The following is a 68,650-nucleotide window of genomic DNA, read 5'->3' as shown; positions in this document are numbered from 1 at the left end:
TGTCACCAAGAGGCCCATTCTACTTTTGAAGAGATTCAATAGTTAGACAGTCTTCCTTATCAAAGAAAAATTGGACTCCCTGTTACTTCTTGGTCCTAGTTTGGCCCTTTGCAGCTGGATACAATCAAGATAGTCTTTGTATTACAGAGCTGCAGGCAGCCATCGTGTTCACTCCTTCTGCCCTCCATTTTTCTCTGTGTCACCTAAACAGTTCTTTCAGTTTTGGTAGGCCCGGTTTCTTAGCCCTTCTCTACCCTGTTCCCCTTTCTCAAGAAACACCCCCTTTGGTCAGCACACAGGATGTAGCCTGACTTATGAATTATTATCATCCTCCCCAGCCACCCCCACCTGGAATACAAGGCCAGCAGGATAAGGGGGAACAGGGAGGAGAAAGTGAGAAAAGAGAGCTGTTTCTTCCTCCCCAGTGTAACTGGGGATGTATTTCCCCAGGAAACAATGTTATTAGGGATGGTTGGGACCCTGGGCTAGTCCTGAACTAGATGTACCATTGTCAGCTTCGTTCTGGGTCAAACGGTCTTTCTGGACCCATTTAATACTTTTTCTCTGGGAAAAATGTGTTTGGGTTCCAAACAGCCAAGTTATATATAAACCCTTTAGATAACCAGCTTACGGATTGGGAACTGCTTCTATAGAAGTATTTAGGTAACACCGAGTGGGAGAGTGAAGGGATGAGAACAGAGTGGGCTTGCTCAGAGAAGTTTCCAAGAGGTTTTTGGAGCAAAGATGGTGAAAGTGGTAAGGCACACAGGCGTTAGTCAGACGAACCTCAGACAAACCTCAGTTTAAATCTCAGCTCTGCACTTAATGTTTGTTGAGACCTGCTGGCTTGATCTAACTTCCCTTCGGGCTCCTTTCTCTAAGGAGGACGGTAGTTTTTACCTGACAGAGTTGGAGGGGGCATGAAAGAGAGATTGCCTGTTGCCTTCAGCACGGTGCCTGGCACAGGAACACTGATGGGGGATGTGTATTGTCATGTTTTCAGAATGGGGGTCTTCCCCCTCCACTGAGGTGACAGGCTAAAGTCCCTGAAGCCAGCCGGCCCTGTTCCCGTCTGTGGAAGGGAGTCCAAGCTGATAACGGTGAAGACAGTCCTCTGCTATCCTAAAGAGACATTCCAAAGGATGGCTTCGAAGAGGGGACTCCAGAGAGGAGTTAGGGGGACAAGGGCATAGGGGGTCTGAGTGTCACCAAAGCCCCATCATGCTTTGGCACACGCTGCTTCTGCAGGCTGTGTGTCTCTCTGGGCCTCACACAGCTCTGCTGACTCTATGCGTCAGAATGACACCGTGTGCGAACCTTCTACCGGTCTCAGTGGGACTCAAGATTCCCCTCCCTCTGTCAGGCTCCATTACTCAGCTTTTCACAGTTCCAGGCCTTATCACTTAGCCGTCTGCCCTCTGGCCTCTTCCTTTTGTTTACCAACTTGGCTGGCTTTCTCCTCTGGGAACAAAGGAGGTGTTCAGTTCTGGGTAGTGCCTGGCTCCCACTACCCCACCCCCACTCCCTTCCCTTTCCAGGAGCATCGCCCCTCCCTGTCTCAGGCAGACCCCTGGCTTCTGAGAGGCCCCTTCCCACAGTTCCAGGGAGAGGAGAGACTGAACTCATTGCTGGCACCCCCTTTTTCTCAGCCTCTGGCCCCCAATCTTGTCCTCAGCAAGGCCCCTAAAGCTTCACTTGTCTGGGCGGGAGGCAGCTCCTCTCCCCATTGTCTGGCCAGGATTTGGAAGCTCTGGTTTCCATAGCAACCCTTGGGCATTTAATTAAGGGAGGAGGCCTTCATCTCTTCTAGTCCAGGCAGTTCCAAATCTCTACCCGAAAAGGATACCCTGAGGGGGTGAGGAGAAGCATTGTCCTCCAGCACAGCACAATTCTGGCTTCTCAGCATAGCCTATTATAGCTTTCCCAGCCCGCCCCCTCCCACCTGCCACCCCTGTCCCCACCCCAACCAGAGCGGACTGGGGAGACCTCGTGAACCAGCAAGGGCAAACCCCACGTCCCAGGATAGCGGGGGTTCTGAGGGGCAGTGGGCACCCTCCCCTGTGTACACTGTTGCTTTGTTTCCTGGTTGGGGCTGGGGTGGCTGATACTTCGACATTGACCCTTCTATCCAAATGCTTTACGTGGAATGGGTTCAGGGGCTCTTTGAAGGGAAGTGAATCGAAAATGTATAGAAGTTCATTACAAGCATTTTTTGGGGTACTGGGTACACAGCTTCTATCAGATCCACAAAAGGGATCTGTGAGCTCCAAATGGTCCCTAGCGCCACCATTTGCCGGCTGTGAGACCTTGGGCAAATTACTTAACCTCTCTGTGCCTCCTGGTCCTCATCTGTAAAAGGGGTTAGTATCTCAAGCTTGGTGGCATCCGCTGAGCGCTGACTAAGGGGCTGTTGTTAAGAGTGTTTGTTACTGTGAGAGACAGTGAAATGGTAGACCCCCACAGCTTTTCCGCTCCATACTGATAGCCCTCAAGGTGCCAGGTCCTTAACCTGGGAGGCATGAACCTCCCCCCCAGCCACAGCGGGCCGCGTTCCCTCTCTGCCCCACCCCGGGCTGCTGGAAAGTGCTCTCAGGACTCTTATCGGAAGCTGGCAGCTCTCCTGAACTCGTCATGGGGTGGAATTTCCATGCTCGGGTCAATGAGATCCCAGTTCCTGAAATTCCTGCCTCTGGTTTCTCTGCCGTGGCTCTGACCACTTTTCCCCATTTCTGGTTAGTTTAGTGTGTGTGTGTGTGTGTTTCCTTTTCACTGTATTTTTAGACTTAGGAAAAAATAAACACAGTTCACACACTAACACCTTCCTGATGGTTGGGTTCCTCGCAGGCCTGAGGGTGGGGGCCTTTGTTTCCCCTGACCGGTCTTCAACTCTACCTCCCGCCGCTACCTCCTTACCTTCAGTTGAAAATTCCCAGACTTACCCCACCCATCTTTCATCACTCTGCCTCTCCCACCCCTTCAGCACCGATCAAAGCAGATTGTAACGCAATTCTGAACTGTACGTGCCTCTGGGTATTTTATCCTGGTTATATTTTTATCTTGCTTCCCTCCTGGAAACTTCCCCCACTGTTGCATTTTTTTCTCCCTTCGGAAGAGGCAACTCTATCCAGGCAGCTCTTGGCTAGTCCCACTGATTCAAAGAAGGAGCTGGGGCATTAGAGGAGCTGGGGACCGGCACCCCTATTCCCCCGGTTATTTTGAGGCTTCATCCTCAGGAAAACCGATTTTACCTAGGACAGCTGCAGAGAGATCTCAGCACAATAATTCGAGGAGAGCCCCCAGCGCAGTGCCCTGCAGTGGCAGAGGCCTCGATGGTGAAGCTCTTACTCCCCCAACAGAGGGCCCCCCCCCAGGACGCAGGGCAGTTTCATAGCCCTGTTTCCCTCAATTCAGTTCACCCGGCAGCCAGAGTCACCTGGATGGACTCTAGGCCGCCGCCAGTGTCAGAAGGCACAGGTGACACAGGGAAGGTGTGAAGGAAAGATGTGGGAAGGGCTGAGAACTTGCCTGGGGAGACAGAGAAAGGGACTCACTCAGTCTGCACAAAACCGGAAGAGGGAAGGACAGGCTTCCTAAGAACAGCCTTCAGGATTCTCTGGCAACTCTTCTGACTCCTTCGGGGAAGAGGAAATGGAAGGGTTGGAGAGACTGAGGCTGGCCCGCAAAGAATGTCCTAGCTGTGGATGAAACCTCTGGCTCAGGAAATCCGAAGTCCTTGCTGGGGAAGCTGAGGCTCCCAGAGGTCAAGGCTTAAGGAAGGTCACGAGTTAGACTGCGCTGCGCCCTGGATGGGACCTCAAACCACGCAGCGCTGAGGCCAGGCTCCCGTAAGCCCCTGCCCCGGAGGCTGGCGGGGCCCTGCGAGCAGGTGGAAGGCGGGCTGCGTGGAGACTCCCAGTTCACTTAAGACTTGCACCCCATAGGGAGGCCTGGAAAGAACATGAGGTAAGGCCAGTAATGCCTTGCAATACTAAAGAAAGCTCGGGGAGAGGTCGGGTAACCTACCCGAGGTCCCATGACTAGTGACTCTGATGACTAGTGACTGTGAGGGTCCGGACTTGGATCCAGGCAGGCCAGGGGCTCCAGCCCGCACTCCTACCTGTGCTGCCTCTGGAGGTGTGGGAGTCAGGCTGGGAATGTGGCCTGGCTGTCTCCGGAGCCAGCACGCTGACGATCCCCTTCTCCCCTCGGAGCACTGAGGACTGAGCGAGATGATGCAGGTGGAGCACAGGACACAGAGAGAAGCCAACAGGGCTGGTTTCATTGTGTCTGGCTGCCTCCAATTCAGCCTTCTCATCATTTGCTTGGCGCCTGGGCATCTACCCTTGGCTTTCGTCAGCCTGGAAGTAAGGCCCTGTCTTCAGCGGGACATAGGATTGCGGGCAGACAGGTGACTGCCTGACCATCAGACCCTCCAGTCTTCCTCTCTCCCTGCTGGACCCTGCTGTCCGGAGTGCAATCTCTGGTGTGTCTTTGAAGACTGACTGTAGGTACAACCAGAAGGGCTCTCAGAGAGCAAGTCCAAGTTCGAATTCTGTAGATGACAATACTAGGGCTCAAAGGGAGAGTCTTGATTCAGTCATTCCTTCAGGTCTGCAAATACTTCCTGAGCACCGGCTATGGTCCCAGCACTGTTCAAGGCCCCAGGGAAAGGCAGGAACCACACGGAAAAGGCTCAGCAGCACTTCCTCCACCCCCCCACCGCCCCCCGTCAGAATAGAGAAGAAAGACAAGCAATTAAAAAAAAAGAAAATCAGTCGACAAAGAACATAAACCAGAAAATATTGTAGTGACAAATGCCAGAGAACATGAAAGCGAATGATTGCATGGCAACTTTAGCCTAAGTGACCTCTCTGGGTAGGTGGCACTAAACATGAGATCTAGGGGATGAAAAGGTACCAACTGGGACCTTCAAGAAGGGCATTCCTGGCACAGGGAGAGCAGTAAAAGGCCTGAACCTAATTTCCAAAGTAAATGCTTTGGCACATTTTAATTTCAATATAAATGTAGACGTATATGTGTGTCTGTGCGCTATCTATGTGTATATATACATAAATGGGTATGTATATAAGCGTGAGTGTGTATATGTTTTGGGTTGTGATTAACATGTTATTACTGGCTGTGACTTGTCGGCAGAAAGTTGGAAAGCCATTGTTGGAGGAATCAAACCAAATTCAGTATGGCTGGAGCATAGTGGAAGGGAGGAAGACTGCAGGGGAGGAGGCCAGCTGGGGGCAAGGGCAGGTCAAGGGCAGGTCATGCATGGCTCCAGAAGCCAGGATAAGAACTTGGATTTCATTCAAGGTGAACCTGACCCCACGCGAAGGCTTAACCCGAGGATGGCCATGATCTATGTAGTTTCTTGGTTTTGTTTTGAATCTAGCCATTCAGAGATAGAACAGTCTCCTTGGAGCTCCTGCCAAAACACATTTGCCTCACTTTTGCAGATAAGATATATGGGGAGAGGTAGAGGGGAGTTACACTTATGTCCATCTTTGCCTGATCAAGAGGGACCAGATCAAGGAACCCAGGTGAGGCTCCCCAGGGAGGTGGTAAAAAGGCAGAGAGAAGCAGAGGAGGCCAAGGGAATTGCTGCGTGGGAGGATGGACTTGGGAGTAGGTCTGGCTTAGAGTCCCCGCCCTTGTCCAGCTCACTCTCATGTTTCTGAGGTCTTTTCCTCCCTGAGGATTCTAGCCCCCAAACCCGGCACGAGGCCTCTCTACTACTCACCCAGCAAGTGGCCACCTCGGTCCTGCCCCAGCCCTGGCGATGGTGAGAGAAGGCGGACAGGCCTGCAGCTGTGGTCTCACCAGTCTCCCACTCCAAGTGCCTGCTCTGGTTATAGCTGTGCTTCCTCTGGCTACCTTCTGCTCCTCCGTTCCTCCAGCCAGATTGGAACCAGACAGAACACAGACTTTTTCCCACTTCCCCGACTGCCCCACCCTCTGCCATTCCCATACCTTCCTCCTAAATCTCAGTCCAGCTCACAGAGCTTTGTGTGTGTGTCTTTTCTCCTCCCATGTACATATTCACTCACACACACGCATACATGCATTCCCAGGTCCTCTTTCCAGACTTCTATCTCTTGCTTCCAAGCTACCCCATTCCCCTAGAATATTCCCTATACCCTGGCCCCACCTTTTTTTTTTTTTAATAAATTTTTATTTCCTTATTAGAGAGAGAGAATGCGTGGCAGAGGGAGAAGCAGGCTTCCTGCCAAGTAGGGAGCCGGATGGGGCTTGATCCCAGGACGCCGGGATCATAACCTGAGCCAAAGGGAGACACTTAACCAACTGAGCCACCCAGGAACCCACCTGCCCCCTTTAGCATCTCGTTCTTGTTTTACCTTCTAGCTCAGTTCTACTTCCTCTAGAAAGTTTTCTTGGGAAATTCTCCTCTTTCCTTTTGTTTCTCCTTCTAGTCTCTCACCAGACTCCTGTAACAATACCCAGCTCCCAGGAAGAGGAGTGCAGAAAAGCATGAGAAGGGGAAAAGCCCCAGGAATGGGCCTGGCACTCACACCTTGGCTTTGGTTTTCTCCCGGGGAACATAAACAATTTCCCAGAATGTCACCATCAAACCAGGCCATTCTCTGACCATGCTGGGTCAAAAACAAGACTTCCCTGTAGTCACACCCAAACTCAGACAAAAACAAGAACATTGTCCAAGCCACAAATATGACCAAACACCCCCCATCCCAGCCCATGGCAGTGGCTGCTTTTTCTTCCACCCATCCCACTTTTGGCCCAGTCGTACTCCTCCCACCTTCTCATAAGATGTATTAAATTTCCCAATCACAGAATTCCCCAGCTTTCTGATAACAGAGCAAAGCCTCGCTTCTTTGACCTCTCCCTAAAACAACAAATAAAAGTCCAAATCCCAGGTCCTTTCTATCCCCCCTTTCCCCAGATGCCCACAGCTCCACCACTGAGCATGTTCCCATTGTTGAAATGAATCCCTACACCCAGCTTTGCTCCACCAACACAGTTGCTGGTCTTTGGCTGGAGGGCATTGAGAATCAGGAGCCACATATAGGTATACGCTTTATGTAATTTTTTTTTTAAAGATTTTATTTATTTATTTGACAGACAGAGATCACAAGTAGGCAGAGAGGCAGTCAGAGAGAGAGAGGGGGGAGGAAGCAGGCTCCCTGCTGAGCAGAGAGCCCGATGCGGGGCTCCATCCCAGGACCCTGAGATCATGACTGGAGCTGAAGGCAGAGGCTTTAACCCTCTGAGCCACCCAGGCGCCCCTATATAATGTTTTTAAACTACAGACTTCTCTATTTTGGTTTTAAGTGCATTCTATGGTATTTTATTTATTTAATTTTTTAAAAATTAAATAAATGGTATTTTATTTATTTAATTTTTTAAAAAGTTTAATTTATTTAAGTAATCTCTACACCCAATGTGGGGCTTGAACTCATGACCCCACAGTCAAGTTCTGACTGAGCCAGCCCCCATTTTATGATATTTTAGCACCAGATTTCCTTTCCTAATCCTGTTCTCAGGCAAAGCGCCCCACCCCCTACCCTGACTCATCCTTCCGGTCAATTGGATGGATTCTTCAGTCCTTGGGCAGGCTTAGCATTTTCCTGCATCCTTACTCTTTCCTCACCAGTCTTACATCAGAATCAAGACCCTGGGGGCATCCGGGTGGCTCATTCAGTTAAATGTCTGACTCGATTAAGACTTTTGTTTTCAGGGGCGCCTGGGTGGCTCAGTGGGTTGAGCCGCTGCCTTCGGCTCAGGTCATGATCTCAGGGTCCTGGGATCGAGTCCCACATCGGGCTCTCTGCTCGGCGAGAAGCCTGCTTCCCTCTCTCTCTCTGCCTGCCTCTCCGTCTACTTGTGATCTCTGTCAAATAAATAAATAAAATCTTTAAAAAAAAAAAAAAAAGACTTTTGTTTTCAGCTCATGTCATGATCTTGGTGTCCTGGGACAAATCTTCGCATCAGGTTCCATGCTCAGCTCAGAGTTCGCTCGTCCCTCTCTCTCTCTCTCTCAAATAAATAAATAAATAAATAAAATATTTTTAGAAAGAATTGAGACCCTCTTCTATCACCCCTGATAATGTAACCAGATCTGAACCCTCCCTCCTCATCACTCCTACCGCACTTGGTGTTAATTACCCAAAGCGGTCTTGCTTTCTTCTGCATCACATCTATAAACTCTCTGAAGGCAAGCACTGAGTCTTTAAAACTTGGTTAGCGCTCCAGGGGCTGCTCCAGCTAAAATGCCCAAAGGTCAGGGGCTCCCCAGTGCTTGGAGCCAGAGATCCTTGAGATCATGAGAAGTTTTGGCTAAAGGAACAGGGCACCAGCACCAGAGTCCTATGAGGGGAACTCTGGTCCCCTTAAGAAAGAGAAAGGGCATCGTCCCGCCACACTCATAGGGGATGTAGGTGGAAGGTTGGGAGCATAGGGAGCTCTTTGTAAGAATCCCTTGGGCAGAGAAAGACTGGGCTTGTGTACCCTCTGGTAAGAGTCTGAGTGAATTTGAATTTGCCATCACCCTGAACACCTTTGTGTATTATGTCACTGTCCCAGATAAGGAATTTATCAGAGTAATCAGAGCCAAAAAAAGATAGGGCAGTCCTGAGCTTTGAACCTGTGGTACACACACACACACACATACACACACACACACACACACACACACACATCCCCCATACCATGCTATCCTATCCAGGCTAGTGGTTTTTAAACCATGTCCCCTGTAGTTTGGGGAGGGGACACTGACTGAGCCCCACTCCAAGTCCCTCATTCTCATTCAACCAGAGCCATTTGGTTTTTTATCTTTGAGCCCCACTCCAAGTCCCTCGTTCCCTGATTCAACCAGAGATGTTTAGTTTTTCATCTTTTTTTTTGCGTGTGTTTTGGGATGCTACATAAGACTTAATGTGTAAAGGAGCTTTACTACATGTAAACAACACCATGAAGATGTAATCAGCAAAATCCCAAATCTGGAGGACACTGTAGAATAAACAACTTGCTTTTTTCAACAAATGAATCACAAGGGGAAAAAAGGGAGATGGAACCTATGAAATAGAAGACATTTAAGAGCCATATCAACCAGATTCAACATGTGTGCCTCGTTTTAGATTAAATCAATGTATGACCCAGTTGGGAAAATAGTAACACCGACTGGATATTTGATGATACTAAGGAGTGAGTTATTTATTTTTAGTTGTGATCATGGTATCACAGTTATGTTAACACATTGGTTTTGGAGATGAGTACTGACATATCTATGGATTAAACGATATAATGTCTAATGAGTGTTTGGAAGTCAGCCAGTACAGGTGTAATGGGGGGGAGGTAGGTGGGGGGAATAAATGGAGCAAGATTATGATGGTAATTATTGAAGTTGGATAACAGGTGCATAGGGATTCATTGTGTTATTCTTTCTCCCCTTTCTTTATAAAAAATATTTTATTTATTTATTTGACAGGGAGACACAGTGAGAGAGGGAACACAAGCCGGGGAAGTGGGAGAGGAAGAAGCAGGCTTCCCACCGAGCAGGGACCCCAATGCGGGACTCAATCCCAGGACCCTGGGATCATGACCTGAGCCGAAGGCAGACGCTTAATGACTGAGCCAGGCAGGCGCCCCTTCTTTCTCCCTTTTTAAATGTTTGAATATTTCCACACACACACAAAGCCTTCTAAAAAAAATAAGATAAAGGAGACTATATGAATAAGATTTGGGATTATAACCTAATTTTTTAAAGTAACAGATTTATCAAGATATGATTTACATACCATATAATTGGCCAATTTGAACTGTACAATTCAGTGGTTTTTAGTATTTTCACAGAATTGTGCAACCATCACCTAATCAAATTTAGATTTTCATCACCCCCCCAAAGACACCTTGAATCCAGTAGCAGTCACTCCCCATTCTCATGATCCTGATAGCCCCAGGCAGCCACTCACCTATCTGCTGTTTCTTCAGCCCATCTACTCGGAATATTTCACACAAATGGAATCAGACAATATGCGGTCTTCTGTGCCCGGCTTCTTCCACTTTAGGATAAGGTTTTCAAGTATAACCTCTTTCTTGATAGTAAAGAGCCACCTTGTAAGTTTATTACTCTGGCTATGGATTTTTAAATAAAGAGACTTGGAAAAGGTTTAAACAAACTTAGGGAAGGGAGTCTAACAAGAAAGAAAGAAAGAGAGAGAAAGGAAGGAAGGAAGAGAAAGAAAAGCTAAGAACCCCATTCTCCAACCCAAACCCTTCACTTACATGCAAAGTATGGGCCCAGAGAAGGAAGTGACTTAGGCAAACATCCTAACAGCTTGTTAAGGGCAGAGCAGGGTCCAAAACCCACACCGGCTGAACTTTGACTCCGTTCTCTCTTCAAGTTGCCACGCTGCCTTCTGAACTCACACACAGACATACACACACATATCTTTTCCCACCACAACTCATAACCATGTGACCCACTAACTGTCTTGCAAATCAACCATGATGGGGGCTGCTTTGTCTCTTAGCTCAGGCTTCCTGCTGCCCTGCCCTGAGACACAGCCACCCAGGCAGGAATCAGTGTTAGCACAGGCTCCCAGAATTCCTGTCTCAGAGGAGCTCCAGAATAGCAATCTTGTTAGAAGCCAGAGGAAGCTGTTTGGGTGGCAGGGAACAGTTTTCACTTCCATGGAATGTTTCTTCGGAGTGGCTGGTGGAGAGGGTGTATGGGGGGAGGCTGGTAGAGAACATGGGGGAGAAAGAGGGCTAAAGTCTTTGGGGTTTGGGGCCCAATGGGGGCTTAACCGAGTTAAGTGTTAAGAGGATGTGGGCTCCGGAACTGAGTCCAGATGAGACTGAGGATGAGGAAGAGGAGGAAAAGGTCAGGCTGAGGGAAAGGACACCAGGTTGAGGCAGTCTGTAATCTTACAGCTGTTCCTGGAACTCTCCCAAAGCGTACTTATGGGCAGTTCAGAGCGGCTGTCAGCCTGCTGGAAAAGGGCAAGAAGAGGACAAACTCTACAGCCAGAATATCATCTGAGGGCTGAGAATGAGGCCTTGGAGATGAAGTGGGGGGAAAAACTTCCAGAGAGCCTGGGAGTGGAGGCTATGGTGGCCCCTGGATGAGTCTTACTACTCTGAGGTTCCCTTAGGAAGCGGCGTCTCAGGAGATGAGCAGAGGACCATGCGACACTTAGTCCCGGAACCCTCAACCAAGTAGTTTGGACTGGATGCCACAGGATTTGACAAGAGGCACACAGGTTAGGCTGTATTCTCAAGATACCCTCCATTCTCCAGTCTATAGTGCGCATTAGAAAGCTCACTCTTAGAGGTCTGTCCCTTTGGGTCTGGGAAAAGTTTATAAACATCCTTTATTTATTCATTGATTTATTTTTCAAGATTTTATTTATTCATCTGAGACAGAGAGAGAGAGAGAGAGAGAGAGAGCATGAGCAGGGAGGAGAGGCAGAGGGAGAGGGAGAAGCAGACTGCTCGCTGAGCTGGGAGCCCGACTTGGGCCTCTATCCCAGGAAATGGAGATCATGACCTGAGCCAAAAGCAGATGCTTAACCATCTGAGCCACCCAGGTGCCCCTATTTATTTATTTTTATTCTTATTTTAATTTTTAAAGATTTTTAAAATTTACTCATTTGAGAGAGAGAGCATAAGCAGGGGGAGAGAGAGAGGGAGAAGCAAACTCCCTGCTGAGCTGGGTGCCTAAGGTGAAGTTTGATCCCAGGACCTGGAGATCATGACCTATGCTGGAGGCTGATGCTCAACCACCTGGCCACCCAGGTGTCCCTAAACATCCTTTACATCAGGGGAAGTATGCCTGGGTAGGACAGCAATGAAGGTAGAGAGAGCTCAGATGGGACAAGACCCAGAGCAGGCTCCAGAGGTGCTAAGCTAAAAAAGGAGAAGGGACCTAATGATAAACTCTGGGGTGCTCTCATTTTTGCCCAAGATCAGCTTTACTCCAATCCCTAATTCCTAGAGGCCTTATTTAGACTCTTTTTGTTCCTGAATAATCAGTGGGCTATTCAAGCTGTGTATATTCCACAGTTCTGACTAGGGGAGAGGCTCCTTAACATGCCAGGGCTCTGAGGGGCAGGGCTGGTAGGCAGTTATGTAGCTCCTTTCAACCTTGGGTTGCTCTCCAGCCTACTGATCCCAGAGTCCCAGGCCCAGTCTTCCAGTTTGGACTGTAACCAGATGACACACAGAGTGTGTCGGCATGAGTACGTATCAACCTGGAACTGGACCTGTGCCTGATTCATCCAGGAAGCGGACCCTGGGCGGCAGAACAAACACCCTTAAGCAGCTCCTGCTTGGCATGGGGTGAGAAGTGATCTGGCCCAAGAGGGACTTTGTTTGCTTTGTTCTCCTCTTCTATGTCATCCCCAGTTGCCAGACACCCTCATTCCTTTCTCTCTGCCCATCTCTGGGTCAGGAACTGTATGGGTTTTTTTCTAGATGATGCAAGAAGATCTATCTATCTATCTATCTATCTATCCATCCATCCATCTACCTATCTATCCATTACCTATCTGTCGGTCTATTTAGGTGAAGGCGATTCCAGACTTGGGCGTTGAAAGGGGTACAACAGGAGCTGATAAAGGGGTCCGGCAGGAGTCTCTGGGAGAGGAAGCCAGAAGTAGTTTGGTTGGGTATTAGACGGAACAAAGAGGTTAGAGATCTGTGGGGTCACCGTCCCACCCCCCAGCCCGGCTGCCACCTGTCTGTAGTTGAGGCAGATCCTGCTTTTCTCTTGGGACAGAGCCAGCTTGACCTCATTTTCTGCCTTCAGGGCCAGTTTGCTTTTGACACTAATTGATGGACACTTAGGACCATTAATTTTGCTTCACGTCCCCCTCCCCCCTTCCTAATACAAATGCAAACAGCGTGGGAATCCCCTTGCAGAGGAAGCAAAGATACAGCTTTAAGAGAAAGGGAAGGGAGGAAAAGGGCACTGACTCAGATTCTCCTACCATTGGCTGCCGGAGGGGATCCCACCTCAGGGATTGGTCCTGACAGAGTCCGCCTCCTCTTGTGATTGGCTTGGCCGGGGCGATATAAGGCGGCCGTGCCAGCCTCCCTTTCATTTGAAGGGAGGTGAGGATCCCGGCTGAGTTTTTGTGCCGAGACGCACCTGGCGCAACCTTCTCCTCTCTGACTCTGAGTCCACGTCCCGCGGAGGCTACAGCCATGAAGGAGAGACGGGCCCCCCAGCCAGTCGTGGCCAGATGTAAGCTCGTTCTGGTGGGGGACGTGCAGTGCGGGAAGACGGCGATGTTACAGGTGTTAGCCAAGGACTGTTATCCCGAGGTGAGCGGCCCGCCCGCTGGCCAGCTTTTCTCCTTGCCTGCCTGTCTTCCCTGTGGCTAGATTCCCACTTGCCGGGGGTGAGGGGGACCTAGCTCCCCCTCAGCTTACCGCACGCCACCCTGCCCCATCCTCAGCAGCCCGGCTGGAGGACCGCCCTGCCTCAGCCTCCCCTGAGACCTGTTCCACTTCTGCCGCCCCGCTGGCTCCTCCTCACCTCTTCACCCATAGGCCCCGATCAGATGCCCTCCTCCCTCCCTTTATCCCGGGGTCTGCTCTCGGGAGAGGGAACTGGAGGCATTTGAGAGTCTGGGGTTTCTTCTTGACGTAATACCTGCCGGTGTCCTCATCCCCTCAGAGGTTCCCTCCGGGAGCCCGTCTCCAGGCGGGTTTCTGCTGTCCTGCTGGTCCGAGAGGCTTGTGGGAGAAGATAAAGAGCTAGCATTTGCTTGGGGCTCTAAAATCCGGAGACACACAAATCTGGAGAGGAGAGAAATCTGTGTGTTTGCCTCCCTGACCATCTAGGATTGGGGTGGGGGAGCGGGAAGGGAGGGGGCTTGTCCCCCTTTGGAAGTCATTCAGATTTCTTTTTTCCATGGAGCAAAGTGCCTGTGCCTCTACACTGCCCTCCTTCCTGTCCCATGTGTCTCTCCTGCTGCAAGTAGCCCCCTCCCCTCCCTTTCCTTCCCCTGCCCCTCATCTCCTGCCACTTTAGTATCTCATAGGATGAGTGGCTTCCTGTGTAGCCAGCACCAAACAGAGGGTTATGAAAGTAGGGGAGCCCAGGGTGTGATGAGCTCCTCTCTTTTCACAGACATATGTGCCCACCGTGTTTGAGAATTACACAGCCTGCTTGGAGACAGAGGAACAAAGGGTGGAGCTCAGTCTCTGGGACACCTCAGGTAAGACTGCTGGCCCCAGATGCCCCCTTCCCACCCCCACTGGTCTGTTATAGTTGCTGTCTTTAAGAAATTGTTTCCCTCTTTGCTGGGGAGGACTGTGTATGATGCTGGCTGGGAAACTGACAGAAGGGGACCTGAAGATTCCCTTGGTTGGCATGTCCAGGGGCGCAGAGTGAATGAGCCCCAGAAGCCACTTCTCTGGGTCTAGCTCCTTCTTTCAGAGGGCTGGGATGGTGAGGTGAATGGACCCATGAATATAACTGGGGGGCAGTCAGGCGGGGCTTCTCCGTTTCCAGCCCCTGCCCTCCGTGTCCTCCCACCCACGCCTTTACTGCCCCATAGCCAAGCCAGATAAGAGGCAGGAGTCCGTGCTGCTGGAGGCAGTGGTGGTTGAGGCTGGGAGACAAGCCTGCTTTGGGGAAATACTGCTCCTCACTCAGTTCTCTCTCCTGCATTCCATCTTGGGCCACTGCTGTCCGCCTGCCGCAGCTCGGTTCCACTTGTCATACCGCTGCGGCTCAGGGATGAAGCGATGCATCATCGATGTTTTGGAGGGTGGGGGAGATGGCTTTAATGTGGGGCACAGTCTCGTTGTAGATAGTGCAGGGAGGGGGGTGACTGTGATAGTCACCCCCTCCACCCCCACCCTACCATACTGGGCTGAGGTAGAAGATGCTGGGTCTTTCTGGAATGTAGAAAGCAATATTTTTCCTCTCAACCCTAAACCCTCAGTGCTAGGCTGTCCTTTGCTTTGATTTTGATCCCTTCTTATTATCTCTTTTGCCCCAGTTCTTTTTTAATAGACTGGGCTCCGAGTCATAATTAAGGACTAAAAGCCCAGAGTAACAGAAAGAAAAGAAAAATCCACCCTCCAAAAATGCACATTCAGGCTGAGTTCAAAGAGGATCTGTGTAAATCACTAGGGGTTTCCTGTTACATATAATAAATATGCCATCCTATTTCTCTAAGAGCTGTTGTTCCCATGGTCTAATTTTTGAGGTCTGAAAAGATTGGGGGTAGGGGGGTAGATAAACAGAAAACGAGCCTTCCCCTTGCTTCCCCCCTCCCCCAAACAAAGCAAAACAGAAATTCCTCCACCTGGTATGCCTTCCTCTGATGCAGTTCCAGGGGTTGGGAGGCAGGGTTCTGGTTATCCTGGACTGTGCTATGCTGGCTGGATCCGACCGGAATGCAGCTCGGTTGCAGAACGTATGGGGTTTCGGCTGCCCTACCCTGCCCACCTCCTGAGTCTTCCCAGAATCTTACTGCAGCTCATCTCTTTTTACTACCACTGCCCCAGAGTGCCCCCGCCCTGCCCCCACGTCAGAATGCAGCCCTTGAATCCCAGTCCAGATAATGGAAAGTCAGCAAAGTGGTGTCTGTTCCTGGTGTCGCATCCCCACCCCCCAATTTCGGAAGGGATGCAGCCTATCAGTCATCCTCCAACTCCTTTCAAATTAGGTGCCCACAAGGAAGGAAGAAGTGATGGCAGTGTGTGGGATGGGGCTTCCCAAAATCGGGGCCAGGGTCGAGCCTGTTCCCGTTATTCACTTGCTGGTCTTAGGGGAGGGGGATTGCCTGGAGCCAGAATGGAGGCCTCCTCCCCTCCCCTCCCCCTTCCCAAGTGCTGCAGTGCTCCCTTTGCTCAGTGCTGGCGAGCTAAGACCCCACCTCAGACAGGGGATGGGGGCGGATTGCTGAAGGAGCAGATAGTTATTGCAACTCCTCTTTACTCTTTCTTTCTTTCTTTCTTTTTTTTTTTTTTACAACCAAACCCCCACCCCAGCTTAGATTCCCCCCAGTTTCCATGGCGATTGTGGTGCAGGGAGAGGGGCTGCTTGCTATTCTGAGCACGGATTGTCTGGGTTCCAAATCTGCTACTGTTCCTTCCCCAGGGCGGGGGGGCAGGCTGAGCCCCTAGCGTTCTCCCATGCTGGGCCACCTGGGTCTGCAGCGCCTGCTGCCCTCCCGGTGAAGGACCCTTCCTCGAGCCTCCAGATCCCTAGCTATGGGTGCTGCTCTCTTTGAAACTGCCTCCCTGAGATCTTGGGGGATAGGGGCTGCAGTGTTTCACAGGCGGAAGGAGTAAGGCACTGAATCCATGCTGTTCCTTCTCCCCTTTCAGCCTCCTAGAGTTCTGACCCCATGGCAAAGAAGCCAGGCAGCCAGTTATGTAACAGGCAGGTTTGTTTCTTCGTTGGAGAGACCCTGGAGCAGAAACAGGGAGCAGAGGTTGGGCAGCAGGCAGACTCTAGAAAAGACACCTGACCCAAGCCCTGGTCTCTCTGCAGGGGTGAGAGTATCCCCCTCTGGGACTCATAAAACTGGCAGACCTGAAATTAAGCCCACTGTAGGAGACAGGGCCAGAATATAGTCTATGCCCCCATTTTTGTTTCCCCTTTTCCCTTTTTAAGGACTAAGGAAGATGATATTTCTGTACTGCTTTCTGGCAGGTGGTCAGGTCCCAACATTTTAAGCTGCAGCCTCTTCCCTGGGGAGGTGGGTGGAGCCAGCTAACCTGGGGTTCAAGAACAGGATTCCCAGGGCTCATTGGGCTTAGGAAGGGCAAATGCCACAGCTCACCATCAGCTCTTTCTCCCACATACCAGGATCTCCATACTATGACAACGTCCGTCCACTCTGCTACAGTGACTCGGATGCGGTGTTACTATGCTTTGATATCAGCCGCCCGGAGACAGTGGATAGTGCACTCAAGAAGGTGAGTCTGGGCAACTGGGCAGCCTCCAGCTCAGCTGGAGAACAGAAAGGAATCTCGGGGACATTGCTGTCCAGTCCCCTCTTCTGTAGCAGGAAGAAACTGAGGCCAGGGAAGGAAGTGATTTGCCTGATTAGCTCCAGCTCTGGGGCTAGAACCCAGACTCCCTCCCTCTCTGCCCCCCTGCCCTTGCCATAGCCCGTACTGCTCTGCCAGAGGCCCAGCAAGGGAGGGTGGTGTTGAAGACGCTGAAAGTGAAGGATCGAGAGTCAGAACCTTTCTGTGATGGAGTTTGAGGCTTAGATGGTGTTTGCAGGGAGCTTCTGTTGCCTTTGATCCCAAGCCCACCAAGACTGGGCAAGCCATGCAGGTAGGAAATGCCTGGTCTGGGGGGCAAAGTCTGCCCATCCTGAAGAGTCTCCCACCCTGTGGAAGTAGTTTTCCAGAAGACTTTGGGATTATCTCCTTTCCTTGGGAAGAGACTGGTTGGCTTCCTCCCTGTTGCTCCTGGCTTTCTGGACCCGTGAAGCCCTTTCACTGGGTGGAGGGGGCAGAGCTACGCCACACATGCTTGGTAGAGAGTGGGAGGAGATTTTGCCCCCGTGCTTCCTTTGGTGAACTGGGCTGTTGAATGAGGGGCAGGCTCTCGGGGTCAGCACTCCTGTGGCCCCAGAGTCCTCACCGGCGGGAAGATGATGTAATTAGTGCATTGGTGATGCTGTGTGACTCAGGGAGGGCTGGGCTGGTGATATGCTGGATGGCAGGTCTGATGTTGCCCGCTGGGCTTCTCCAGGTAGCTGTCAGCCACTGACTCTTCTTCCTTCTTCCTCCCCCCACTCCCCTCTCACATGGCTCTTCAGTGGAGGACGGAAATCCTAGATTATTGTCCTAGCACCCGTGTTTTGCTTATTGGCTGCAAGACAGACCTGCGAACAGACCTGAGCACACTGATGGAGCTGTCCCACCAGAAACAGGCACCTATCTCCTATGAGCAGGTATGTGTGTGTGTGTGTGTGCGCATACATGTACACACGCACGTGTTGGGGTGGGATGGGGTGCGGAAGTCTACAAACAAAGGACTTGAAATGTGGCCCTTGCTCAAGCTCTCACTTTGGCAAGGAAGAACTGGTGTTCTGGGGAGCCATCGCTAATCAGCAGACCAGTCATCTTGCTAGAGGTGGTAGACAACTCTTTAACCCTGATTCATTCCATAGGTTGGCAGATGAGCCATTCCTGTGCGCTAGTCTTTCTCAGATTGTTTTTTTTTTTTTTTTAAAGATTTTATTTATTTATCAGAGAGAGAGAGGGAGAGCGAGCACAGGCAGACAGAATGGCAGGCAGAGGCAGAGGGAGAAGCAGGCTCCCTGCAGAGCAAGGAGCCCGATGTGGGACTCGATCCCAGGACGCTGGGATCATGACCTGAGCCGAAGGCAGCTGCTTAACCAACTGAGCCACCCAGGCGTCCCTCTCAGATTGTTTTTTGCTGACTGCCTGCCTTAGAATCACCAGACGTGCTTGTTAGAATTCCTGACTCCATACCTATCAAGTCACTCTAGGAGAAAGATACAGAAATTGCGTTTCTCATGAAATTCCTGGGTAATTTCTTTCACACGTGGGAGTGTAAGGCTCATTTCTTTTAAACCAGTGGTTGCCGTTAGAATCATCTGGGGAGCTCTTAAAAATATGAATGCCTACCCACAGAAATTCTGATTTACTTGGTCTGGCATCAGGATTGTTCTAGAAGCGTTACAGGTGATAGTGAGGTGCACGTAGGCTTCCCCTTAAGGAAATCAGCAGAGGGCGGTGGTGGGAGACTGGCCCTTGTCTCATCGGGAGGAGCCTGGGGCGTACCATTAAGACAGAAGGCTGTGTCTCGGAACCATGTGGGACAACAGCCTTGATGACCTCACCCCCTCCACAGGGCTGTGCAATAGCCAAGCAGCTGGGTGCAGAAATCTACCTGGAAGGCTCAGCTTTCACCTCAGAAAAGAGTATCCACAGCATTTTCCGGACGGCATCCATGGTGTGTCTGAACAAGCCCAGCCCGGTGCCCCCCAAGAGCCCTGTCCGAAGCCTCTCCAAGCGACTGCTTCACCTCCCCAGTCGTTCCGAACTCATCTCGTCTACCTTCAAGAAGGAAAAGGCCAAAAGCTGTTCCATTATGTGAAGTGGGGGTCGGAGAAGGGAGGCAACCTCCCACTTCCTCCCTTGGTTTGCAGAGGCACGGGGGAGAGGGAGGATGGGACAATTTAGGACACTGGACATGCGTTTTTCAGATGGCCACGGTGAGGGCTTGGAAGGAGACAGGAACAGGACAAGGAAAGAGCCAGGCCCGGCTTGAGGACCTGACACTGAGAAAGAACCATCACACCCCAAGCCAGGCACTAGGTTGTGGTGGGGGTGGCTGCCCCAGTGTACCCCCTGCTCCAGAGGAAGGAAAGGTGTGGGGGTGTGGGGGGCATGCTGGCCTCATGGGCTTGGGAGCCTCTAGGAGCCTCACCTTCAGCATCATGCCTCTTCTACACAGCGCTTCCATGTGGGCCAGGGGACGGGAGGGGTCCCCGAGCCCTTCCCTTCCCCTCTGAGGAAGCTGCACAGGAGTGGAGTGGGGAAGCCAAGAGGTGGCTCCCTTGGGAGCTGAGCCCTGGTGCTTCATAATGGAAAACCAGAAGGGCAGGAGCTGGTCAGAGCCAATGAGAAGGAAACCTCATCTTTGCATAGCCCATGCCTCATGGAGAGGTGACATCATACATTCATATGCTTCTCACCTAAGTCCCCAGGGTCCAAGGGAGAAGCCCCAGACCCCCTTCTCTTGCAGTGTGGGGGTGGTGGCGCTGCAGGGGGCAGGGCTGGGTGGGGGTCACCAGACTTCTTCTGCCCTTAGGGCAGTACAGCTGGCATTTGTTTTATAGACTCTTGTCTTTGGAATCGGGGGGAGGGGGGAGTGTTTCAATCTGTTCTATGTTCCGTGTTTAAAGAAGAAAAACCTATTTATTAATGAAAAATATAACACATACAAAGCAGTTGGCTCTGTTTTCTTCGTTTCTTTCTCCGTTCTCCTTGTTTGTTCTTTGCTTACAAGGAAGAAGCTATCCTGGGGCCCTTTCTGTGGGTCACAGAGTGGCTGCCTCTACTGTTCCCCAGTGTCTCCAACAAGGATTTCCCTTTCCTCCTCCTCGCTGTCTCACCCAAACCCTGCCCAAGTCCAATAAGCCAGTAAAGAGCTCTTTAGCCCCAGGCTGGGGTTTCTCAACCTGGGAACGAATGACATTTTAAGATTTATTTATTTATTTATTTATTTATTTATTTATTTGACAGACAGAGATCACAGGCAGGCAGAGAGGCAGGCAGAGAGAGGAAGGGAAGCAGGCTCCCTGCTGAGCAGAGAGCCTGATGTGGGGCTCGATCCCAGGACCCTGGGATCATGACCCGAGCCGAAGGCAGTGGCTTAACCCGCTGAGCCACCCAGGCACCCCACGAATGACATTTTAGCCTAGGTCATGCCTTTGATGCTGGGGCCTGTCTTGTGCATTGGAGAATGTTTAGCATCATCCCTGGTCTCCACCTGCTAGATGTCGGTAGCAACCCCCTGCCCCTCCCCCCCAATCACAATGTCTCCAGATACTGTTAAATATCCTCTGGGGGCAATATCACTCCTGGTTGAGAAACACTGCCTTAGAGAATCTAGAGGAGAGAGACAAGGTTTGGTGAAATCCTCAGTAGAGGATCCAACTGAAATTCCAACCCCTGCAGAACATGGGACGGACTGAAGCCGTGGTTCAGGGATAGTTCCTAGGGTTCCCGTTTCCTACGAGTTGAAGGAGTGGTAACGTCTTTTGCTTTCTTGACCTCCCGGTTCCATTGCCTGTTGATGGCCGCTCAGGAGCCTTAACATCCTTTCAGTTGCTTACAGCTCTTTTTTCCAAGTTTCACAGTGCGCTGGAAATAAAAAGTTACTATGTATTGAGCTCCTACCACGTGCTCAGCACTGCTGAGAGCTTTATCTGGATTATCACACTTAACTTTATAAATGATAATAGCTAACATTTCTTAAATGTTTATTATGGGTCAAGGGCACTTATGAGTTCTTTCTATGTTACTTAATTCTGTGCTAACCCTACGGTGTACTATTTACCTCCTTTTATGGATAAGGAAACTGAAGTTCAGAGAAGTTAGTTAATATGTCCAAGGTCACACGGTTAGAAAGTGATCGAACCCAGATACAAATCCAGCAGCTGGACTCCAGAATATGCACTTTTTTTTTTTTTAACTGTTATACTAGTCTGTGAGGCAAGAAATACTCCTATTTTATAAAAGAGGAAAGAAAGAGAAAAGTCAGAGATGCTGTATAACTTGCACAAGCTCGTACTCCTAGTAAGTAGTGGAGTCAGGATTCCAACTGGGTCTCAATGTTAACTATACTCCCATGGGCTCCGTATTGTTAGCCGTGTTGTACCTAAACAGGAGATTCTACTTATGGGCCAAACTCCAAACTCCCATCTCCAAAGACGCGTGTATGAAAGAACTACCTGGGTGGCTCAGTGGGTTAAAGCCACTGTCTTCAGCTCAGGTCATGATCTCAGAGTTCTGGGATCGAGCCCCACATCGGGCTCTCTGCTCAGTGGGGAGCCTGCTTCCCCCTCTCTCTCTGCCTGCCTCTCTGCCTACTTGAGATCTCTGTCAAATAAATAAATAGAATCTTAAAAAAAAAAAAAAGAACTACCAGGGTAGGACAAAGCATGTGAGTATCCTTGAAGCACAATGCTTACTTGTGTCATGAGAAAGCTGTGCACAAACACTAGGGGAACTCTGCCACTATGAACTTGAACAAACCTCACCACCTTTCTAGTTTCTCAGTTTACTTATCTGTAAAGAGTAGTAGTAGCCTGGAAACGGGAAGAGCATGGATTCCAAAGCGAAATGAACTTGGAGTTGAATCCTGGCTTCATTCTTGTAACTATGTTGCTGCTGAAGGCATAATTCAATAGTAAAATGATGATAATACCCGCATCATACTGTTATGAGAAATAAGTAAGATAAATAATAAAAGTATCCAGCATAGAGTTGGGCACTTGGAAGATTCTCGGTAAATACTACAGCTGCCGCTCTTAAGGTCTACACCTTCGGTCTGATCGTTCAAGTTCCATTCTATGAGCGAAGAGCCCTCCAGTGTTCACTGCATGAGTTACATCGAGTAGATCTCAGATATCCTTTCCCCTCAGATCTTCCTCTGGGGTAAAAGTGGGCAAATCAATGGCAGTAGAGTTCTAAGAGCTGAAGCCTGCCTCTCCCAGGGTTACTTTGGGCCATTGTGTGTGGTGTTTCAGGGGTTTAGGATTATTTAGGATTATTTGAGGCTCTATTTGATGAGAACTGAACATACATTTAGAGAGAAAAGCCAGACCTACAGCCCCATGGTATTGAAACCAAAATGCCGATGATGGGAAAATGGGAAGGGAGAGGACAGTAGACACTTCCCTGTATCTATCTAAACCATCCCAGAAGTTGCAAGGTTTGGCTTCTTTGTGGGCAGTGGGGCTGGTGAACTATGAACCATAAGACCAAAGAGAAACTACAATTTGGGATAGAGAAAGCTCCGTGGATGACTGAAGAGGGGGGACTAGGAGGAAAAAAGAAGCAAAACTAGGAAGGTAGTCCAACAACTGGGTAGATTTCAAAGGGCAAGAAAACAAGGAAGCCAGGATCCTACTTGGAAAGTCGAGAAAACAGGTGCCACAGCCCAGGTGATACCGTCCTTCTAGGAGGGCCCTGCAATCCATGTATGGGTTCATCTGGAGTTGGCATAATAATTGCGGGTTGTTCCTGCCGGGCCAACGTTGCTAAAACCTCCTCTTGAATCGGGGATAGTCCCACACAATGAATTGTCTCATCCTCATTGTGAAACACTAGGTTACTCCTGTAACCTAACCTTTAGTTTGTCTACCCGTAAAATGGGGCTAATCTACCTCACCTTTTTTTTTTTTTTTGTCTTCCTGAGCTTTTTTGTAAAAACACTCTTCCACACACGGTACACCATTTGTTGTTACTGTAGTTGTTACTGAAGATTAAGCGCTATTGATAGCTCAGGAAGCCCTTAAATTCCTTCGTCGTAAGCCACAGGTCATGACTTTCTGGGAAGACCAGCACATTCCAAGGAAGACTGCGCGGCGAGAGAATCTTTGGCTGGAAGCAAACCCAGAGGTAACTCTCACTCCCGCAAATTCAGATGTTTGGAGAACCACATTGTCCAGGAGACCCCTCGGCCCGGGGCCGGCCCTCACGCGGTGCATTGTGGTATTAGTAGTTCTCAGGCGCCCGATGTTGGCCCACGCTGCCCAGCACCGGGAACTCGCCTTCCCAGCTTGCCTCGCGGCCGGAGAATGCATCTCGGCGACCAGGAAACGGGAAAGATGGCGACTGCTCGGAGACGTTGAGGCCGCGTTGGGCGGTTCAGACTCAGAGTGGTGAGTCCCGAGCGATGGAGGCGGTCCCCATGAGCTTGCAGAGAGGGCGAGAGTGGGGGCACGGCGGTGGCCCCTGCCTCCGGGACGAGGCTGGGAAGAACGCTTCAGGGTAGAGGCACGAGCCCGGAGAACTCTGGCGAGCTGGAGCGAAGGGGCGCGGGCCCCAGGGCGGAGTGTTGGCTCCTGGGGACACAGGCCAGGTCCCTGGACGAAGTTAACGGGCCAGACTTTTGCCCGTGAGCACACAGCACCTGTGATACCCTCTATTCGAGCTTATTCCTTCATGTTTCGAGTAGCCCTTGCTCCAGCCAAACTGGGACTTTGGCTTTTCTCCCAGAATCAGTCATGCTTTCCCGCCTCTGCGCTTCCTGTATTATTTATTCTTTTGCTGGGAATGACTTTTCCGCACCCTCAATTACACATCTTCAAATTCTACCTATACTTAAATGCTCAAGAGCCACTTCCTCCACAGATCTTTCCAAATCCTCTTTTGCAAATGAAAAGAAACTTCTTTGAATTTCTATAATACTTCATCTGAGCCTTCATCTTGGTAAGTGCCTCATACCCTCTATTGTTCTGTAACCTACCTTTGGACAGGATCTTCCTGATTCCCTTTTGTAATTCAACATAATATCTAGCACGGTGCCTTGCATATAGTAGATGCTTGATAAATATTTAATTGGATGAGAAAGAGGATCTGCCCCTACCCTACAAGAACTGAGGAACTCAGAGACCCGGAGGTTTGCAAGGAAGGTTGCTGGGAATCGATGATCAGGGTAAGCCTGGTTGTCAGGCCCCTGTGATAAGTATAACCTATAATAAAAGTTGTCCATATTTACTGTTTCCTTATTCTCACTTCTCATTCTCTTCTAAACCCACTCCACTCAGGCTTCTGTTTTTCTCCAGGCTGTCAAAACAGCTCTTGTCCAGGTCACCAGCCATCTCCATTTTTCCAACTGCAATGGTCACTCCTCTATCTCCTAGTCTTTTTCCACTTGGAAAAGTTGCCACTCCCTCCTTGAAACACACTTTTGGCATCTGTGGTGTCATACTTACTTTTTCCCCCCTTTCTTACTGGCTGTTGCTTCTTCCCAGTCTTTTTCTCCGGCTCCTCCTTTGCCTGACCTCTAAATGTTACAGTGTTCCAGAGTTTAATCCTGGTTCTCTTCTGTTTCATTCTTAACTATACTGCCTACCTAGGTAATATGATTTAGTGTCCCATGGCTTTAAAAGCCATCTATACATTGATAACTCAAATTTTTGTCTCCAGGTTCTCCTGAGTTCTAGAATTGCATTTTCAAAATGAAACTTTTGGTTTCTTCCTAAGTCTGTTCCTTCTCCTGTCATTTCTGGTCACTAATGGCACCATTTAAGGTCAAACCTTAAATTTGGAGTTATCTTTGTATCTCCTCTTTCCCTTTCTCCCTTCATCAGTTAAGTCCTGTGAGCTTGGCCAACAAGTTTATCCTGAAGCTCTCTACTTCTTTCCATCTCCATTGCCACTTTCTTAGAAGAAGCTACTGTCATCTCTTGCCTAGACTATAAATGGCATTCTCAGTGGTCCTTTTTCTACTCTTGCCTCCCTATTCTATATTTTCTTGCAAGTCACCAAATTCTTTAAAAATGTAAAATTAGATCACATCACTTCCTGTTAACAACCTTTAAGGTTCCTGTTGCTGTAAGGTTGAAATCCACTTTCCTTTCCCCTGGTCTAAAACACATTTCCATGATCTGACTCCTGACTATCTCCCTGAACTCAGCTTGAATCAGTCTTCAGTACCCCCTAATCCCCCCAGTCACTGTCACTCAGCCACACCAGTCTTTTTTTAATTGGCAAACATGCTGAGCTAGTTCTTGCCCCAGTGTCTTAGTACTTGCTGTCCCTTCTACCCAACAAGATCTTTTTCCTGATCTTTGCAGTCTCTTTCCCATCATTCAAGTCTCAGCTTACATGTCATCTAAAAAGTTCTTTCTTGAGCCCTCATTCTTGCCCTTCTCTGTCATATCCACCCTGTTTTATCCTGTTTATTAGTTCTCATTACTATTTGAAATTCTCTTACTCTGCTTGTAATCTGCTTCATTGGAATTTAAGTATTATGAGATCAGAGACTTTTTACTGCCATATCTCCAGTAGGTAGAACAATTTCTGGTACCTACCAGGTGTTCAGTGAATATTTGTTGAAAGAGTGAGTGATGTCGAGGATGCTTTATAGAGAAGATACCTTTCTTCTGGATTGTTCTCTTAGGGTTCTAAATAGAAGAGATATAAGTATAACTGCATGATGTACTAATACAGAACATTGAGTCATTTCTTAGACAGGTGTGAGGCAAAATGGGTTGTCTTCACCTTTTGAAAGTGCTACTTGTTCATTTATCTTTTCTTTACACATTACCCTTTCTTAAAGATATATGGCAGGATATTATATGAGGAAAGGAGATCAGAAGCGAATGCCTGGGGAGCTGCTATTCCAACTAAACTATTTGGGCATAAAATAATTTCTGAGAAATGTATTCTTAGTCTTAGGGATGATGGTGATGGTGATGGGGTAGAGGTAGATTCAGACTTAGTGTCATTTTAGCTCCTGGCTGAAGCAGATTTTGTAGTCTGAAGGACAGTTGACGGTGCAACATGGTGTTCAGTGTCCTGCAGGCAGCAGGGGCAAGAACAAATTCTGCACAGAACAAATTCATGGGACAGGGTAGTGGTCAAGGCTGTGAGAATCTGAGTAGGGAGTGCCAGTCAGGCCGTCTGTGACCTTTACTTTTTGGTACCTTTCTTTTTTTCTTTCTTTTTTTTTTTTTTTTTTTTAAAGATTTTATTTATCCATTTGACAGAGAGAAATCACAAGTAGGCAGAGAGGCAGGCAGAGAGAGAGGAGGAAGCAGGCTCCCCGCTGAGCAGAAAGCCCGACGCGGGGCTTGAACCCAGGACCCGAGCCGAAGGCAGCGGCCCAACCCACTGAGCCACCCAGGCGCCCCATCTTTTTTTCTTTCTATTCTGAAATAATTACAGATTCACAGTGAGTTGCAAAAAAAAAAAAAAATGTACATAGAGGTTCTGTGTGCCCTCCACAAAGTTTTTCCCATTACATAATGAAAAGTACATTTCTTTTGATCTGGCTGAAAGTGAGTTTGTTTCTCCACTTAAATTTAGGTTTTCTTTGAGGTCCTCGTTATAATCCCAAATCTTAAAGTTAAACTTTTTTTTCCCCTCTTTTGAGCTTTCTTTGTGAACTCAAGAGAACTTATCTACCTGAGCTTCCATTTCCTCATCTATTATGTAGGCATTCTTAGGATTCTTGGGTGGCTCAGCTGTTAAGCGTCTGCCTTGGGCTCAGGTCATGATATCAGGGTCCTGGGATCGAGTCCTGCATTGGGCTCCTTACTCAGTGGGGAACCTGCTTCTCCCTCTCCCTCTGCCTGCCACTCCTCTTGCTTGTGTTCTCTCTCTCTCTGTCTCTCTCTGTCAAATAAATAATAAATAAAACCTTTTTAAAAAAGTAGGCATTCCAGTATATCTATCTCATAGGGTCATTTTGAGATTAAGTAGATTATATATAAACAGTTTAGAGTGATACCTAATACATAATAAGTATTCCTCTTATCCATGACAGATGGCAGGAGAGCTAGCTGACAAAAAGGACCGGGATGCATCACCTTCCAAGGAGGAAAGGAAGCGATCTCGGACTCCTGACAGAGAGCGAGATAGAGACCGGGACAGGAAATCTTCCCCATCTAAAGACAGGAAGCGGCATCGTTCAAGGGATAGGCGTCGGGGAGGCAGCCGTTCTCGCTCGCGTTCCCGCTCCAAGTCTACAGAAAGGTAAAGTAACTTTGTATGTCTTATATGGGAAGGGAGAGTACATTTCAAACTTCCTCATTCTTGGTTGCTCTCATGCCTCCAGTATTAGGACTTTCATATATTTCTCTACAGTCTTTCATATATTTCTCTATACCTAGTAACCCAGTAGCTCTTTTTTTTTAAAGATTTTATTTATTTATTTGACAGACAGATCACAAGTAGGCAGAGAGGCAGGCAGAGAGAGGGGCAGGGAAGCAGGCTCCCTGCCGAGCAGAGAGCCCAATAGGGGCTTGATCCCAGGACCCCAGGATCATGACCCAAGCTAAAGGCAGAGGCTCTAACCCACTGAGCCACCCAGGAGCCCCAACCCAGTAGCTCTTAAAAATTAAGAGGGATTTATAAATAAACTTCTTTGGAAAATAGCCACATTCTTTCCTTTACATATTATATATAGCTGTTTTCATGCTAAGCAAAATTGAATAGTTTTGATAGAGACTTTATGGTCCACAAAGTCTAAAATATGTATTGTATGGTCCCATACAGAAAAAGTTTGCTGGGGTGCCTGGGTGGCTCAGTGGGTTAAACCTCTGCCTTCAGGTCAGGTCATGATCTCAGGGTCCTGGGATGGAGCTCTGCATCGGTCTCTCTGCTCAGCAGGGAGCCTGCTTCCCCACCCTCTCTCTCTACCTGCCTCTCTGCCTACTTGTAATCTGTCTGTCAAAAAAAAAAAAAAATTTGCTGATCCCCACTTCAGATTGGTTTAAATTACTTTGGGGGGTACCTGGGTGGCTCAGTGGGTTAAAGCCTCTGCCTTTGGCTCAGGTCATGATCCCAGGGTCTTGGGATCGAGCCCCACATCTGGCTCTCTGCTCGGCGGGGAGCCTGCTTCCTCCTCTCTCTCTCTGCCTGCTTCTCTACCTACTTGTGATTTGTCTGTCAAATAAATAAATAAAATCTTTTTAAAAAAATTACTTTGGTAAATAGGACTGTACTGTATCAAGTAAAAACATCCCCAAATAAAATAATGTGGGTTAAAAAAAGGAAAAATTAAGAGGGAACTTGTAAGATGAAGGTCCAGATGATCAAGGATGTTCCCTCTCTTTGCATAGGCCATGGCCCATTGTTGCCATTAATGCTTAGTAGTACAGCTCTGATCTAGAAAACTTTTCTTTTCTTTTCTTTCTTTCTTTTTTTTTTTTTTTTTTTTAAGATTTTATTTATTTGACAGAGAGAGAGACAGTGAGAGAGGGGACACAAGCAAGGGGAGTGGGAGAGAGAAACAGGCTTCCCGCTGAGCAGGGAGCCCGATGCAGGGCTCAGCCCCAGGACCGTGAGATTATGACCTGAGCCAAAGGAAAATGCCTAATGACTGAGCCACCCAGGCGCCCCTAGAAGACTTTCATAGAATTCCCTTATAGCTTCCCCTGGACACATATACCCCAATTTGTAAAATATTACTTTGTGGAGAAAAGAGCATGAGAACCTCTTTAGTGCTGCAGTGAAGCTGGATACTCTGCTAATACTACATGATTTCTTAAATTTGTTGTCTTTAGAGAGCGAAGGCATAAAGAACGAGAACGGGATAAAGAGCGTGATCGGAATAAGAAGGACCGAGACCGGGACAAGGATGGGCACAGACGGGACAAGGACCGTAAGCGATCCAGGTACCTGAGAGAATGGGAGTGGGCTTTAGGAAAATAGTCCCATCTCTTACCGTCTGCCTCTAAGCTGGCTCGGTGTCATAGGAAAGTAAATAGTTCTTAGTGGCTCCTACTGGCAGTGATTGCAGAGCTGTCTTTTTTAGAAGGCGTGTATCCTTAGATGCTATAACCAGTTTCTTGGGTCACAGTCATTTAGGGTCAACTTGTTCTTAAAGGTTAGAAATTAGTTTGGGAGGGTTACCAGCCTGTAAAACATTCTCTTAGCTCAGTTGGACCATTTGGGTTTCTACCCAAGATAGACAACATGTATCTGTTGGGATAGCTTAATGCCCCAGTATCTTGATCTCTTTGCCCTGGAAACTTTGTATGCAAAGTTTTTATTAGGCTCTGAGTGTGTAGGTTAGAATTCAGGGCAAAGGATGTAATTCCATAACAAATAAGGGGGTTGTTAAGATCTCTTGTAGATTGGGCTTGTACCAGTTTGTGGGGGAAGGATCACGGGGACTGCTAGGAAGGGAGAATGGGGACACAGAGCAGGTACAGAACAGTATCTGGGAAAGGTACATGGGTTGGGGGGACCTTGTAGACTAAATTCATTCTGTATTATAAAGTTAAGTAGGATTTTTTTTTTCAATGTGCACCTGCTATTTGGAAGAGATGTTTTTACCCTTGGTACTGAAGACCCACTTGGGAGAAGAGATTAGTTTAGGAAAAGGAGAATCAGATAGAATAGGGCCAAAACAGGGCCATCATGAGGTTTCAGAACAGACAGTGACCATGCCTGTGAAGGAAGCTTCAGGGTGTGATGGATGGCCATGGGCCAGTCTTGTGGAATCATGGAAAAACTTCCATCCTTTCCGGGGCTCAGCCTGACCCTCATTGAGGGGGCAGGGTTAAGAGAGTGATATGGACCTTTCCTGTTCCTTTTCCTTAAAGCTTATCTCCTGGCCGAGGAAAAGATTTTAAATCTCGGAAAGATAGAGACTCTAAGAAGGATGAAGAGGATGAACACGGTGATAAGAAGCCTAAGGTAAAGGAAAGGAAAGATTTCTCTCTTCTTCCTCTTCAGTTCAAGTTCTCCATTACCAATCTCCAAAGGGAGAGAGCCTTTATTGACTGAAGTACTGTGTTTTATCTTCAGGCACAGCCGTTATCCCTGGAGGAACTTCTGGCCAAGAAAAAGGCTGAGGAAGAAGCTGAGGCTAAGGTGAGAATGTGGGAGTCTCTGTGAGTTGGCAGGGCTGCGCTTACAGAACATTGCAGACTGAGGGACAGAAACAACAGAAATAAATTTTCTCTCCATTCTGGAGGCTAGAAGCTGAGATGGATGTCTGTAGGGTTGTTTCTTCTGCGACCTCTCTCCTTAGCTTATAGGTGGATGTCTTCTCTGTTCTCACATGATCTTCCCTCTGTGTGGGCATGCCCCCACTGTCTCCGTGTGTCTAAATTTTCTCTTAAAAGGACACCCGTCAGTTGGTTTAGAGTCCACCAGAAGAGCCTCATTTTACCTTAAACAGTCTTTAAAGGCTCTGTCTCTAAATACAGTCATACTCTGAGGTCTTGGGTGTTAGGGCTTTGACATACAAATTTTGAGGGGGACATAGTTCAGGCCATAGCAGGGTCCTCCACCTATCCATGTTTTCTTTACCTGGTGTAATGCCTGAGCAAATACTGTCGGGCTCCCTGCCATCTCCTCATCAGTGGTGTGATTATATCCCACTTCTGTGTCCTTTATATACAGTTCCAATCTGTTTTGTAGCCCAAGTTCCTCTCGAAAGCAGAACGAGAGGCTGAAGCCCTAAAGCGACGGCAGCAGGAGGTGGAAGAGCGGCAGAGGATGCTCGAGGAAGAGCGGAAGAAAAGGAAACAGTTCCAAGACTTGGGCAGGAAAATGTTGGGTTCGTTTCCCTCCCCTGTACAGCCCCAAGGCAGGGTAGAATTGGGATGGGATTGTTGTTGTCACTCAGTCACTCAGGAGGGCAGGAAACCAGTTTGGTCTGGAGTTTGGAAGAGGGTGGGGTGGGGGAGTTGATGAGAAGACTTTGTGTTAGGTCTCCATTTCCCTTGTGTCCCAGAGCTGCCCCTTCTCATTAGCTGTCCGCATCCTCTCTGCACCCTCTCTTTTCTTGCACCGAGCTCTTCTGCAGCTTTGCTTTCCTTGGTCTGCAGAAGACCCTCAGGAACGGGAGCGTCGGGAACGCAGGGAGAGGATGGAGCGGGAGACCAATGGAAATGAGGATGAGGAAGGGCGGCAGAAGATCCGGGAGGAGAAGGATAAGAGCAAGGAGCTGCATGCCATTAAGGTGCAGGCCTTGGTTCCATGTTCGGTTCCCCCACCCACCACGGAAATTTGGCTCGGCTCTCAAGCCCTTCTGATCTCCACATGTGAGCCTGGCTGGGTCTCGAGCTTCGCTTTTTGTCCTTGGGCAGGAGCGTTATCTGGGCGGCATCAAGAAGCGGCGCCGCACGAGGCATCTCAATGACCGCAAGTTTGTCTTTGAGTGGGATGCCTCTGAGGACACTTCCATTGACTACAACCCCCTGTGAGTGGCTCTGGGCTTGAGTGCTAAGTCTTGTAAACTAGTCTTTTCAGCTGGTCCTGGAGAGAACTGGCGGCTACGGATAGAGAAGTAAGATTTGGGGCCGGGGATGTTGGCCGGCGTATAGGCAGCCAGCTCTCTGGGTGAGGAAAGCCCCTGGCTGGGAAGGTTGGACAGATCAGGACATACTGGTAGTTCGCCCTTCCCTGCTGCTGTCACCGCTTCTGCTTTTCTCCCTCCGCCTCCACCTCAGGTACAAGGAGCGGCACCAGGTGCAGTTGCTGGGGCGCGGCTTCATCGCAGGCATCGACCTGAAGCAGCAGAAGCGAGAGCAGTCGCGTTTCTATGGAGATCTCATGGAGAAGAGGCGGACGCTGGAAGAAAAGGAGCAGGAGGAGTGAGCGGCGGGGCTGGGGTGGTTGGCCAGAGCCCAGCGCCTGCAAAAAGGAGCTGCAGGGTACTGATCCCACTTGCCCCTCACGTCCCACTCCAGGGCCAGACTCCGCAAGCTTCGTAAGAAGGAAGCCAAGCAACGCTGGGATGATCGGCACTGGTCCCAGAAGAAGTTAGATGAGATGACGGACAGGGACTGGCGGATCTTCAGAGAGGACTATAGCATCACCACCAAAGGTGGCAAGATCCCCAATCCCATCCGGTCCTGGAAGGACTCTTCTCTGCCCCCACATATCTTGGAGGTCATCGATAAGTGTGGCTACAAGGTAAGGAGGGGCAGATTGGCTCAGAAGACCTGACATGTTCCTACATTTCAGGGAAAATAGGCTTCATTTGGGAACAGAGAGCTTTGTTCCTTTGCTCCTCTGTTTGGTGCCTTCTGTGCCAGGGAGCACTCAAGTAACCCTGTCTGTCCCTTTATGGTGGAAGTATTGGCCTCTGGTGACTGTGTTTCCTCCTGTGTGCTGGTATCCTCCTCCTGTGCTGGCACACGGGCCCACTTCTGTCAGCAGTAGTCCAGGGCTCAGAGTTCCAACTGTACCCATCCCTCTCTCTGGGTCCCTGCAGGAACCAACACCTATCCAGCGTCAGGCAATCCCCATTGGGCTGCAGAATCGTGACATCATTGGTGTAGCTGAGACCGGCAGTGGCAAGACAGCAGCCTTTCTCATCCCGTTGCTGGTCTGGATCACCACTCTGCCCAAAATTGACAGGTGGGGTCAGCAGGCACCCGTTGGGGTGGTTTGGCTGGGTGGGAAAGGTCACAGTGGCAAATGAGCGTTTGGTTTTCTTTCTTTCTTTTTTTTAAATAAGTTTTATGTATGTATGTATGTATTTGTTGTTTAAAAGATTTTATTTATTTGTGTGTGAGAGAGCGCGTACAAGTGGGGAGTGGCAGGCAGAGGGAGAAGCAGGCTCCCCGTTGAGAAAAAAGCCCGATGTGGGACTTGATCCCAGGACCCTGGGATCATGACCTGAGCCAAAGGCAGACTTCTTAACCAACAGAGCTACCCAGGTGTCCCTGTATTTGTTTTTATTTTATTTTATTTACTTATTTTTTAAAGATTTTATTTGTTTATTTGACAGTGAGAGAGGGAACACAAGCAGGGGGTGTGGGAGAGGGAGAAGCAGATTCCCTGCTGAGCAGGGAGCCCGATGCGGGACTCCATCCCAGGACCCTAGAATCACGACCTGAGCCAAAGGCAGACACCTGATGACTGAGCCACCCAGGCGTCCCTTATTCATTTTTAACCAATGTTTGTTTATTTTAACACGGGGCTTGAACTCACATGGGGCATGAACTCATAACCCTGAGATCAAGACCTGAGCTGAGATCAAGAGTTGGATGCCTAACTGACCAAGCCACCCAGGTGCCCCTATTTTTAAGTAATCTCTGCACCTAGTGTGGGGCTCGAACTCATGACCCCGCAGTCAGTAGTCACATGCTCTTCCAACTGAGTCAGTCTGGTGCCCCTGTTTGGTTTCTTTGTTTTAAGTCTATATTCAGAAGCCACCTTCTTTGGTCTGGGTCAGATATTAGGGAATGATTCGATCACAGTATCAAAGAAATATATGATTTGGTTGGCCAGGACCACTCCCTGAAGAACTTGACTGTCCTGGAGTCTCTGATTTTTTTCTTTTTTTTTTTTTGGTGGGCAGCAAAGCAAAGTTTATTGAGTGATAGTAAAGTGATAGATCAAAGCTCCCAAAGAGGGAGGGGACCCAAGAGGGTTGCCCTGGAGTCTCTGATTTTTAAGTGAGATCTTTGCATCCTTTTCCCACTACCCTCCCCATCTCCATAGCTACCCTTAAGAGTGACTTTGTCTTGCTCCTGTTTGTGGTTGGATGAGAACCAAAGCTCACGGAACTGTGGGATGCCCCATTTACCACAGGATCGAAGAGTCAGACCAGGGCCCTTACGCCATCATTCTGGCCCCCACTCGTGAGTTGGCTCAGCAGATTGAGGAAGAGACCATCAAGTTTGGGAAGCCACTGGGCATCCGCACTGTGGCCGTCATTGGTGGCATCTCCAGAGAAGACCAGGGCTTCAGGCTGCGCATGGGCTGTGAGGTTTGTTCACCTAGCCGCAGCCAGCCCGCTGTGGGAGGGCTCTTCGTTTGGGGGCTGTGTGTCTAGTTTCTGCCACGGATGTACAGTAAACTGAAGAAAAGGATTGGCTTGTATGTATGATAGGTAGAGTACCTCCATTGTGCAGGGGAAGCTGGGGCTTAGGTCAGTAACTTGCCCAGAGTCACAGCTGGCAGTGATAAGAGCTGAGGTTCGTATCTGAAGCTCATATCTGTGCTCTTACTCTGCCATAGACCGTGTCTTCTCAGGGTGGGGGAAGAGAGTTTTTTACAAGAACTCTGATGCAGGAATTGAGTCTTTCACAGACTTCTTGCCATAATCCCTTTATGTAATCCTCTCCATAGTTGCCTTTAGTTCTTCTTTGTCTAAGAAAGTTCCTTCTGATTTTGCCTCTTCTGTCTAACTCCTGGACCTTACTCAGGGACCCTATTCATTCCTTTAAAAAAAAAAAAAAAAAAAAAAAAATCCAAGGTGGCAACAAGTGAGTTTGTGCCAGTTCTTAGGAACCTTTGTTGCCAATCCTAACTGGAGGTCAGGGTCCAAGTTCCTTAGCATGGGAAGTCTGTTGCCCAAGCGGGGGATGGTTCACAGGACGGAGAAGAAAGAGGTGCATGCTGCGGCTGCATATGTCTCCCCTGTGCCCTCCAGATTGTGATTGCTACCCCAGGACGTCTGATTGATGTGCTGGAGAACCGTTACCTTGTGCTGAGCCGCTGTACTTATGTGGTTCTGGACGAGGCCGACCGGATGATTGACATGGGCTTTGAGCCAGACGTCCAGAAGATCCTGGAGCACATGCCTGTCAGCAACCAGAAGCCAGACACAGATGAGGCTGAGGACCCGGAGAAAATGTTGGCCAACTTCGAGTCAGGAAAACACAAGTACCGCCAAGTAAGGCTGCTTCCCTAGCCGGGAAATCAGGGCACAGTGCCAAACCTGCTCTGAGGCCTTTCGTGCCCCAGGTGGGCCCAGAGTACAGTTGCCAGCATGCCAGCCCTCTGGAAGTCCTAGCAGTGGAGCCATTGGCTGTGCCCTAGAAAATGATTCCAAGGCCTCCTGCTGGTCCCTACCAGGGGTGCCAGCAAATGCTCTCAGCCCTTCCTGCCATTGTAGGATGTAAAGGAGCTTGGTGAACAGGTACTGAGGGAAGAAGGGGGAAGGCAAAGGACACGATCTCTTCTGGTGGTACTTGTCAGAGCTTACTCCATGGCTCGCTGTAGGTTCATTAGCCCAGGCTCCGCTGCCTGTGGCAATGGGGGAGACGTGGCAGTGTCTGCCCAGGCCCAGGGCTGAGCTTCCTGTTTTCGTAGACAGTCATGTTCACGGCCACCATGCCCCCGGCGGTGGAGCGTCTGGCCCGGAGCTATCTTCGGCGACCGGCTGTGGTATACATTGGCTCTGCGGGCAAGCCCCATGAACGTGTGGAACAGAAGGTCTTCCTCATGTCAGAGTCAGAAAAGAGGTACGGGGGCAGCTGAACCAGCAAGAACATGATGAAGAAGGGGCTTTTTTCAGTATGAGGGTTGGAGGATGAATGTTCTGTGTTAAAGAGCTGCTGTTTTCTTTTTGGGGGTGCCATGGGCTTAAAGGTTATGGGGTTGGTCCTGGTAGACCACAGTGAACGTCTCACGGAAGTATGCTTCTCATTTTTCTCCTCTTCCTCTTTTCCCCAGGAAAAAGCTGCTGGCAATCTTGGAACAGGGCTTTGATCCACCCATTATCATTTTTGTCAACCAGAAGAAGGGCTGTGATGTTTTGGCGAAATCCCTGGAGAAGATGGGGGTGTGTCTGGCAGGGGAGAACCGAGTGGGCTTTCTCAAAATAGAGGGCCCCTTCAGTTCTATCCCATTATTAACCTCTTTAATATACAAGTCAGGGCCTTAGGGAAGAGGCTGCTTGATGGGGATGAGGGACTGGGTCTCTTGCTGTGATTCCCTGTCCAGATCAGCAGTGCCAGCCAGAGCTGCCTTGGGTCTTCCTCCAAGGGGGCTGAGCCAGGGATAGGTTCTGAGACGCACATCCTGGCCAGATCTGAGGCTGTGGAATGTTGGATCAGAGTTCTTTGTGTTGATACATGTTTGGGAAAGGGAGTGGTGTGATCAGGAGGGAGATGGGGGTGACCGGTGTCCTTCAGTCCTGCTTTTGGTGTTCGAAGGGCAGGGTGGGTCCTCTCCACTCAACACTTGGACTTCCTTAGGTGTCTTGGTCCCTGCTTGCCACCCTCATCTCAGCCTCATTCTCTCTTTGATGACTTCCCTTCTCTCTGGCTCCACATGTCGTGCCTCCCAGCTGCTTTACCTTTGACCTTTGTATGCCCCGGCCACACCACACCCTGTTCTCTCCCTTCCCTTTCTCCAGCTTGCCTGTCCTCTTGCTTCCAGTTGCACTCATCCTCTCTCCTTTTTCCTTCCCCTTCTACCGTGTGCTGCTCTGCAGCCCTCCTTCGGTGTCTACAAAGAAGTCTTTACCCCGGTAACTTCTTTGTCTTTCCATGACCCTGCTGCTCTTCCTCACCTCATCATTCTCCCAACAGTACAATGCGTGCACGCTACATGGTGGGAAAGGCCAGGAGCAGCGAGAGTTTGCATTGTCCAACCTCAAGGCTGGGGCCAAGGACATTTTGGTGGCTACAGACGTGGCAGGTCGTGGTATCGACATCCAAGATGTGTCTATGGTTGTCAACTATGATATGGCCAAAAACATTGAAGGTACGTGCAGGGGAAGGCAGCTTCCATTCAGGTAAAGGGCGGCTACTTGTTGGGTTTTCATTCCTCACAGCTCTGAGTCTAGGATTGCTTGTCCCAGAGACGAGCTCTGCTCCTGTCTCCCGTGGGTGTGTTGTCTCTGTACGAGGGACAGAGTCCTGGGCTGTGGGGAAGCATGATGGGGGGCTGCTCTTGGGCTGGGCGTGGCAGGATGATCACCATCAGTCGTGGTGGGGAGAGCACGGTGGCTGCTGCAGGGTCAGGTGGCTCGAGCGGTATCGACTGCCCTCAGAGGTGGGCTGGGGTGGGTGATGGCTGTCGAAGTGAGGCCTGGTATCCTCAGTGGCATTCCTCCCTCTCTCCAGATTATATCCACCGCATTGGCCGAACGGGACGAGCTGGCAAGAGTGGTGTGGCCATCACCTTCCTCACCAAAGAGGACTCCGCTGTGTTCTATGAGCTGAAGCAAGCCATCTTGGAGAGCCCGGTGTCCTCCTGCCCCCCGGAGCTAGCCAACCACCCAGACGCCCAGCACAAGCCAGGCACCATCCTCACCAAGAAGCGCCGGGAAGAGACTATCTTTGCCTGACACAGCACGCTTCCCGTCAGTTTCAGGGCATGTTCTGGAGCCTGTTCCTCAGGACCCTCGAATCTTTCTTTTCAGGTCCTCACTCTCACGGGGCCTTAGGGAACAATCAGACTCCTTGGCCGCTACCTCTGGTCTGCAGGCCTGAGTGTGGGGCTGCAGTGGGAGAGGAGCCTGCTGCAGGGGCGGGGAGAACAAAGTACCCCGGGTTCTGGCCCAGCTCTGCCCCTCCAGAGGCCTTCAGGATTGCACTGGGCCTTCAGCTCTTGCTGCCATGGGGGCGGCCGGTTGGTGTTGCCTCACAAACTGAACGAAAGCCTGGCTGCCTGGCCTTACCTCTTTGGCACAGACCTGACTGCGGAAGGGGCATCTGGGTCGCTGCCCGAGCTGACCGAGGGGGGCCTGGTACGGTGAGGGTGAGGGACCTTGGACTCTGTCACTTTGGCAGCCGTTTGTCCTTTTGGATTATAAAACCAGTTGAGAGCCTTGTTTGGAGCTGTGCACGGCCCCTGTGCCAAGGGGTGCTGGGTGCTCTAGACACCCCTCTCCCAGGGAATTTTTTTAGTAGACGTGGGGACAGGGTGAGCCGGCTGTGCCCATCTTTAAGTCACGGAGTGAAATTTCTGTTTTTTATTCTCTGAGAAGATGAGTTTGTATGTTCTGAGAATAAATACATGAAGACGAAGGCTATGTCACATTCTGGCCACACTCCGTCTCCTGGGTTCTCCCTGCTGCCACAGAAGATGGCAGGATGGCCTTGGGCTCACTGGGTTGACTTGGGAGATGAGAGAAAATTGCATCCGGAGAAGAGCCCAGGGCCTCAGCTCATAGTCTGAATTGACGGGAGGCCACTTGAGGGGAGACAGAAGAAACACAGCAGGATCAGAACACGGCTCCCCTGCCGGCTCTGGCCTCACTTCACACGTAGCTCTGACCACCTGGGCACCCCCTGGGGAGCATTGTGCAAGGGTGGGCATGGGGAGCAGCTATGAAACTTGGGCATGTGAGGGACAGTTGTCACCTGTCATAGTGCCTCTGATACCCAGTCTTCACAGTACCTTTGCTCATGGCTCCCTCGTGGCCCAGCCCGTTGCTCACAGGAGGGGTGGAAATGGGGGACCCGGGGCATTACAGAGTCCGGGGGAGAGGGCTGCAGAGCTGGGCAAGTATGTGGAGTTCAAGTTACAACTCTTGGGCCTTTTGGACCTGAGGCAGGGACATTGTAAGGCTATGACTAAGCCTCTTCTTCCCCACCTCCCTGGACAGGTCCCTTCTGTGCTGCCAAGTGCTTTCCTTCCAGTACCTGGGTGCTGGGGGGTTGCCTGGGAGCATCGGGTTCCCTGCCAGCTCCGGCCTTGTTCCCTTCCCACTCAGTGGCTCCTTTGTGAGAGAAAAGGCCCAGGAGACTTGTTTATCTCCTCCGACGAACCCGGCCATGTGAGCCGGCAGACACGGAACAGGAGCCCACCAGACTGTGCATGGTGTTTATTAGTGATGACAGTGAGGTGGGGATCTTGTGGAACATGCTCTGTAGGTCACACACTAGAGCCATAAGGCAAGGGTAGTCGGGTAGACAGGGCCTCTGGGGGCTGTCCACTGTGTCCCTCTCTCCCCACCTAACCCTAACTTAACAAGCAGCAGCTATGAATCAGCAAATAAAGTTGGGCCCATATTCCCCAGGAGGCATGAGGGCCAAGAACAGAAAGGACAGGAAGCAAGAGCAAAAGAATGAGGGGGACACGGAGGCCCCCGAAGCTGTTCCATACGTCTTCCGCTATACACGCCCTCCCTTCCCAAAGCCTCAACCCAGCTTGGCTCCTGCCTGCCACCCGTTGGGCTTGACCATGCTCCAGTCTCTGGTGCTGGCAGATGTCAAGAAGCTTTCCTGGCAGGTGAAGAGATCTGCTGGGGAGCCACTGGCCCCAGCCTCGCCTGCCTGCTGCTCCGGCCTCGTGTGTCGGTGCCCCACTCCAGCTGACGACGGACAGGAGTGTCACCTTGTTGGGCTCTGATTGTCTGGTTTCTAATGTGTGGTAGTGAGGTGAGTGGAGGACCTCGAACCCCAAAGCACAACTCTGAGTCCCTTGACCATTAGGACTCGTGCCCGCTCAGGGACCTTGTTTCTGCCGCATGCCATGCTGTCCACACCCCCCACCCTCTTGTCCCTTGGAGGGGGGCATCCCTTCCCTGAGTCTGGTGGGAAGGCCCCTGTGAAGGGGATCCTGGCCTGAGGGCACTGCCCAGTGGGGCAGCTTCTTGTGCAGGAGAGGAAGGTGCCAGGGGTGCAGCACACACAGCTAGTACCTGGAATGGGAGCCTAGGGGGGTCACTGTGCCCAGGAGGTAAGGGGGCTCCCTGCTTCTCCCAGAACCTTGGGACCACAGGCAGCCCTGGAGCTGGGGCTGGGCAGGGGATTGTGGGGGCTGAACCTAGTGCCAGCCTACTGCCAGTCTACCTCCAACCTGCCTGGAGTGGGCCCCCCAGCCAACTGTGCCTGCGCCCGCCAGGGGAGGGCAGTGGGAGGCGGTCAGTAGCTATCCTTGGGCCAGGGCCGGTTGCGCTGCCAGTTCCGGTCATTGTGGTTGTGCTCCGAGTCCTGGGCGAGGAGCCGGTCTTGGGGGTCATGCCCGTTAGCACTAGGCAGCCCCGAGGTGTGTTGGCGGTGCGGCTGGTACAGGTCCTGGTAGGCGTCGGCATAGTCCTCCTCCAGGTGGCGGGAGCTGCGCTGTGAAGAGCCTGTCCAGGCTTGGCGGGAGCTCTCGCTGGCCTCATCTGAAGGCATCAAGCTGTCCCTCTCCAGGGGTGAGTGCTCCTCGCCACGCTCCCCCAGCAGCTGCTGGTTCTGGGGGCAACACAACAGCTCTAAGTAGATGGGGTCGACCTCACCTAGGCCCCCTACCGACCTCTAGCAGGGTGGGGGTGGGGAGTCTCCCCCTCTCAACCCTCAGTTCCCGGATATAGGAAATGGTCCAAGGAAGGAGAAGCAGCTTCCACTTGAGACACGGAAAACCAGCTTTGGACTCCTGCAGAATTCAGGCTCTGCCTTCAAGACAGACTAAAAGAAGGAGAGTATGTTTCTTCCGAGCTCAGAACAGTAACCTCAGATTACCCATCTCCTTGATTTCTTCCCTCTCATCAGGAAGTTCCTTTGCCCATCTGCCCCAGCTCTGTACAGCAGAGCTGAGTTCTCTGATCCTTTGGCCCTTGAGCTGGAGGCCAAGGACAGTTCTCTGGGCCAGGAGGGGGCAGTGCTTTGGCTGGCTTAGCCTGAATACCTGTGCCCACTGGAAATGGGTACCTGAAGTCCGGGGATGGCACTAGGAGGGCCCAGAAGCCCAGGGCCAGGAGCTGGGTGGTGGGTGGCCCTCCAGTAGACCTCTAGGTACTCCGCCAGGTGCTCACAGGCGTCCTCCAGCTGGTTCTCATCCAGAATCACATCAAATGACTCCTGGGAAGGAGAGGGAAAGCAGTGAGCTTGGCTTCCTCTCAGTAGCAGCCCCCCACCCATCTCCAGCACTTCCCTGGCCCTGGAGAAGCAGGAGTGGGCGCAGCAGTCGCTGGCACAGGCACTCACCGGTGGGCACTGGACCAGCTTATCATAAGCCATCATCTGTACAGTCAGGTGCTTCATCTGTGACTTGCCCCGGGAGCGGATGAGGCGCTGGAGGACCTAAGGTTGTAATGGGCAGAGCTGGGCCCAGTCCTGGGGCCTGTCTCCCCACTTGGGATACGGTATTGGAAGCAGGTGAGCGCCATCAGGAGGGGGCAGCAGGGGAAGGGAATGCAGGAGCCCCTGGGCAGGGACCAGGTAGAGCAGCACCGCATGGCAGCTGGGCAGCCCCATGGGCCTCCATCGCAGCCACCACTGATGTACCTTTGGGGAGGACACTTTGACAAAGACGATGATGGGGGCCAGTGAGGTCTTGGCCAGCTGCGCTGGATGGTTGATGGTGTCGGCATCCAGCACTACCAGCTGCAGGGATTTGGCCAGCTCGAATATGCGCTCGATCTCGCTCTGGACTTCCGCTGTGGAGGGGGCAAGCAAGCCGAAATGCTCACCTTAGGGCCACACCTACGTTTTCCTCCAGCGGGGCCGAGGGCTCTCCAGGATGGTAGATGGGAAGGAACGGGAGGGACAGGGTATTCCTCAAGTCCCCGGGCAGGCAGAGAAACAGGGAACCGGGCTGACTGGGGTGGTTCTCGCCAGTCCTGGGGCAGGCAGAGAGGCTGCGCAGGACTGCGAGGTGCCAGGGAAGAGAAAGGTGGGAGGAAGGGTCTCAGGCAGGAGACCGGGGCTTCTCACCAATGCTGGAGCGGGCAGAGGAGCGCTCGATGATGGTCCTCTTGCCCGGATTGTTGAGCACGGACCGCTTTGCCAGTGAGAGGTCCGCTGTGACACGGGTGATGGAGATCCTGGGGTGGGGGGGTGGAGAATCACAGCCCCCCTCTAAACTTCAAGCCTCAGGCCTCTCCTTACCCAGGTCCCACTAACTTTCTCTTTAGAGGAGACCTTGCTACAGGCACCTGGAAGGAGATGCCACCTGAGGCCAGAGCAGCTCACCTGCCATCAAACCTATGTTTGAGGAAGTCGAAGAGAGCCTTCTGCATCATGTCTGTGACCTGGGTGGGAGGGGTGAGGGGAAAGGCATGCAACTGACTGGGAGCCCTCTCAGAGAGAGGCAGCATCCCTAGGCATGGCCCTAGAGCCTGCCCCCCTCCACACGCAGAACTGATGAAGAGAGAACACCCACTTCCACCATCCCTCAGACCTTCCCGTGGCAGGCTGGGTAAAGGCAACTCTTTGGCGACAGGGACCTTCTCTCACCTCATAACCTTTCAGAGAGGGTCCCACCAACACCACAGGCCGCATGGAGGGCACTACATCATACGGGGGAACGTGTTCTGCCTGCAGAATTGACCTGAGGTCAAGCAGGGCCGTGGCCCTCTCGCCTGTCCTATGCCTCCCTGGTGCAGGGCAGATTCGGAAGTTCTGGGCTCCCTCCCTTCTCTGCTCTCCTGCCCTTCCAACAACGACTGCCCAAAAACCTGTCCCCACAGCCATAAGCCATGAGCTCCCCACCACCCCAGTCCAGATCCCTTCCTTGACTCACCTGCTTTTGCTTCTGCTTGGCTTTTTGGAAAAGGAAATAAAAGATTAAAGTTGGTGAAGGGGGAATGGCCCTGGGGGCATGGTATTCCCTTCCCCAGGGGAGACACTCGGTTTCTCTGAGCTCTTTTGGTCCCTCCATCAACCCCTTCCCACACAGCTCACCTGGGAACTGCTCCCTCTCCCCCCTGTGTCTTAGTCACCCACCTACCCAAGATGAGTGGGTCAGGGGGAGGCTACCTAGAGATGGAGGAGGGGAGCGTCGGTTGCCAATGTCACTCAGGCTGGAGGGGTTCCCAGATCTCCTGAGAGCAGAGAGGCCAATTAGTATGCACGTTCTACATGTTACTTAATAGTTGTATACATTTCCTTACATCTTAGTGAGGAAGGGATGTGCATCATGCATATCTGCACGTGTGCCAGCTTCAGGATACGAGGGGTTTATGTTCATAGAGTCACAAACCCTGCTCTCACCTGGCCTTCTGCTCCTGCTTGAGCCGGATGCTTTCCAGGCGCTGGGGGCTGGGGATGAAGGCGATGTCCCCACCCTCTTTCACTAGCCTCCCGATCCACCAGTCATTGCTGTACTTCTGGGGGAAGGGGCGGTGAGAGGAGGCACCCAGGCCTCAGTCCTGGCTCTTCAGTGTGAAGGAGCCAGGGAGACTTTCAGAGAGCTGGTCTGAGGAAGGCAGCATGAAGGGAGGTGGGGCAGGAGAAGGTGCCAGAGGGAAGGGCAACCAGGTTTGAGCCACCCAAGATTTCAGTGGGAGGCATCCCTGACGTCACAGGGGACCTAAGAGGCAACTCATCTAACTGCTCGCTTTACACATTCGGAGATGGAGGCCCAAGCCAGGTCTCAGAAGGATGGAGGCTCCAGGGATTGGGTTTTAGATATGAAGGGCATACAGGTGTGTGTTCTGGGTAAGAACTGAAGAGTCTGGGGACTTGTTTATGGACTGAGACTGAAGTAAGAGGCATGGGAGCTAGGGCAAGAGCGGGGGAATTAGGTGGCTTCTCTCTGGGATTGGAGTTGGTCACCTCTTTAATGTGCAGAAAATCTTTGGCCTCAAAGTTGACTCCAGAGCCCTGGACTGGGCACTCCTCGTCCAGCACGCCACAGTAGCTGACATTGGTCCTCACAGCAAATGCCACAGGTTTGTGCTAGGGAATTGGGCCATCAGTGCAAATGAGGGGGGCTTCACAGCACCCCTTCTAACATCAGTGCCCCACCAGTACAGGGAGGAGGCCCCAACAGAACACCCATGACACTCACACATGCATACTCATGAGTATCCTGCTCACTGACCCCTGGGGACTGAGGGCCAAGCCCAAGTTTCCACCCAGCCTGGCCTGGCCGCCCACCCGAGTTGATACCTTGGCCCTTTCAAGCTGCTGCTGAGCCTGGCTCTCCACTTCCCGCCGGGCACTCTCCCGGTCCTCCTCCAGGGAGACGTCTGAGTCCAGAGATGGGCGGCTGGTATAGGAGTCGGCTGAACCCTGGCATGGGGGAGAGGCTGTGACCCCTGGGCTCAGGTGTGACGGGCATTATAGGCACCCTCTAAGCCCTACAGCAGGGCCTCCACTAACCCTAGCCGGTCCAGGTCCACACCGGCGGCTGGGCCCCAGTGGTCCCTTCCATCTCCCCGAGAAGGGCCAGGTGCCTCTGGGCTGCAGGAAAGCCAGCCCTATCCGTATGTGCTAAGATCTGGGCCCCTCCCCGCAAAGCCTATTAATACTGCAGCCTTGAATAGAGCTTTCATTTTCCTCTTTCCTCCCTTTCCTCCCCTCTACCCTGGCCTCTGGGGCAGAGTGAAGGGAGATGTGCTGAAGATGATATATTGGAGATGATTCCGAATCTAAAGGACCCAGCCTTCTTGCTCACATCAGCCTGCAAAGCAGCCTGGACCTTATCCCTTTAAAATGCGTGGCATGGGTACAGTCAGCCGGGAATAGTCGAGAGACTCTGGTTGGCATGGCACTGGTCCTGAGTGTCAGGATAGAGCCATCCACCCCCTCAGAGCTCATCTCCCCCAGTGCCCACTCTTCCAGGGTGAAGAGGAGGACACAGAGCCGCCAACTCCTGGAAGTCACTTCCTCTCTACTCTCCCTGCCCCCACTTTCTTTCCTCTCACACCTGCTGGGGCAACTGGCCAGGTGTGGGCAGCAAACAAGACACAGACTGAGAAGGCAACACAAAGCTGTCTCCCTGGGCCCCAGTGAGGCTCGGCCACGCCTACCATCTGGCCTACATCTCCCCAGCCCTTCCCCAAGGGGATATCAGCCCTAGAGGAAGGACCTGTAAGTGCTAAGCAACCCAGCCGAGGACCCTGGGATGTCAGGACAGGGTCTCTGGTCACCTGAGCCAGGAGAGTCTCTGAGTCATGCCCATAGGAAGGGTCTTTGGGCAAGGGGGACATCTGGAGGGTTGCAGAGCTCAATATGAGGGAGGCCCCAAGGGAGATGCACAAATGAGCAAGGGAAGCTGGACCTCAGGACAGGAGGATAGAAGTCAGGATGGCTGGGATTCCCCCCCAGTGTAGGGCAAAGGGAATCTTTTGGTTTCTACCTCTTTCTACCTGTTGTTTTCTACCTCTTTATGATCAGAAGCCTGACGTGGTACTTCCATCATTTCTGAGGTGCAGGTGGCAGAGAGAAGATAGGGCCCTAGATAAGGGGTCCATGTGGCAATGTGTGTGGGGTGGGGTGGGGTGGGGAGGGGTTTTAGAATGTACTCAGACTGGGGAACATTCCTTCAAGACCACCGTGCATGACCACTTCCAGAAGGCTGTGAAAGCCACACTCTCAGCGGGGGAGACAAACACACATATTGCCATGCCCTCCGCCCCAGCCCCACCAACGGCAAGAAGTGATCAGCTTGCTATCGGCCCAGGGCCCTGAGCCTCAGCTAAAGACAACGTCTGTGGTAGATGGAAGGCATGAAGCTAGCACAATGGAGAAAAAGCTTTCATTTTACGGAGGACTAGAGTCGGCCTGCTCTTCCCCATCTCTCGAGAACAAAATAAGGCTGGCTTGACAGCAGGATAAAGAGCAGCTGAGCCCTGGGGAAGAAGCTTCGCACTGTCACTGGAGTGGGGGGACCTCTTTGCGGGGGTCTTAGCCCTAAGAGACAGCTGACTAAGGTGAACAGGGGCCAGTGGGAAGGGAGGCAAGGGACAAGGCAGGATGACTGCTCACTTGGATGAGTATACATCAGATGCAGGCTTATGCCAGAAGAGGAGTCTGACCTTTACCCTCTGCCCCATAGTCTCTTGGCCTAATTTCATCATCTTAATGTCCCTGCCTGGGCCATCTGGGTCACCTGGCCTCTCACCTCAGGATGGGAAGGACAGGATCTCCCCCTTAATGTTTAATGAGTTGTACTCAGCCTGGAACCCATCTCCATGATTCCCAAGTCCTCAGAGCTCCCTCATCTTTCGTGCGCGGGTACCACCGGGGAGGCCGGGGCCGCCCTGCCGAGTGTGCTCAGGGGTCTTGCTGCCCTCACCCCCTATTAGGCCCAAACAGCCAGAGGCTCAGTACTTCTGGAGCTGCCAGGAGTTGGCACAGTGCCCTGGTGTTGCCCCCCTTGCCTGGTGAGTGTGTGGGCAGGCTGCCGCTCCACTCTTGCCTGGCACGGGGGAAGGAGAGGAGGGAGATGAGCCGGTGGATTTATTTAGAGCCTGATCTCCCTCCTACTGCTTCAAAGGGGGCCTCAGGGAGAGCAAGGAGCCAGGCAAGAGAAAGGGAAGTGGGGGGAGGGTGATCCGGGAACCAGCAAGGGGTGCCGAGCCAGTGAGGGGGCAAGAGGCCTGCCCCAACACCAGCCACATGTCAGTCTTTACCTCGCAATAGCCCTTACCATCTCACCAGGGCTGGGAAGGAACCTTCTAGGGCCCTCCAGCCCCTCGGAGAGGTTCATCTGCTAGCTCACCTTGGCACCCTGGGCCATGCCAGCTGTCCCTTCAACTGTTAGAAAGAGGTGTCCACCAGAGCCTTGCAAGTCATCTGCTCTAGCTGCAATATAATTAGCCCCAGAGGCTCAGTGGGGAAATTGGGCCCAGCAGGAGCCCAGTCCCAGAAAAGGACTGATAGCTGTCTACTCTGAACCCTAAAACTCCTGTATCCTGGACTTGGCAGCAAGAGATGGAAGAAAATGCAAACACTGCTCTTTTGACCCTCCACCCCTCTCAGGGACCTCTTCCAAGCCATCCAGGGGTCCTCTCCACAGGAGGCCTTCATGCAGGAGCTTTGAGGGAAGGGACCAAGAAGCTGCTCCCCATCCTTGCCCCATCTTTCCAGGCACTCTCCCTGTTCCCTGAGCTCCGGGAATCACTGCCTAATGAGCTGATTTGTCTCAGTGGGTCAGGAGATAAAAGCAAAGAGGAGAATTAAATATTTATCAGTTGCCTAGTTCTCTGAGCAAAGAGCTTCCTCTCCATCCCCAGGCCCTCATACCCTCTGGCCTCACCCCCAGGCCCTCCATGCTGAGCAGGAGCTCAGGAAGCCCACTGCTCTGAGGAGGCCTCAGCAGGAGGCGTGGAATGGATGGGGCTCTGTCAGCTGGCCCACCCATGTGCTGGTGCCTAGTTTCCAGCCTGGGAGAGAAGCTGGGCTCCACACAGGGTGAGGAAACAAGGCAATGCTCAGGGATGGGAGCAGAAGGGAATAAGGGAGGTCCTCAAGTTTATGACCCTTCTGAGGCTGGGACCCGACTCTCGGATGTTCTCCTAGGCTCTCTAAATTTGTCCTTCCCTTGAAGCATAGGAGGTCTGAATGGTCCTCCCCCCAGAAAGCCCCAGCTTCTCCTGTAGCTGCTGTGTTCCGACTCCCGTCAATCCTCCTTTGGGAACTCGAGACACTGCGTGTGCCCTCTCTACAGCCTCTGTGCCCTCAGCCTCCAGCCCTTCCTCCCTCTACCCTGCAGTCCTGGGCTCTGGACACCTGCTTGAGCCTTTCCCCCACACTACCCCCACCTCGCACACACCCTATATACCCCTTGGTCTAGAATTGGGGTCCTGAGAAGCCCTGGGCACTAAAACCCATGTCCCCACTTTCCAGGAGCGCCCCCCAACCCCTGCACGCCCTGCCCCTCCACTGAGGCGTTTGTCAAAGTCCTGAACTGGGGAAGGGTCCAAGGGAGAAGACGAGTCACCCCAACTTCCCCACCCCCACCCTCACCGTGGGCACTCACCGCCTCCGAGTCCTCAAACCCGGGCACGTAGGAGTCGTCATACATGGGGGAGTCCGGGTGGGGGGGGAAGCGCGCGGCGCCGGGGGCGGGGGCAGCCCGGAGGCAGGGGCGAGGACAGCGGGCCGCGCCCGAGAGATGCCGCCGAGCCCCGCAGCCCTGCGGGCGGCGGCGGAGAGCGAGAGAGCGCGAAGGAGAGAGCGAGCCGCGAAGACCAGCTGCTCGGAGCTCAAATCAACGCTCCCCCCACCCCCCCCCCCCAAACCCTGCCGGTCCCACCCCGAGCGCGGCTGAGGAATCTGGCGCCGGCTCCTACAACAATAGTGCCCGCCCACCTGACCCCCTCCCCGGCAGCTGGCGAGGGCGGCGGCGGGGGGCGCCGGCCACCCGGGGAGCCCGAGACCGGGCCGGGAGAGGGTGGCCGGCCGCAGCCGGGGAGAAGGTGGGTCCCCAAGCACCTATGGGGCACAGGGGCGGCGGGGAGGAAGGGGAGGAGAGACTGCGGGCGGGGCGGATCCGGGCTCAGAGGAGGCGGGGCGAGGAGAGATGCGGAGACAGAGACGCTCAGCAACCCAGGAAATGCTCCGCCGGGAAACAAAGGGCTGGAGCGGGGGAGGGGAGGGGGCGCGGAGATGGTACCCGAGCCGAGAAAGCGGAGGGCGCCGATTGCGGGGAGACAGGAGGCAGAGAAAGGAGGGGTCGAGGCAGAGGGAGAAAGGCGGGGGGAGACAGGAAATTGGGGAGACGGGGGGAGATCGGAGAGGCGGGGCGGGGGCAGGGGACGGGCGGCCAATGAGGGAGGGGCCCCAGGTGAGAGGGCGGTGGGTCTGGGCCCTGGCGGTCCAGACACTCGGAAAGCAAACCCCCGCAGTGGTCCCGGGGAGGAGTGGGTTTGGCGATCCCTGGCCAAGGCCGTGAAAGTAGCCCCTACCCCAACAGGTGCTTGCCCCCCTCAGGGCTGGGATCCTGCAGCAAAGGGCCTTGTCGCCCAACCGGTGCAAAGGGATTGGTTTTGGGTCCGGCCGCCCCACACCTGTTGCGCGAGCGGATTCCATCCTAATATGGCCAGGATGGGGGTTCCCTTCCTCACTTCCTTGCCAAGGACTGAGCCAGGCGGTGCCAAGGCATCCGTGGGAACTGGGGGGAGGGAGGGGCTGTTTTAGGTGAGCCTAAGGGGAGGAGGAAAGAAACCAGAGGATGGAGGTAGGAGGACTGTCAGGGCTGGGACAGAAGGGGGGATCCTGGCCACATGGGGTCAGGACGCGGGGGAGGGGAGGAGGGCAAGACGACGGAATCACTAGTGTAAGTCCTTAGAGAAAGGATGGAGCTGGGGTCGCCAGTATCCGGGTTGGAGCCACAGTGCCACTCTGTACCAGTATCCTTCCCAGGAGCACCAAGCTGTGAGGTGAGAGAAAGCCGCGGCCCTCATCTTGAGTAAACTTCCCCAAAGATCCACCCATTTGAGCTTCCTCCTTTCTTCCACCTCCTGAGCAACACTGTTCCTTCGAATTTGGGTTACCTACCTGCCGCCCTTCCAGACCACGACCACTCCCCTCTGGGGATGTGAGATAGAAAGGGGGTTACACTTGGAGCCCTTTGAGCTCAGTCCTTCTCCAGTCCCAGTTTCTCACACCCAGAAGGGTGAATTGGGAATCTGCTCCTTGCTTTAATGTCCTGAGCTATAGGGGAGTCAGAAGACGGAAACTGACAGGGTCTGATGAGGTCTAGGGGGGAAGCACTGTGCTCAGGGGAGAGGAAGACCACCCAACCCAATTGGCTGCCCCATTTATGTCCCTTGTTCATGTTCCATTGCCAAGAAAGGAGAGAAGGGGCCTCATCTTAAGACTATCTTTAGTCTGCCTTTAGTCTGTCTACCCCTGTGAGTGGTGCAGCCCAGCTCTGCTTAGCTTCTTCCTCCCGCTGGATTTGGCAGACAACTTTGTTGGAGCCCTACGGCCTGGCAAGAACTGATTGGGGGGGGGGGGGGGGGGACCCGGCTGTCTCAGTTCCCTCTGCAGAGTCCAGCATCCTTTGGGGGTGGTTATACATTGGATTCTTTGGCAGTGCCGGTTCCCAGACACTGTTCTTTTCACTTTCGTGCCCTCTTCCAGTTCCTTAGAATTCCTCAGATCTTCATCTTTTATTCTCTGCCTCTTCAGTTCCTTCTGTTTTTCCAGAAGGGCAGAAAGGAGGCATGAAAGAATAGGGCCTTCCAGGCGCTCTCTCTACTGGAAGATGATTCCAATGAAGACAGCTGCTGAGACATCTGCTTCCCTTCCTGTCCCTTGAATCTACTCTCTCCTGGTCTCTCCTTTCGGGACTCTTTCCATCACCAGGGAGTCCCGGGGGGTTATGGTAACACAGCAGATCTGCCATCAGCTTCACACCTTCCTCACACACCTTATCTTCATCCCCATCTGGGACAGTGGTGTCTAAGTCGGTTTCTGAGGCACGAGTTGCCATGCCAACCGCCCTGGGAGGATACAAGTTTTTCATACCTGGGCCCATCCCTTGGGTCTTGTAGGAGCTTCAGAGCTGCTCTCTTTCCTTATCTCTGAGTTGCTACTCGATGCCCCCTTCCATTTCTCACCTCACCCACACCTGCCTGCTCCTGTTCTCATGCCATGCCAGCTTCCTATCCTGAAACAAGACATGCGCCTGTCAGCATCCATGGGGCCCTAACCCCTTTTCTTTTCTGTGGCTGAGCATAAGGGGCGAGGGAAATGGCACAAAAAGGATTCGAGGAGAGGATTCCTGCTCTCTTCGTTCTAGGAGAGAGCTGTTAGCTTGGCAGCTGGCTGGTAGCCAAGGCATGGATGCAGGACATTGGGGGGGGGGGGGGGGGCAGGCAGGCAGGGAAGCCTGGATAACCAGCCAGGCTTGGGAGCTGGAGTTCTTGAGAGCCTCCAGAAGACATTCTAGCTTCTTCTATAAGTGCACCAGGAAGCTGGACAGATCCTAATCCCTCTGCATTGAGTGGGGAAACTGAGTCAGGAGCTAGTACCTCTGGGAAGTCCTTCTCCCCAGCAGTCTTTAAGATCCAGACCAAGCCAAACCCCTAGCATTCTAGCTGCTAGGCTGCCCTCAGGGAGCCTGAAGAGGGACACCAGGGGAGCTCGGTGGATCCCTCTTATCTCCATCCTCTCGTCTAGCCCCTTTTCTGGCTTCCCAGGCAGTCTTCCCCTCCTGTCCCAATCCCAGCTCTGGTTGCTCCCTCCTTTCTTGCACACCTCTTCCACCCTTAGCCTCACCTCCTCGATCTTCCTCCCTCCCCATCACTGCAGTCTCCCCCAAATGAAGGCCATCTTCCTAGCTTGGAGTGGGGTTCTCCTCCCACCCACTGGGGAGGGGGCCCCCACGTTTACCTCATTCAGCAGGAAGGTAGCACTGGAGTCAGAAAAAGACATAGACCGGGCTAACGGCCTTTCCCCCTCCCCCGGGCCAGGGGCTCCGAGGCGGGAGCAGGACCCGGCCGCCGCTCTGCACACTGGCTCCCGCCTGCACGCCTGGCCTCGCCCCACGCCCGCCTGGCTCGCCGCCGGCTCGCGTCCCTCTCTCTGGGTTCCCTCCCCCTTCCCCCCACTCCTTCCCTCCCTCTCCCTCCCCTTCTCGCCTCCTCTGTCACTCTCCTTCTCCCGTCGCCTTTCAGTCCTGCTCTCTCCATATCCATCTCTTCTTCCTCTCCACGGCCCGCGTTCTCCGTTTATCTTCGTGCCTCTCACTGTCCTTCCACCCCCCCATCTCTCCTCCGTTCTCTGCCTCCCCCTTCCTCCTCAAGCCGCCCCCCCCCCCGAAAAGGTAGGGGTTCTGGAGCTCCCGCCGCCGCAGGCAGAAGTGCGGGAGTCGCTCGGGGTTCGCCCGGATTCCGGAGGTCTGGGCGGAAGATTCTGGTCCCTCCCGACCCCGGCTCCGAGCGCCTGAAGAAGCCAAGCGCCCGCGCTCCACCCCGACCTCAGCAGGGGAAAGGAGCGCAGGGAGGAATGCCCGAGTGCGGCTTGCTGGCCCCCGCAGCAAGGCGCCCCCCCGGGTTCCAGGGAAGCCACGGGCTGCCACCCGTTCCCGACCCTGTGTCTCCAGCGCGCCCGGGAGTCTCTCGATCTCCCTTCTCTGCCGGGTTGTGGCCCCCCGGGACTCAGCCCGCGAAGGCGCGGGGCGAGGCGAGGCGAGGCGGCTCCTCCCGGGGTGGCTGCAGCGCCCCCTAGGCTCACTCGCCCGGTGGCCGCACACGCCCTCCAGGTGGCGGCACCCGCCGAGGGGTCCAGTCTGTTGCGCGGCTTGGGGGCCCACGCTGCCAGCAGGAGGCGCTGCGCTAGCCGGAGCGGAGGGGGAGCAGCCCGCAGCCAGACCCCCCACCGAAGTCTAGGACGAACCCCTCTCCTTCTCTTTCCAAGAACTGCGGTCCCAACTGGTCGGACCCCCAGGGTGGAACTCCAAGCTGCACCCTATCTCCACCCCCGTAGGATTCCTTTGAGACACTTGGCTTCTCTGGGGCCTTAAACAGCTCCTACCTCCATATTGGTCTCCAGGGGCGTCCCCGCTGAGCCCAGCAGCTTCCCCGCCAGGCCTGGGATGCTGGGAGTCCAGAGTCGCGGGACCGCTTCTCCGGTCAGTACCCCCTCCGCCCCCTTGGGCGGGCACGTCAAACAGGACAAGCCCAAGTTCTGGCGGGGGAAGGGGGGAGCGGGGGGTGTAGCCCCAGCCGGCTCTCTTCCTGCACCCTTCTAAGCGGATCAGCCTCTCATTGGTCCCTGCACACCCCCAGCACCCCCAGGCTGGACTCTTGTGTATACCAAAGACGGTGACTAAAGGGGAGGGGGCGGCCGAATCCCTCTCGGAGACAGACACGCCCTGATGCTGAGTGACAGGAGTTCCTAACTTCCCCTCACACCACCTAAAACTCTGCCCCTTAAGATCAGGGGCGCTCCACCAGCCCTCCTCAGCCCTCCTTTTGTATTCCTTTCCCTGGGGGGGGGGGGGATCCTGGAACCACTCCCCCAATTCTTCCATCCCCTGGGGATCTTGGAAGACTTCTCTCCCTCTCTGCTCAGCTGATCCTCCACTTGCCCCCATTCCAGAAAGAGCTAAATAGGGGAGAAGCAATTCTCCTCTCTCCACCCCTAGCTCCTCCTCAGGCTGGACTTAACCTGGAAAGTGCTTTTCGAGGGCACCTCCTCCCCTCCCTCCGTGGTCTAGTCCGGGGGTCCAAGGATCTTCTACCCACCACCTACCCTCAAGTTACTCAGCTTCAACTATTCAGAGGAGACAAAGAGGTCGTGTGTGTTATTAAAATGTGCATGGAGGTTTTTTGTTTGTTTGTTTGTTTTTAATAGGTTTTGTTTCTTTGGCTTTAATAGATGGAGCAGAGCTTTGCTTTTCACTTGGCAATAAGACCTGGAGGGAGAGAGATCCCCCCCACACCCCTGCTGACCACAGCTAATGGACTAGCTCCTCTGAGCCTTGGGGCAGCTTAAGTTTCCATATGGGAAAGGGGGGTGGTGGGAGTGCCAGCCAAGGCAAGCATTGTCCCTGGCTTTCCCAGTCCCCCCACCTCCACTCTCCCAGAACCTACTGCCTAGAACACCATCTCTTTCTCTCCACCCCTTATTTTAAAATAGAAATATCAATGACTTCTCTCTGAGCCTATCAGAGGGACTCTGAGGTGACTTGGGACAACTCTGCACTCTTCGCTCTTTCTTATTTTCACTCCAGCTGCTGGACCACACCCCTCTCCCTTCTGCCACAGAGAGAAGGTAGGAACCTCAGAACTAGAGCTGGGAGCCCAGCCTGCAGGCCCCCGGAACTGTCCCACCCCCTCTGTGTGAGATGACTTGCAGGGTTGTCCCTCTCGGGCCCAGTGCAGGCCCCACACCCTCTTGCTCCCCGCTCTGCCTGCTTTGGGTCCCCCATCTGTGGCTCTGACCTCGCAGTATCTGGCACCTTGCTAAAGGGAGACCCCAGACTGGACACACTTCTGGGAGCCACGCCTTTGCTGGGCCCTTCAGGTCCTCAGCTCCCAGGTACAGGCCCCCAGGGCCTCACACACAGCCTTTAACCCATCTCTCTGGGGTTAGCTCACCATATTCTGTGACCTCCCAGACTCCCAGGGCCTTGGGACCTCGGCATATCTGGCTGGGTCTCTGCTCACATTTCTGGCTAGTTTTTGTGCAGATATGTTCTCTTTATATCTATTCTATTGAGACCAAAAAGGGTCTTCCCAACTCTTCTGAGAAAGCTCCATGGGGGTAGCTGCCACAGGGAATCCCCACTTGCCAATTCTGCCTACCACTCTGGGGAAGTTCCTCCAACATCCCGCCTCGATCCCTTCTGCTGCAACCTCTTTCTTCTCTCCCTGGCCTCCACCTCTAGGCCCATGGTGATATTTGATGCGTCTAGGCACTTCTAGTCTCCATCCCCTGACGCAGCATTTGCTATAAATATGTCTGAAGGGTTTCTTGCTGACAATGCCCAGCAAGACTGCACCTTCCTTCCCACACCAGGCCTCTCTGGAGGGACTGGGCTCTCAGCTATGGCTTGGAGACCCAACTCTTGCCAGCTCGGGCACAGGCAGGGTGACTGCTCTGTGGATTTGGGGTTTCCTTCTTGTACCCAGGAAGGAGGGGAGGTAAGAGGGCTGAGGAGCGTGGCTCTCGTTCTCTTGCTCCCCAGAGTCTGGCTCAGCCTGGCACCTGGCACGTGCTTGGTACATGTTGGTTTTAGTTTTAGATCTCAGTTACCCTCCAAATCCACTGCGTGTGATTGGTGATTCCCGTTCCCCAGGATGAGCAGGAGTGGGGAAGGAGGCTAGGACAGGAAAAGAACTGCAGGGCTGTGGCAGGTGGAGGAAGGGGCATTAGCAGCAGGATCCCTAGGGTAGCCTGGGGAAGGGGGCCTGGCCTAGACCTCCCTCACTTTCTCTCCTTCTCTTGCCAAAACCCTCAATACTTTAGGACTCTGAATCACAGTGCACCCCAAGGGGCCAGTTCAAATCCTTCCTTCACTCCCACATGTTTATCAGCTTTGTAAACATCAGAGGTTAGCCAGGGAAGCTGGGGTTGAGAAGAGATGGGTGGGGGTGGGAATCCCTGGGAGGCGTTCTGAAATGTTTGACTCAGATTACTGGCCTAAATGGTCAGAGCTCTTTGCCAGGAGAGTTCCCCAAGCAGGGGCAGCTGAAACATCCCAGGGCTTTCAAAAGTCTGGGACAAAAGGGACATGGGCATCCCTTAGGAGGAGGGTCTGCCAGCAAGAGGCTAAAGGCGGCCTTAAGAAGGCTCAGAAGGTACTCTTCCGCTTATTCTCACTAGCCCTCTGCCCCATGCGACTGCCACCCCTCTCAATTTACAGATCCCAGTGGGGTACTCATTGCAAGCTCAGAATGAGGACATGGAATGAATTATTGAAGAGAGCACAATGTTTACCGCTCATAGCTGCTGCCCCTTGGGTCCCCCATCTCTTCTCTCTGCTGCTCACTGCTTCTTCACCAGCTCCAAGGGGCATGAGGGATGGGGGTATGAAGGAGAGGCAGGAACTGGGTAGAGAAGAGGAGGTACAGCCTCGAGCTCTGGGGAGAAGCCTCGTGGGGAGGAGGGAAGACGGCTGGCAAAGAGTTGTGGCCCTTCCTCAGGAATCCGGAGGGCAGAGGGAGTCGACAGCTGCCCTGGAGCCAGATTGGGCAGTGAGATTGGAAGGCAGTTGACACCAGCGACTGCCGACGCACATCTGGCTAACACAGAGCCAGAAGGAGTCTGGATCCTTCTTTGACCTGGAGTCAGCACCAGGAAGGGTATTAGGTCATTCGGGGATGCTCTCTGCAGAGCCCTCTCTCCGTCCCTGGGAAATGACATCCTGCTGAGAATGGAGAGTGCAGAGCTGCTGGGAGCAGGGCTGTGCCAGTGCTGGGAACACAGGGACTGTGCAGCTAGGCTCAGGAGTCCTGGGTAGGCTGGCTGGCTGTGGTGCAAAGAACACAGGGCTTGGAGACTGAAAACCAGAGGGCACGTTCTAATTCTGCCACTTAGTAGTTGTGGGCAAGCCGCTTAGTATCTCAGAAACGGAGTTGTTTTTTACCTTTACAAAGGGGAAAGGACAATGCTTGCTTAAGGAGAGGTTCTGTGAGACTTCAACAGGAACGATTGTATTTCATAAAATGGAAATCGCCACGGAAATGTTAGTTGTTATTCTTGGGTGAGCCTGTCTTGTGCAAGGAAGCAGCAGGCGGTGGACAGAACCCCCACGGTGACCAGCTCTTAGTCTTTCCACGTCTGGGGCCAAATGACTTTCGAAAGGCCACAGTCAGTCCATGGTTGATGGAGCGTCAGACCCAGATCTTTCAGATTCTACCTCCTGGGTTCTTTCCATTACCCTGTGTGGGCTGGATCCTCGGCTCCACGCTGACCTTCCATGTGCTCAGCCCTAGAGATTTCTCCTCAAAAGTCCCCCACACCCGGATGCCACAGTGATTAGTACTTCATTCCTCTGTAATTTGTGTGGCCACACCCCTCTCTCCTTTAGGAATAATTCAGCAAGTACGTCTCTTGGCTGCCCCCGCTCCCCTCCCCCTCCTCAGTCTCCCCACCCTTCTGCCCTCCCCCCCTCCTCTGCCTCCCCCCCCCCCCCCACCCCCCCCCCCCGCCACCCCCCCTCCCCGCCAGACAGCATGAATAATATTATGGAGTATTTGGAATGCCCTTTAAAAAATAGCCTTTTATTATTACAGAAGGAGTACTTATGTATTGTAGAAAATAAAAAGTACAGATAAAGAACACGACAAAATAAATCCAAACAGCATTCCCAGCACCCAGAAAATAACACTATTAATACTTTTTGTGCAATCCCTTCAGATTTTTTCCTTAACTTTTTTAAAAAAATTGACAGCTAACAATTGTATAAAAAGCAAAAGTATTAAATGTATAACTCAATGATTTTTTTTTTTTTTTTTTTTTTTGCATCTGTATCTCTATATTTGTGTCAAGGTTTTTGACATTCCCCAGCCCAGGGGCTTTCCTCCCGCCCTATCAGCCCCCAGTGGCAAAGGCTGTTCATTCTCTTATCAGGATTTGCCTGTTCCTGAATTTCAAAGAAAAAGGATCATACAGTGTGTACTCTTTTGTATCTGGAGGCTTTTCCACGACATTATATTCTTGAGATTGTTGCACTTCTCAGCAGTTCACTCTCTTTTAATGCTGTGGATTAGTCCGTTGTTAGATTATATCATTATTTATTTACCCATTCTCCTCTTGGACATTTAGGATGACTCCGATTTTGTCTGCAATGAATAAAATTGCTATGGATGTTCTTGAACATGTGTTTTTTGGTTGATATATGAATTTATTGCTTTGGACATATATACTTAGAGATGGAATTGCTGGGTTGTAGGGTAAGCTGTATCTTGCAGATGTTTAACTACTGAACCACCCCGCGCCACTAGATAATTAAAATCTTAAAAAAAAAAATCCTCCACCAGTGTAGTACATTTATTAAAATTGACAGAGTCTGATTTTGATGCATTACTAGCATTCCAAGTATACATCTCCGCTAGGGTTCACTCTTGGTGTTGGATGTTCTATGGGTTTTGGCAAATGTGTAATGACATCTATCTATCATTATGTCATACAGACTAGTTTCACTGTCCTAAAATCCCTCTGTGTTTAGCCTCCCCCAACCTTTGGTGACCACTGAGCTGTTTTATAGTTTCCATAGTTCTCCTTCTTCCAGAATGTCATAGTTAATTCATATAAGACATAACTAGATTCTGCAACACACTTTTCATGATATATAATTGTCTTATTCATTTGTCTCACTATCTGTTTCCCAGAAGGAGAATGCAAATGGCCTGAGGGAAGGACACTTGTCTGTCCTTCAGCTTACCCTGGTTCCTGGTCCCTATAACCATGCCTGCTACCTAGTAGGCGTTAATGAATATTTGTTGAAAGGAAGAATATGTCTTAAGATTTGTCCATGCCACATTCTAATTGATTGGAATGCAGGTCTCCTTGACTTCACAGCCCCAACTGATGAGTTCATTCTACCACACTGGGATGGAGAAAGGTGGTTGTGTGGTGAGAGAGAGAAGGGAAAGGGCAGGAGGAGTGAAGGCAAGAGAGAAGGAAGGTAGGGAAAAATAAATTTTCGACAAAACACATTGGCCTAGGGGCAGCTCAGAAAGGCTCTCTTTTCGCTCAAGAGGAGCATAATCCCTTTGTCCTGGTTCTTTTCAACATAGTTGAGAGGCTTACATTTGCTTGAAGCAAACAAACTTTACCTAATATTAAGGAAGAACAAAAAGAAAATAAACAATGACAATGCATGAACTGTAGAACAGTCCAGGATAGACTCGAGTATAAACTTTCCATTCCCACTGCAGCTAGCTTCACCCCTGGGCTCCCAGATCTGGACTCTCTGCATGTCTTTCTACCCAATTCCAAAGGGCTTTCTACAATTTTTCAGTCCCCTTGAATGCCTACCTTCCTGGTTTTCCTGCCTCCCGGCTCCCAGTCTGTTTGCCTTGGTGGGTGTGTGGGCACACTAAGATGCCCTAAGCATGAAAAAGATTATGACAATCCTTGTGCAGTGAAAAACAATTCAACAAACAATTCAACTGTAAAAAAATTTAAGTCTAACAAAATTCTGAAAATTTCCATGACAAATCTCATGTTTAGAGGAAAATGACAAGTATCAAATTCTTTCTTTTTTTTTTAAGATTTTATTTATTTATTTGAGAGAGAGAGAGAGAGAGAGAACACGAGCAGGGAGAGGGGCAGAAGGAGAGGGAGAAGCAGAATCCTTGATGAGCACGGAGCTTGACGCAGAGGCTCCATCCCAAGACCCTGAGATCATGACCTGAGCTAAAGTCAAGAACTGGCTGCTTAACCAACTGAGCCAAGCCCGTGCCCCTCAAATTATTTCTCAATAAATATTTTTCAGTGCGCCTGCTGGGCAGATACCTAGCGTTCAATGTGTGTATTGAGTAAATATTCACTGTTGCACACCCCCTAACGCCCACCTGAAATTTAGAGGAACCACGGTACATTGTCACTTTCCTCAGGAATATTTTCCTGCTGGCATTAAAACTCTGAACTGGCATCTGGCGTTTCTCCAAAATTTTATTTTTTTTTAAGATTTTATTTATTTATTGACAGCGAGACATCGAGAGAATGAACACAAGCAGGGGGTGTGGGAGAGGGAGAAGCAGGCTTCCTGCTGAGCAGGGAGCCCGATGTGGGGCTGGATCCCAGGACACTGGGATCATGACTTGAGCTGAAGGGAGATGCTTAATGACTGAACCACCCAGGCGCCTCCCCCTGCCCCACCACATTGTTATCTTGAAAAATTTTTAACCTTTCTGTAGGTTTAAAGTTACAAGAGTAATCCAGTTTTGCCTAGACTCACCGGTTGTTAGCACTTCCCCATATGTTAGGTGTTTTTCCTGAATGGTTTGAGAGCTGATCGCAGACACCAACTTCATTCCTAAATGCTACATCATGGGCTTACCAAGAACAGACATTTCTACATAACCACAAAATGTTATCATGCTCAGGAAATTGAACATTGTTACAATGTTATCTAATATGTAGTCCTTTTCAAATTTTCCCATTTGTCCCAACAATGTCCTGACGACTTAAAAAAAAAAAAAATCTGGGATCCAGATTAGTCATGTCTCTCTAGTTTCCCTAAAACTGTAGGGGCGCCTGGGTGGCTCAGTGGCTCAGTGGTTTAAGCTTCTGCCTTCAGTTCAGGTGATGATCTCAGGGTCCTGGGACAGAGCCCCGCATGAGGCTCTCTGCTTAGCAGGGGGCCTGCTTCCTGCTCCGCGCCACCCCCCCCACCGCTTCTCTGCCTGCTTGTGATCTCTCTCTCTCTCTGTCAAATAAATAAATAAAATCTTTAAAAACAAAACAAAAAAAAACCTGCAACAGTTTCCCAGCTGGGTTTTTCTTCTCTAATATTGATATTTTTGAATAGAACAGGCCAACTGTTTTGGAAATATACCTCAATTTGATTCCTTGTGGTCAGGTTCAGTTTAAACATTTTTGGTGGGGCGCCTGGGTGGCTCCGTGGGTTAAAGCCTCTGCCTTCGGCTCGGGTCATGATCCCAGGGTCCTGGGATCGAGCCCCACATCGGGCTCTCTGCTCAGCAGGGAGCCTGCTTCCTCCTCTCTCTCTGCCTGCCTCTCCGCCTACTTGTGATCTCTGTCAAATAAATAAATAAAATCTTTTTTTTTTTTAAATATTTTATTTATTTATTTGTCAGAGAGAGAGAGAGAGAGAGAGAGAGAGCGCGAGAGTGAGCACAAGCAGATAGAGTGGCAGGCAGAGGCAGAGGGAGAAGCAGGCTCCCTGCTGAGCAAGGAGCCCGATGTGGGACTCGATCCCAGGACGCTGGGATCATGACCTGAGCCGAAGGCAGCGGCTTAACCCACTGAGCCACCCAGGCGTCCCTAAATAAATAAAATCTTAAAAAAAAAAAAAACTTATAAACATTTTTGGTAAGAGTACTACATTAGGTGACATTGTGTCCTTCCCAGTGCATCCCACTGGGGGCATATGATGTCAGTTTGTCCCAATTTTGATGGTGTTAAATTTGATCACTTGGTTAAAGTGGTGTTCATGGCATTTTTCTTAATTACGGAGGATGTCACCTTAGAGAGGAGGAGAGAAAGGAAGGGAACTGAAAAGAGAAAGAGGAGGAGACCGGAGAAGAGACCTAAAAGGGAAAGGCCACTGTTGTCCATCATTTTCCCAGGGCTGAGGCTACATGAAGTGACTAGGGGCTCCCATTCCCTGCTGCAGAGGCTATGAGCCACGGATCCAGCGTGAGCCAAGATGAGCATCTTCCTCCCCTCCCTTCCCTTCCCCTGAGACCATGTCCTGAGCTAAGGGCTGAGATCCACTGGGTCAAAACCAAATCAAAAGAGGATACTTGTCCCGAGTGTCTGCCTTCCACGTCTGTGTGACGGTCCTGGTAACAAGCAGGGTGATAGCTGATTTCTGCAAGCTGGTTCTACACCCTGGGTTTTCTCCAGGATCCTTTTCTTCCTGATCTGAAGGATCAGGCACAATGCAGAAAGGGATGTTCCATAGGCTAAATACCACTTTTTTATTGACGACAATATCTAATGACAATGTCAGTGACAACTGTCTCCACTCCACATTCTTTCATTCAGGATTGATGGAAGAATTTTAGTGAGTTTGTATCTATCTGTGAATGTATATTCACAGCCCTAACACAGGAGCCCTCTGGGGCTTGTGAGATGAGAATGTTTGATACTGGTTCAATAGTATTCCTTTAAAAAACTGTATTATTAAATATATTCTCACCTCTTACATACGTATATAAATCTGGCTTCCTGGACCATTTCTGGCACATGCCGAAGCAACTTTTTCCATGGTAACTGCTTAGTCAGGGAGATTGGGAAACAAAGGGAGAATGACCTTCTGACTCTCTCCGTACTACTCTAAAACTTTTTTTTTTTTTTTAAAGATTTTATTTATTTGACACAGAGAGAGAGATCACAAGTAGGCAGAGAGGCAGGCAGAGAGAGAGAGGGGAGGAAGCAGGCTCCCTGTGGAGCAGAGAGCCCGACGTGGAGCTCGATCTCAGGACCCCGGGATCATGACCCGAGCCGAAGGCAGAGGTGTTAACCCACTGAGCCACCTAGGCGTCCCAACTCTAAAACTTTTTAAGGAAAAGAGTGGGCATTATGATATTCTATCTCCAAATACTTCAGGAGTCTTTCTCAAAAAGAACATTTTCTTACAGCACCAAAATAACATTATCTCCCCAACACAGAAATAATTTTGTCAAATATCTAGAACACCTCTAAGTTTCTCTGTTTGTAAAGGGGGAATTTGAATTAATTTTTAAAAAGATTTTATTTATTTATTTGACAGACAGAGGTCACAAGTAGGCAGAGAGGCAGGCAGAGATAGAGAGAGGAGGAAGCAGGCTCCCTGCTGAGCAGAGAGCCCAATGCAGGGCTCGATGCCAGGACCCTGGGATCATGACCTGAGCTGAAGGCAGAGGCTTAACCCACTGAGCCACCCAGGTGCCCTTGAATTAATTTTTGATGGGTTTGAAAAGCCCTCGAGAAGGAAGTAGGATTTTGAACACGGTCTTAAATGATAACAGCTCCCTCATTGTGGTGGGACAACTCCAAGATGGCCCCCAAATGATCCTTCTCTTCTGGTATTCATGCCCTTGGGTAATCCCCCATCTTGTGTGTGGGTTGGCCTAGTGATTTGCTTCTAGTCTGTAGAACGTAGCAAAAGTGTTGGGATGACACTTTTGTGATTAGGTTATCAGAAATTATGGCTTCCATCTTGTTAGCAGACTCTCTCCTTTGCTGGCTTTGGTGAAGCAAGCTGTCATGTTGGAGCAGCCCAGGCCCCCCATCCAACGACCTGAAGGAACTGAGTCCTATCAGCAACCACGTGAACCGGAGTTGGATTCTTTCTCATTTGAGCCTCAGATGAGACTGTGGTCCCAGCTGATGCTTTGTGTCTTTGTGAGATCCTGAAATCAAAAGCTCCCAGCTAAGACGTGTCCCTACTCCTGATCTACAGACACTATGAGATAGTAAGTGTGTGTTGTTTTAAGATGCCAAATGTATGGTAATGTGTTATGTAGCAATAAGTTAACTAATACACACATTTAATAAAACAGACTTGCACGTGGAAGTCATTTTATCATCACTTTTTACTGAGGAGGAAACCAAGGCTCCGAGAACATTGTCCAATGTACCAGTCATCTCCTTGGTTGCAAAAACAGAAACAGACTCCAACTAATGTTTGCAGAAATGACATTTATTAGAAGGGCAGGGAATCACTTGCTCACGGAATTGATGGAAAGGCCAGAGTACTAGCCAGGCTTTAAAAGCAGGCGGGAACAGAGGGATATTAGGCAGCAGGAACCGTGGAAGGGTCTGGTTTTGGATGCTCTTGCCACTGTCATTGGAGAAACAGTTGCCGAGAGCAGAATAAATTGTAAACTGCTCTAGCTTCTTCACGTCATCAGCTCCAGACTCAAAGTCCTTAGTGGAGTGCCTGATCGCCTGAGCTTGGGTCAGCTTTGCATATGTTGGTACTTGGGATCAGCTCCCAGTCAGTGCTCAAAAATAGTTCATTCAGGGGGCTGCCTGGGTGGCTCAGTGGGTTAAGCCTCTGCCTTCAGCTCAGATCATGATCCCAGGGTCCTGGGATGGAGCGCTCTGCTCACCAGGGAACCTGGTACCCACCCCCCTTACCTCTCTGCCTACTTGTGATCCCTCTCTTTCCCTCTGTCAAATAAATAAATAAAATCTTTAAAAAAAAAGTTCTGGGGTGCTTGGGTGGCTCAGTGGGTTGAGCCTCTGCCTTCGGCTTGGGTCATGATCTCCGGGTCCCGGGATTGAGCCCCGTGTTGGGCTCTCTGCTCAGTGGGGATTCTGCTTCCCTCTCTCTCTCTGCCTGCTTGTGATCTCTGTCTGTCAAATAAATAAATAAAATCTTTAAAAAAAATAGTTTTTTCAGTTTATAAACAAAAAGACAAATCTGGCCCTAGGTGGAAGACTGGTTCATGCCCCTAAGGCTCAGAAACTGATATGACCCTTTGCTTTAATGCAATGACATTAGCAGGATTTCCCAGGATTTCTGAATTTCCCATACTGCCCTCCCCCGCGCCCCCCCACCCCAAAGCAGGAAGCCAGAGAAGATCAAGCAGTGAAAAACTGGGAAGAGTAACTATGGTTTGCAATGTCAGAAATCTGCCACCAGAGGGCACACGAGACTCAGAAATCTACTAAGGGAGCATGAGGTTTTGGGGGCTGCCGAATTGTGTGGAAAGGTGGAGAAGGCTGAGGAAGTCCGCCTTGACTAGGGCTTTCTGCAGGCTGGGCTCTGAGGACCCAGAGAAGAAGGAGCAGTGGCGTGGGCGCCAACAGTTTTCTCTTGTTCTCGTGGCCCTGGCTGCACCCTCTCCTTACAGTTGGGGCTTTGGGCTCCCCTGGTCTTTGCTCTGAGATCTTGGGAGAACCTTTGGACTCATTTTTATGGCATCAATTCTCCAACTGTAAACACTCCCCCCACCCCATGAGCCCCAGCTCAACAATGGAGTAGAGTGCAGGGGTGGGGTTGAGGGGTGTGCCTCTGGCCCTGAAAATGGGGCAGGGTTGAGAAGGGCAGTGGCTTTCCTAACCTAGAGCTTTCTATGGCAATAGGGCAGGAGGAGGTAATTTGTCTTCTCCTCTGGACTATAACTTTCATTTCCTAGCACCATGCCTGGAATATGGTAGCTGCTCAATGAATATTTGTTGGTTGTTGATAATTATTTGGTATGAATAAACCGTGCAGAGGGAATAAAGGCAGGCTCAGAGGGTACTCCAACTCCAAAACATTTCCCGAGTCCTTCTCCTCAACAGCCCACAGTTGCCATCCTTATCCAAGCCACTGCTCTTTCTCCCTGTACCACTGTGATTGCATCTTAAGGAGGTTCCTTTCCATCTCTTGATCCCTCGATTTATTCTGTACCCATCAGCCAATGATCTTTTAAAACTATAAATCGGATCTTGCCACTTCCCACCTTAACATCTTCCAAAGGCTTCTCATTACACTTTGAATGAAATCCAAACTCCTTACCCTGGCCTGTGAACTTCTATACTAGCTAGGGCATGCCTCCCTCTTTGACCTCATCTTGTACTCTCTTCTTCCAACACACTGGCCTTCAGCCTCACTGACTTTCTTCCTATTTCTTGGACACAGTGAGTTTGCTATTGCCTTAGGACTTTTGCATGAGTTTTCCCCTCTGCGTGGAATGCTCTTCACCCAGATTCTTCGCATGGCTGATTCCTTGTCATTCAGGTCTCTGGGTGAACGTCACTTCCTCAGAGAGGCCACTGACCATCCAGCTGAGGCTTCTCCCTCAGTCACTTCCTACCCATCCCCATTTCTTCCTAATTGTCATCATGGCACTTATCCCCGTCAACTAGCTTTTCATCTGTTCCTTTGTTTTTTGACTCCTCCCAGTAGAAGGCAACCCCATGAGGACTGAGAGCAAGTCTGCTTACTGTATCCGTAGAGCCTACTAATAGAACGGGACCTGGCCGTAGTAGGCACTCGGTAAATATTTGTGCAAGGAATGTTTGAATGAATGAATGGTGGGGAGCTAGGGGATGGGCAAGGGAAGTCTGTATCTCTCTGGAGTCCACAGGCAATCATTTCGTTCTTTTGGGTGGTCGTGGTTGTGGGACTCATGGTGGCCAAGGCCTCCTCTGACCCTGAGACCTAGAGGAACCAGAGTCTTTGGGGTGCTGGTGGAAGCAGCAGTCAGGGTGAATTGGCCGAATTGAATGAATGTGGGTGTTTTTTTTTTTTTTTTAAGATTTTATTTATTTATTTATTTATTTATTTATTTGAGAGAGAGAGCGTGAGAGAGCAAGAGAGGAAACACAAGCAAGGGGAGTGGGAGAGGGAGAAGCAGGCTTTCCGCTGAGCAGGGAGCCCAGGACCCTGGGATCATGACCTGAGCTGAAGGCAGCTGCTTAACAACTGAGCCACCCAGGCGTCCTAATGTGGGTTTTCTTTACACATCTTTCTTATTTTCGGAAAAGGCAATGGGCAGAAATCTGATCTTTAAGACAGAGAAATCCTGGAATGGTTATTTGCACTGTAAAAGGAATCCAGGCTTTGTGAAAGGGAATAGCTCAGCTCTTTCCCAAATAGCTCGGGGAAGGCTCAGGGGACTCGAGCCGAGCCCATCCATTAGTTTGGTTACAGGGTGTTTTCAACACTGGATATTTATAGAATGTTGTTCAGATACACTTATGGCTATATGAAACTTGCATTTACATGTAATACACTCTCCTTATAGGAATTTCTTCTTCCTGAAAATGAGAGGTTGTGATGACATCATGGTGACTGTGGTCTGTATTAGAAAAACCAAGGTCACTGAGACCAAGCTAGATGGGGAGAAATAGAAATAGTCCATGCCAGGTGCCCATCACCACAGGGTGGTCCTTTCTGAATATTTTACTTATTGTCATGGTTCTTAAACTAGGCTCAGCGAGGCTGGTGTTCCACAAGTTGGATCAAGGTGTTCTGTCCTGGAAATTCAGTAATAGCCATCTTGTCCTACTTCAAAGAAAAAAAATTGGTAGCATTTTCTCACTGTTAAGGTTTTTCCAATTTTTTTCTCCCTCAATCGCTGGTGCCTGGGATTCTAGACTCTGTCAGATCTAGCAGAGCACAAATTGCGTAGTTATTTTAATGTTATTATTTCATCGTGTGTTGCTAAAAGTATCATTTCTTCCAGGGGCTTGGAGTAAGTCTGAGAACCACTGTCTCAAAGTTTCCATTATTGGACCCCACTGTGCCTTCATTTTTCCCATGTCTAAGGTGAGCGTGATAATAATAGCATTGGGCAGCTTTATGAGGATTGATGAGTTATTTTATGGCAAAGGCTTTGAAGAGAACTTGGCACCTAGTAAATGCTGTGGGTGCTTGATGTTAAAATTACGAAAAGGATAGCAGCTGAATTAGATCATTTTTATGACCCCTTCCTGCTCTGATGTCTTGTAAGTTAAAGAATTCAATAATTGAGTGTTTCCCATATGCCTAGGACTAGCTCATGTTTCCTATCTATGGACTAAGAGCCTGGAATCATTTTTAAGGACCAGACAGTCTATCGCACTATAAGAGAGCCTATGTGTAAGGTGCTGATGTTGAGGAGCAAAAAAAAGGGGGGGGCGGGGCTGATGGTGGCAACCGACAGTGGAATTCAGGCGGCCAGATGAACACACCAGCCACACACAGGATGGCGGGGGCCTGCAGGGCTGAATGGACCCAGAGATGGACCCAGATTAGCACATTTCTCCAGCTTCCTTGGTTGGTGTCCAAGTTTGTTTGCATTCCAAAATAAAACGAAGGACAAAGCCTTCCATTCCAAAATATAAAAATTTATAATGCACATAGATGCATACAAATTTCAGAATTTCTTTTTTTTCCTTAAGATTTTATTTATTTATTTGAGAGAGAGAGAGAGAGAGAGAGATTGAGAGAACGAGTGGGAGTATGTTCAGAGGGAGAGGCAGACTCCCCAAGGAGCAGGACTGGATCTCAGGACCTGGGATCATGACCTGAGCGGAAGGCAGATGCTTAAGGGATGGAGCTACCCAGGTGCCCCCCCTTCCCTTTTTTTAAAGACAAATTTCAAAATTTCATAATTTATTTTTTCTCAATTGTTTTTTGTATTTCAGTATGTGGCCCATGAATATATTATTATAAGAGGTAAATGGCAGATACTGGCTTCTCGTTGGAGAGGAAATTTTTTTTTAAAGATTTTATTTATTTATTTGGGAGACCAAAAGAGAGCTAGAGAGCGCAAGTGGTAGAGGAGAAGCAGGCTGCCCACAGAGCAGGGAGCCCAACGCGATCCATCCCAGGACCTTGGGATCATGACCAAAGATGAAGGCAGCTAATAAACCGACTTAACCACACAGGAGCCCCAGGAGAGGAAATGTGGATAGGGGTGAAAACACTGGCTACTTGAAGCGAGAAGTCAGGTGAAGAGGCCCCAAAGGCCAAATAATAGGCCAGGTTGGCATAACAGAGAATCATACATGGCAGAACAATCAGACCCTTTCTCATTTCCCATTTTCGAACATTTTTCTATCTGAGCCTTAAAATCTTGTGAGAAAGACAAGGCAGATAATTTTATCCCTATTCAATTTCTAAAAATATTTTATATTAATTTTATTTTAGTAGAGTCTTTTAAAATTCCCATTTTAGGAGCACCTGGCTGGCTCAGTGGGTAGGGAGTGCCACTCTTGATCTCAGGATTGTGGGATCAAGACCCACTTTGGGTGCAGAGATTACTTAAAAATAAAATTTTAAAGGGGCACCTTGGTGGCTCAGTCGTTGAGCAGCTGACCTGATTTCGGCTCAGGTCATGATCTCAGGGTCCTGGGATAGGGCCCAGCATGGGCTCCCCACGCTGGAGTTGGCTGGAGGTTTCTCTCTCCCTCTGCAAACTGCTCCCCTCATGCACATGTGCTCGCTCTCAAATAAACATATCTTTTTTTTTTTTTAAATATTTTATTTATTTATTCAACAAAGAGAGAGATCACAAGTAGGCAGAGAGGCAGGCAGAGAGAGAGAGAGAGGAGGGGAAGTAGGCTTCCCGCTGAGCAGAGAGCCCGATGCGGGGCTCGATCCCAGGACCCTGGGATCATGACCTGAGCCGAAGGGAGAGGCTCAACCCACTGAGCCACCCAGGCGCCCCTAAACATATCTTTTTTAAAAAGTTCGTGTTTTCTAGATTTTATTTATTTATTTGAGAGAGTGAGAGAGAGAGAGACAGCGCGAGCACAAGTGGGGGTGGGGGTGTTAGGGGAGGAACAGCGAGAGAGGGAGAAGCAGATTCCCTGCTGAGGTGGGGGCGCAGGTCGGCTGGATCCAGGGCCTCCAGAATCATGCCCTGAGCTGAAGGCAGACCCTTAAAGGACTGAGCCACCCAGATGCCCCTTAAAAAAAAAATCTTTAAAAAACCCCAATTGCCATTTTATAGGTGAGGCTCCAAGACAGTAATGATTTACCGAAGTATATACTTTGTAATTATATATGGCTGATAAATGATGGAAACGGATTTTCCTAATTCCTCCCCTCTCTTCCTTGCTTCAAGCTCTGTCCTGGGTTTAGGAATCCAAGTGGAGATTTGGCATGGACAAGAGTTGGACTTCGAAGGACTAAGATGTAGAAGGCGCCAAGGCGTGAGCTGAAGTGGGACCTCAGCGCGGAAGAGGCTGCCAAAGGAAGGGGGAGCTACAGGTGTGATTGAGGGAACCGCTGGCCAGGCCTCCAAGGGAAACCAGGCAGGCTGCCCTCTTCGCAGCTCTGGGGCAATGGCATTCATTCCAAAGTCAGGCTCACCTACATTCTGGGAATTAACCCTCTTCCCCTTTCTGGCTATACCATGTTTCAAACCCTTAAGGGTTAAAGCCGTTCCCACGTGATTTTCCCATCGCCCAGGTAACTTGGGTTGCTGCTTTGTGCGAGAAAACATGGGAAATAAATAAAAGCCTCAAACAATTTTTCAATATGTGCACCTAGCCATGCACCTCCTCATTTACCCCCACCCTCCACAGGGAAGCACAGGGTA

General features: G+C 51.1%; 3 protein-coding genes across 5 annotated transcripts; 2 read left to right on the top strand and 1 right to left on the bottom strand.

The window, feature by feature from the left end:
* Positions 1-13,051: 13,051 nt before the first annotated feature.
* LOC111157874 (Rho family GTPase 1) lies at positions 13,052-19,952 on the top strand. Its single transcript, XM_022519579.1, has 5 exons — positions 13,052-13,314; positions 14,126-14,213; positions 16,823-16,932; positions 17,790-17,924; positions 18,851-19,952. Exons 1-5 carry the CDS (start codon positions 13,195-13,197, stop codon positions 19,094-19,096), a joined length of 699 nt encoding a protein of 232 aa, XP_022375287.1. The 5' UTR covers positions 13,052-13,194; the 3' UTR covers positions 19,097-19,952.
* Positions 19,953-23,251: 3,299 nt separating this feature from the next.
* LOC111157938 (DEAD-box helicase 23) lies at positions 23,252-37,914 on the top strand. The gene is made up of 17 exons (XM_022519679.1): positions 23,252-23,393; positions 27,008-27,216; positions 28,749-28,859; positions 29,793-29,886; positions 29,998-30,063; positions 30,616-30,754; positions 31,026-31,159; positions 31,287-31,399; positions 31,650-31,793; positions 31,890-32,115; positions 32,417-32,562; positions 33,742-33,919; positions 34,586-34,828; positions 35,248-35,399; positions 35,611-35,719; positions 36,471-36,645; positions 37,008-37,914. The coding sequence occupies exons 2-17, from the start codon at positions 27,008-27,010 to the stop codon at positions 37,229-37,231; spliced, it is 2,463 nt and encodes an 820-aa protein (XP_022375387.1). The 5' UTR covers positions 23,252-23,393; the 3' UTR covers positions 37,232-37,914.
* Positions 37,915-38,698: 784 nt separating this feature from the next.
* Positions 38,699-51,062, bottom strand: LOC111157805 (calcium voltage-gated channel auxiliary subunit beta 3). Of its 3 annotated transcripts, none has more exons than XM_022519464.1 (13): positions 50,889-51,062; positions 43,710-43,832; positions 43,374-43,496; positions 42,810-42,925; positions 42,576-42,640; positions 42,340-42,359; positions 42,054-42,134; positions 41,790-41,848; positions 41,532-41,641; positions 41,103-41,254; positions 40,803-40,898; positions 40,527-40,676; positions 38,699-40,070 (listed from the first exon to the last, which is right to left on the bottom strand). In XM_022519464.1, the coding sequence occupies exons 1-13, from the start codon at positions 50,928-50,930 to the stop codon at positions 39,756-39,758; spliced, it is 1,452 nt and encodes a 483-aa protein (XP_022375172.1). In that variant the 5' UTR covers positions 50,931-51,062; the 3' UTR covers positions 38,699-39,755. The 3 variants fall into 3 exon arrangements, with proteins under 3 accessions (XP_022375172.1, XP_022375171.1, XP_022375173.1); XM_022519463.1 differs by lacking the exon at positions 50,889-51,062 and adding an exon at positions 47,527-47,830; XM_022519465.1 differs by lacking the exons at positions 43,374-43,496; positions 50,889-51,062 and adding an exon at positions 47,527-47,601.
* Between the last annotated feature and the right edge of the window lie 17,588 nt (positions 51,063-68,650).

The sequence above is a fragment of the Enhydra lutris genome, unplaced genomic scaffold (genome assembly GCF_002288905.1).
Source record: "Enhydra lutris kenyoni isolate GAN:26980312 unplaced genomic scaffold, ASM228890v2 scaffoldscaffold56, whole genome shotgun sequence".
Lineage (NCBI taxonomy): Eukaryota > Metazoa > Chordata > Mammalia > Carnivora > Mustelidae > Enhydra > Enhydra lutris.
The sequence above is the reverse complement of the archived record's forward strand: the minus strand, read 5'-3'. Positions and strand labels throughout refer to the sequence as shown.

Coding starts and splice junctions, on each gene's coding strand:
- LOC111157874 (XM_022519579.1), top strand. CDS start 13,195: ATGAAGGAGAGACGGGCCCCCCAGCCAGTCGTGGCCAGATGTAAGCTC. Junction 16,933..17,789: donor TGGATAGTGCACTCAAGAAG/GTGAGTCTGGGC, acceptor ATGGCTCTTCAG/TGGAGGACGGAAATCCTAGA. Junction 17,925..18,850: donor CACCTATCTCCTATGAGCAG/GTATGTGTGTGT, acceptor CCCCCTCCACAG/GGCTGTGCAATAGCCAAGCA.
- LOC111157938 (XM_022519679.1), top strand. CDS start 27,008: ATGGCAGGAGAGCTAGCTGACAAAAAGGACCGGGATGCATCACCTTCC. Junction 30,064..30,615: donor AGGAAGAAGCTGAGGCTAAG/GTGAGAATGTGG, acceptor TCTGTTTTGTAG/CCCAAGTTCCTCTCGAAAGC. Junction 31,794..31,889: donor GAAGAAAAGGAGCAGGAGGA/GTGAGCGGCGGG, acceptor GTCCCACTCCAG/GGCCAGACTCCGCAAGCTTC.
- LOC111157805 (XM_022519463.1), bottom strand. CDS start 47,571: ATGTATGACGACTCCTACGTGCCCGGGTTTGAGGACTCGGAGGCG. Junction 41,642..41,789: donor AAACATAGGTTTGATGGCAG/GTGAGCTGCTCT, acceptor CCCCCACCCCAG/GATCTCCATCACCCGTGTCA. Junction 40,677..40,802: donor AGCTGGTCCAGTGCCCACCG/GTGAGTGCCTGT, acceptor TCTCCTTCCCAG/GAGTCATTTGATGTGATTCT.